A 72,089-nucleotide genomic window follows, 5' to 3' on the forward strand; every position below is an offset into this window, starting at 1 on the left:
AAAGAACGTAAAAACTACGCACGTAAAGTTGAGCTATTGTTGTGTTTTCAACTCATTCAAAAAGAGTCATATAGGCTACAAAGTTTTCTACTTGTAACTTATTTAAAATCGCAGGAAAGCTTTCAAAAAGCGTGCACCCAAAATATATTGTGAAACAAAACGAGAAGCGCTGATTAACAAAAACGCAAAAGAGAAGACCTAAGGGGAACGTAAGCAAGGTACATTGTTTCAACAAAAACAAATCAAAAATACACAACAGTTACATTGTTTTTCTTTGTGTGATAAAATTAACGTAATCTCATTGAGGTATATTCAATATTCCACTTCGTTAGCTGTGTCAAACGTTTGTGATAACATCTTAACTAACCTAGATAATAAAGATACAACTTGCTCTGTATTTCTTGATTTAGCTAAAGCCTTCGACACAGTTGATCACACTATTCTCATACAGAAACTGCAAACATACGGTTTTCGGGGCCTTCCATTACAATTGTTAAAAAGCTATATCAGCAATCGTCTACAGCACACGGTCATCAATGGAATCTCTTCAAACTCAAGACAGGTTACCTGCGGTGTGCCCCAAGGATCGACATTGGGACCCCTTCTTTTCTTACTGTATATAAATGACTTACCAAATTCAACAAACATGAATGTTAAACTATTTGCTGACGACACCAATCTTACGATGAGCGACAAATGTGAAATAAATTTGCAGAACAATGTGAATGCCGAAATGCAAAAAGTTTACAACTGGTTGAAGCTTAATAGATTATCATTAAATTTCTCAAAAACTGAATACATGCTAGTAACAAATAAAAAACACATAAAACATTTTAACATTAACATTGGTAACACAAGCATTCAACAAAAAGATCAAATAAAATACCTTGGCGTTTACATAGATAACAAATTAACATGGAAATATCACATAGATAAAATTTGCGGAAAAGTAGCAAAAGGTTCATGGGCGTTGCTTAAACTCAGAAATTATGTCAACACAGACACTTTAAAAGATGTGTATCACGCTTTGATTTACTGTCATTTGCAATATTGTATTTCAAGCTGGGGAAAGGCCTGTGACAGTGCACTGGATCCATTAATAAAATTACAAAAAAAGGTTATAAGAATAATTACGAAACAAAATTACTATGCTCACACTAATTTTTTATTTTTCAAAATGAACATCTTGAAACTAAAAGACATACATAACATTGAAATAAAAAAACATATGTACAAAGTTCATATGAATGAGTATCCGTCTACGTATTGTGATTTATTTACAAATGCTTCATCTATTCATCAGCATAACACAAGATATCAAACAAGCAACAATTATTTTATAAACAGATCAAACACAGAATTTGGCAAGAAGTCCATGCAGGTATTGGGACCAATGCTCTGGTCAGAGGTTCCAAGTAGGCTAAAAAACTTATCATTTCATTGTTTCAAAAAAGAGATCAAAACGTTAATTTTACAAAGCTACAGTGCATCGTAAGTGATATGTTATGGAAACCAACTTGTCAGTTGCTTCGGAAACTTTATTATTCTCTGCTTGCTTTATGGAATTTTGTGTTTTGGCCTACGTTATCATCAATATGTTTTTTTTTGTGCGTATGCTGTTGTTGAAGCGCGGGAACGTTTCAATTATTATTTTTCTCTTGTAAGCTTATTTTAAATGGCAAAATCGTAATTTCCGTAGGGTGGCAATTGACTAGTAGACCGTATGGTCGTCTCGTTGTCTCCCTGTCGGTATGGGAACTTGTGTAACTTTTGTACTGTGTATATTGCATATTTCAAACATGTACCTATGTTCCTGTTACTGACAAATAAAACATTGATTGATTGATTGATTGATTGAGGTAAATTTGTTTTGTATGTCCCCTAGTATTAATCTGGCAACTCTGTAAAAAGAGTTGGAAACAAAGTTGCTACATTACAAAGGCAAAGTAAGGTTAGGGTTCAGTTCAGTTTATTTTTTGTTTTTGTTGGCGAAAAAGAAAGACACAAAAAGCAAAAACACAAATAATTCGCACAACAAGGATGGCAGCGAAAGATCAAAAGGTCACCAAAAAGTATAGGGATAGATGTGTTCTTATAAAAAAACAAAGAAGATGACAAAAATAAACATTAAGGCTACGTTTACATGACGTTTCATTGCGCCCGAAATGAAAGATTTCCATTTCGGTTCGTTTGGTGGACGCGTAATCTGTTTACACGCGGCGACCGAAGTGAGATTCATGGCGGTCTGGATTTCACATCGGTAGTTTTGACAGAAATGAAGCCGATATCAAGTGGTTGCGGCTATGTAAACATGCCGCAATGAAATTAGCCCTAGTAGTTTGATTATAGTCACTTAACTGGTAGTGTAGTAATTTGTAGTGTAACACGTAAAAAGAACTTGAATATAACATAAATAAAATAGTTTTGTTTTTGAAGTCATAATAATAAAACTTTTCCACTGGTTTAGAATGTCGGTTGCGCTTTAGAACCAGCCATCTGCATGATATAGCCTACATTTTCAACTGGGACTAGTCTAGAACGTTGGCTGTTTTTTAGACTGAGTACAAAGACTTATTGTCAATGTCATCTGTAATCATTTGAGACATGCATTGGACTGGTGCACTAGTAGTAGGCTAAATAGCAAATTAGCCAATAAATTAAGCTAGTCCATTCTTGAAGAACACAAGTAAATTATTGGCTCTGAACTTGTGATGTCAGTCTATTGACCCAAAAGAATTTTGAAAATACTTGTGGTATTTCAGTAGTGGTTAATGTACCCTTTCCCTTTGGAATTGCATGTTTTATTGTAGAATCTATGTTGTTCTTTTTTTAGTAGAAGAACCAGCTTTATTTTCAGCGTACTCAGTAGCCTAGTTACAGACACGAAAATCACTCATGCGTAGAGGCTGTATTCCTTTCGCCCGAAACCAAAAGCCGCCGCAATGAAATGGCATGTGAACAAAACCTTTTTCACGCCGCTTTGAGATTTCATTTCGGTCATTTTCATTTCGCCTATCATGTAAACGTAGCCTAACAGATCATCATGGATAAATAATTTCACTCTATATTGTTATGTCGGCAAATTTTTAAAATAGAGAATGGTTCCCTATCCGATATGCTATCCCAACATCAAGCTTAGACAGGTCGTTTGCATCTAGATTTGTGAAATAAGCAACAATCATGCTGCTAAAAGTGAAACTCTATTATATAGGCTATTATTTAAACCTTTAACCCCCTTATTATTATTCTTTGATCCCTGACTATTGTTTCTTTCTCAGTAGATGACAGTGTGGTGTGTAAACAAATCTTTATCCTAGTGAGAGTCGGATGCAACCTATCGGTAGTTCGTACCCTGAACAGTTCGTACCCTCAGTTCGTACCCTGAAAAGATCGAGAGAAAAAATTAAAAAAGCGGAAGTCGCTGATCGCAGTTTCCGCAAACATTTTAAAATTTCCCCCCTGAAAAGATCGAGAGCAAAATAACACAAAGCCAAAGTTGCTGATCGCAGTTTCCGCTAACCCTAACGCTAACCCTTGCTGATTGCAGTTTCCGCATACATTTTTCTGCACTTTCCGCTAACCCTAACTCTAACCAATAACCATAGACTAATCTATGCTCTAACCCTCACTGATCGCAGTTTTCGTAAACATTTTTCCGTAGTTTCCGCTAACCGCAGTTTTCGCTAACCCTTACCCTAACCTAAGAGTAATCTATGCCCTAACCCTCGCTGATTGCAGTTTCCGTAAACATTTTTCCGCAGTTTCCGCTTACCCTAACTCTAACCATCGAGTAATCTATGCTCTCTAACCCTAACCCTCTGTGATCGCAGTTTCCGCAAATATTTTTCTGCTAACCCTAACTAGGGTGTTGCAAATTTTACAACCTATGTTGGAAGTATGATTGTAAGGTGGGAAATCTTCCAAAACCACACCAAAAAATTTTTATTTAAAAATATTGATATTTATGGGTCACACGCTTACCCCGAAAAGTTCATTTTTGGTCGCGAAAAGCAACATTTTTAAATTGTTGTGAAATCTACATTATATAAATGATGGATATGTCATGTTACATATCATTTTTGTCAGAATTGAATGTAGAATGAGCTGCAATAAACAAAAATGAGATTGATAAGATTTTGAAAATTTTTAGGCAACTGATTAAAAGTAGATTTTTTTCTTATTTTGCAGAATAAGTTAGAGGCATTCCATTAATACAACTAATTTTTACAAAAGTCCAATACCTCCTAAAATACAAAAGTCCAGAATCCAAAAATAGCTTTCTTTTTGGTCTAAACCAAGTCCAATGCCTCCTAAAATACTTGGTTTAGACCAAAAAGAAAGCTATTTTTGGATTCTGCATCCTCAAAAATGGTGGAAAAGACACTTCAACCATCTTTCTACCTTGAGTATAGTGTCTAAAATCAAAAATTAGTTATGCAGATAAAGTGCACCACCTAGTGACGGCCCAAGTCTCTAGCTCGGCAACCACTTACCTGATTTTGAAAAGTAAATTTTTGATGGACTTGGGCTACAACATATATTTGAACCATCTTATTCTGCAACCTAGTGGTTGCATTGATTTGTTGTATTATAATGGACTGCCTCGTAAACAACATAAAATAAAAGGCCACTTAGACATAAAAAACAAATTTTGAGTGATTGTTAGCCTACAAGCCCTACGGCCTACATGCAACCACTCTTACTTTCAATTTGAGAATGCGCTGAATTACCGTACCTTCTGAAGTTTAATCTTACCAACAAAGCAAAGATCACACTAATCTCAAAATGTGAAGAAAATTAGCGAGCGATTAGCAAAACATAAAACTTTGCATTCAACTCACTTTTTTTAATATTTATTTATGCATATGAACCAGAGGGACCACACGTATTTCCTTCAGACATATTGTCTGACCACTTCAACACTGGAAACCCTTTTAGGGTTCTATTACAAGTCTTTTGTTGGACTGGGCCCCACAACTGGTAGACTGCTTGAATGCTTGGCCCCATATTAAAAGGTCAAGTACAGTACCACATCATATTAACCAGAATTTTGGCCACAATCCATTTGGAAATAAGCAAAATTTTTAGCACTAGAAAATTAGAAATAAAATAAAAACTAACTATGGTAAAAGTTGTAAAAAATTGTAACTTACATTAAACAAATGAATTACACGATCCAATGCAAAGCGAGTCCTAAGAAAGGTGTTAAAAACAAGTTTTATCAAGTGTCTCCAGTCTTCACAGTAATAATGACTTGCTTCTGACATCACAGTGAGAACATAATTATGCTCTAACTTTATTATCTGTTGCTTTCATCTCAGCATCTGTCATATTATCGTCGCTGTCTTTGACCTTTCTGTTTTGAATGCATCTGGTCAAATTTCCTATCAACCTTTCAGTTGCAATTTGATTGTCTTTGAAAGACATCCAGTCGCCTGGTGAACCAACTGAAAGGCAAGGAGAACACTGACTGGTAATGTCAAAGAATGCAGACAGTGGATGATTGGTTGAAAGTAGTTCTTCTGTATTAACCAATGCTGTCGCAATGTTTTTAACAGCTTCTGGAGTCATCACTTTACTTTTCGAAAAGCATGATAATAAATAACATAATTTGTGTGAAGAATAGTGAAGTCCGCCCCGATAGCTCAATTGGTTAGCGCGTCACTTCTGGAACGAAGAAGCTTCAAGATCAAGCGGCGCTGGTTCGACTCTCGGGGTGTGCGCTTGAGCAACGCACGTTAAGGACTGCTCTCCATTCAGCGGCATCTAATGGATGGAATAGTTCCCCGGCAACAAGACTTCAACAATCGGAAACTTCACTCTGTCAATCTCGGTGACCGGGCCTGCGTCAGTGATTCAAAGCCTCTACAAGTATGCGGAACTGCCAGGATTAAGCTCTGCAAGAAGCTTTCCCAGTCCGAGGATAAAGATTCAATCAATCAATCAATCAATCAATATTTTTCTAAGGCTCAATTGTGCCCTAGCTATTCACTTTCCTTTAGGACAGTGGTTCCCAACCTTTTTGTTGTCACGGACCCGTTTAGACAAATTATTACTGCTGCAGACCCCTACCTAAATTTTGCCTGAAACTCAATTAACATACTATTCACTATTGTAATAATTATGCTTCTCAACTACTGTACTGTGTCATATTGCATTGCGGCTATGACTCCTGCGGCAAATATCAGGTTAAACAGTTGCTCAAATAAGAAAATGAATGAATTGTTCAAGAAATGTCAGCAGTATTTGAATATTAAGGTGACCCAAAGTGGCATGCCGTAACTTTTTCAATGTAAGCAAATTTAATGAGAGAAATGAAAGTAAAAAGATTGTTTTTTTGTTTTTTTCCAAAATTCATCAAGGTAATCACGGACCCCCAAATTTCTCACGGACCCCCAAGGGGTTCGCGGACCCCAGGTTGGGAACCACTGCTTTAGGAATTGATAACTGTGATCTTTTAACTATAATGCTTGACTGCTTGTTGCTCAATTAACAAACTTTGAATAGCCGACTTTCAATGTCATTGTTGTTGCACTTTTATAACCTAAAATTGTGGCATGTGTAAATAAATTTTTTTTTAAACGTTTGAAAGTGAATGTTATTTTTACATCAGTTTGTTCCTCATAAAATTCTGATTGCAGCAATATGTTGCATACCCTATTAAATCCAAAAAATACGTATTAAACTAAAATATCCAGAATTCACTAGTCGCAAGCTCTCCCAAAATTTCGGTGTTGCCCACAATAATTTTGTCTGGACTGAATTTGTTTAATACTTTTAAAAAAGCATAAAACTGCAGACTCTCTTTAACGCATAAGTACAAAATTATCAAATAATAGGCCTAATTTCACAATGGCACTATATATTTTTCTAAACCTTTGCTACGTTTTGCAATAGGTTATATGCAGGCGCGAATCTAAGAGTTTTTTTCGGGGGGGGCCAGAAAATTTGAAAATCAATTAAAAAGAAAGAAAAAGCTAAACAGATATGAACAATGATACTACGACATATATGATATGCTATAAAATAGACATTAAAACAACCATTTTCATCCATTGTGATGCCGAGGGACTAATATCAGCTGTTTAGAAGCATATCAAACCATTTGATGCGGAAACATACAATTTCTACAATTTTTCACAAAATTTCGGGGGGCCCCGGGCCCCCCCCATAAATCCGCGCCTGGTTATATGATATGGCTTTTCATTGTGGTGGTCAGAAATAAAGAAAGCTGAACTTAAAGCTCTTTTTTTTTACAAATTACAAAAATTAAACAGTGACTAAATAAAACAATTATTAGCTTACAGGCCTCCAAACAAAAATTTGTTTCCGGCGGCCAAATGTGTCCGACTGAAGCAAGGTGTTCGGCGGCCTATCACACGGACATGGCATCCATTGGAACTTCGACACGCATCAATGAAGTGTATTGTGATGTCACTTGCATCCTGCTTATAGTCAGACATCAGCTGCTTGGTCAACCAATAATGTTAACAATTCAAGCATAGACAGTGTGTATTGTGATTTATCGGATTCTTTGACTGCTTTCTAATCTTTTGTGATTATAAGTGGCAAAATACTTTATTTACATTTTACAAGGCCGCTTGCGTAAAATTTTCTCGGAACTTCATGGCGGGCAAATGCGGGCGACCGGCGGACAAAATGTCGGTTTTTGTAGGTTAATCGCGGCCATGGCCGCATTTAGTTTCGAGGCGGCTTAGATAAAGCAATCCACAATTTTGAATTATTTCTGACCAAAATAAACGACCAGCTGTTAGTTACATTGTTGTTAATATGTTAGAATTGTTATTATGTCTTTTGTTGTGATTTTTCATGGTTTTTACCAGTTTAAGTATATAAGTTGTCGTTAGTCTAAATTGTCATTTTGCACTTTCTCTTAAAGGTGATGGCTTAAGTGAATTCAACTTCAATTGGCTACAGTCTACTGGACAGCATTGAACATTATGCAACTGGCAGTGTTTTGTGTAGATTGTAGAATCATTCTCAACATGTAACAAATTACTTTGCTCAGATTTTCAACTTTAAGTTTTGTGCTGATGATTGTGTTGGACTTGTTGAAACTTGAATAACTATCAAGGATATGACTTGCTCAAGTTGAATATCAGCATTTATGGAAGCTGAAAGGCCTTTTGGCTGTGATTTGTAGTTTTATCCAAAACAAGTGGATGTGACAGAGCACATTTACTTATTTATACATTGCCACAAAGAATCAGGTTGATGCTTTTACACCTCGGCAATGGCAGGATTAATAAAGAAGCAGATCCTGAAACATCTTTCCAAGTAGGTGTTTCTAGTTGTGGGATAAATTTTGTTCCTTTTGCACTAAGATGTTGTTTTCTTGTTACACAGCAGCAATCAGTTCTTGCTAAAAATACAAACAGTACCAGCAGCTGATTGATAGCCAGTTTACTAAGGGTTCACGACTTCACGTCTTTTAGGCGCCGGTCAAATAGACGTGTACACTGTGGCGTCAGGATATCTAGGTGCGGAGCACTGTGGCACCAGTTCATTTAGGTGCTATTCTTAGTAAAGTATGCAGATTGTATCAGCTCAGCTTTGGCAAAACCTAGTCGGGGTTTTGACAGAAAACTAAGTTACTCTTCACTCAAGCCTACTACCCGCTTGAATATAGGCTACTGTATATTTTTACTGATGTTAAATGTGTAGTTATTATTTCACTTCTTTAACTATAAGTGAACTCAGTCATGTTCGGAAACTTGAATAATTTATTGATAAAGCTTTCGCCGATGCAAACCTGGTCTAACAACAAATAAATGCCGAACACGCACATTAAAAAGACAATATATTTTTCTGTTCAGTATAACATTTTGTTTGAAATGCATTGCCGGTGCAGCTTCATTCAGGGAAGCCATTACATATTTTTTTTCAATATAATATTTTGTGCAAAAAGCATTGCCGGATAAAGCAGTTTCACTCACTGAAACCATGACTAACAATAAATAAATGCCGAACACATCAACACATGCATTAAAAAAACAATATATTTTTCTGTTCAATATTACATTTTGAGTGAAAAGCATTGGCCTACCTGCCAAGCTGATACAATCTGCAGACTTTACTAGGAATAGCACTTAAATGAACGGGTGCCACAGTGCTTCGCACCTAAATATCCTGACGCTACAGACCTACAGTGTACAATGTACATGCTTATTTGACCGACGTCTAACTGTCTGCGCCTAAAAGACTTGCTCCCTTTATTAACAATAAAGAAGTCAAACTGAATTTTGTATCTATTCGTCTACATAACCTTTTTTTCATATGTCAGTGATAAAATGTCTTATCATATCATTTAAAAGAAAGTTTGTTTTTTACTATTTGCTCCACATTTAAAAATGGCAACTGGATATATTTTTGTCGATGACGAGCTATATGACTGACTCTTGTGGTTATGATCAGCTCAATACTGGTTACTGGTAGTTTGTATTTTTTAAGTTGTCTGTCTCCACAAGTATCCAAAAGTACCAGGGCTACATTATAAGACTTTCTCCAGTAGAACAGTAGCACTTCCCCTACCACTGTCTGTTTTTTGTGCAGTAGTTTCTTACATACACAATTGACGCATGAATGTGACTGTTGTGTAGATTTGCCAAGAATTTGTCGGCGGACAGCATTCAGCTGAGCACTCTGAGAGGAGAAGGAGAGCTCTTCAACCTTGAGTTGGATTGTGTGGCCATTCAGAACCTGGTCAATCTTCCCACCTGGTTGCAAATCAATCACGCAAAGTGCAACAGAGTTCATGTCAAGGTGGTAGCTTATTCGTAGCTCACTCTTAGTGCCTAAATTATTCCACTAAAATGCTTCTTAAATGAACGAGGTATATTTTTTAGTTTCATGATACTACTGTTCAACTTCACAGATCCCTTGGACCAAACTGAAGACCAGCCCTATCACCATCGTAAGTTGTGTTTTAAAATCTTCTTAGTTGAATTCCAAAAACAATTTTTAACTCGGTCAATTAACTATACACTTACCTAAACAAATTTCAGTTCCTGGACTCTGTTGAACTTGATATGGTAACTTGTGAAAAACCACGTGAGCCTAATGGCCCGTCACCGATCGAAGCTTCAGCATCTGGGTGAGTTGGTTGAACTTCATTATTCATGATCAATTGATCATATCATCTACTACTTCTCTAATTTTTTTTTCTACCCAAAATCGATTTTATGATGGTCATTTTATTTTTGTTTGGATACGAAACGTACAGTGTGCAATGCATCCAATGAGAGAGTTCGAAAGACCGTAGCCCTGAAGTGGTCGATTCTGCACTCTCTCATTCAAACAGTTATACGAAAGAATTTATTGCGTTTTTAAGTAGCAAATTGACACAAAAACGAAGGAAGAACAGAAAAAGCAAATACGGACGCAAGAAATACTAAAAATAATAATAATAACAATGGATATAAAGTCAGTGGCAATATGAAGAAATCAAGTACGGTATTGTAATGTCTGGTTGAAGTTGGAAATTACAAGTAGCAGAAATTGAATGTGCAAGAAGAAGAAGTTGATAGTTGAGAGAATCATCATAAGACATTTTATAAATAAAACAGAGCTGGTTTCAAGTTATCTTGGTCCTTTGCAGTAAGTTATCGCATATGTGGCTGCTCACATTTAAGCATAGAATTTCCACATCGATCAATCGATGTCTCCACCCATTATGTTTTCATTTTGTTGAGAATATCATCATCTGAGTTCAATCCTTGATTGGCCAACTGGCATGACGTTGGTTACTTAATGGCTTGGGGCAGGGATGTCCAACCTGCGGCCTGCCTGAGATTTTTGTTTGCCCGCTAGTCATTTTCACTCCAAGTAGTATTTTTTAGCAAAATTGCTAAAAATTGAAAAATACTAGTTACTAACATTTTAAAATATTTTATTTCATTTACTCTCCAATCTATACAACAGTTCTTTTATTCACTGTGTAATGGGCCGGAAACGTTTAGTTTTTTGAACAAACTAATTGGTTTAAAATCGTTACAAACAGGTCTGTGGTACCTTGTATGTTCTATGCTTCAGTCGCAGTTTGGTTTGAAGGTTTAAATTGCATTGTATGCTGTTCCTCTCAAAGACCAGTTTTTGAGTCTGTAGGTTGGAAGTATGTTGTTGCGCTCGCTCATCTCACACACGTAGAATAACATCACAACACATGTCAAATTGAAGAGGGTCAGTTTTTATTTCACAGTCTGTCGATTCCCAAGAGCCCAGTTAACACTGTGATTTGTTTGCTAGCTCATAAAGCGAAGTAAGCAAGGATCTCGTTCTAGTGCTATGTCGCGCTATGCTGTGTTGCTAGGCTACCAATCAGTGGTTGGCACTGGGCAACCATATAACATATCTACAACGGCTTGACTGGAAAGGAACAGAAAGTAATTATCAGATTTTACTTGCCCATTTCTGTCGTCCCTCCGTGATGCATACTAGTAACCTCGATACCTTGAGGTTTATATCACTGTACCGGCCGTACCTCGTACGGATACTCAACCAAGGCGTAAGGTTTGTACGATCTTGGCGAATCTGGGTTGAAAGCATTATGTGCTCAAATTTTGCATCATCAGTTTCCAATGAGGCAGGGTGTGAGTGGTTCATGCTGAAAGCATTTGACCTTTGCTTCTTCAGACTAACTGTGCTAAGCGGATTTAGCAGAATTGTAAAATTGGCATTACGTCATGATTGTTGACCACAGTTAGTGAAGTCGAACGCCTCGTGGGTGTGTCAGCATTAAATTGTGGTCTATTGCTAAGCCTGTGAAGCTTTATTTTGCCCTGACGATTACCTCGTATAGACTGTATTTGAATTAATTACAATATTCATGTTACAGCGGGGACAGTAGTTTTGGATTCATTCAGAAGGTATTGGAAGGAATGGCAGTCCGCATCAACTCCATCAGTGTCAACTTCTCATCGGCTGTGTTTAAGGCCGAGTTCCAGGTAAGCTCGTGATGCGTCATCTAAAGAATAGGTTTACCGTCTTCTTTTTTCTTCTTTCAAGCACCCCCTTTCTTATATTTTGGTTTGCGCTATGTTCCTTAACATCAATTTAAAGTTAATAATATTGCCAACACAGGACAAATGCCGTGTCCGCTTTTGGATTTATTTTGTGTATATTGCTGACTCGCGCAACGGGTTTCATTTGTCCTGGGGGTGCCCCGGTGACGTCATAACCAAACATCAGTGGCAAGAGATGACATCAAAGCGCATGAACTAGCGAGAGACGCGCACTTCTTCACCTTCAGTTCGTTGTTATCGTTTTCAGCTCTCCCAGTTGCTCGTCTACAGCACCGATCCGGATGGCAAGAAAGCTGACCTGCGCTTCACAAGAGTCGTAAACAAAGCATGGGGACAGGTACGTATGACTACTACTAGTGCTGTTCGTTGTGTTAATTGGGACTGTCTGGGACACCAGGGAAGTTAATCTTACAATAGCAGGCCAACATCTTGTATGCCCTCAACTTACCACATAGTGAGTGGGACCTTTAGCATACAATTCCGTTGCAAAAGAATGCGTCAATCTGTGATGCATCAATAAAATCCAGAAGGCCCCACAGAAGAGCGATAGTGACTTAGCAGTCTTACGTCACTACAAGAATACAAAGTTTCAAAACCTGGGTAACTTTATTACATCACAAGACTTACTGCAGTATCATTAAGGATCGGCTTGCGGGTTGGTTTCAAGATGTTGTTGCCCCGTTACTTCAGTTGAAACAAATTGTTTCATCCATCAATCGCCTCCTTTCCAGGTGCTGACGTTTAAGAAGATCACGTGGCAGACTATGCGCATAGTGACCGATGCCGCATCGTTGCAGACAGGGGGTGCCACAACCCCCATCAGATTGATCACCAACCAAGCTGTTGTGAGAATCGTCATGAGGAGAAAGGTGATGATCTGGTTTCATTGAGATTGTCGGTTCTCAAACTTCATGCACTGTTGCGTCTCACAGATATTTTATGCATTATCACCCCCCCCCCCCAACTACACTTTGCCAACATATCCTCCACTTTGAAAATCACTGCAAGACACCAGTAAAGGAACTTTATCGATTTCTTAACAAATTAAATTACCTCTTTTTGTTCGATTCAATGTTTTTGTAACTCCAACTGACACTAATGGCTTAGTGTTATTGAATTATTCGCTATTGGACTGGTTGAGTTTTATAAACATTTGCAGTGTAACTTCAACTTTCGTTGTATAATTTCAACTTCACTTTGGAGTATAACTGTAACGCCTTATGGCCATATCTTATGTGTCATTTCTAATGAGTTTATTGTATTTCGTGAAGCAACGACCCATGAAGCAACAGGAAAATGACGTCATCGGTCATGATATTCTGTTTCTATGTTTTTTTAAATAACCAGCCTATAAATAGTGAAATATATTCGTTACAAGGCTACATCGTTGTCTTGTATTTGTGTATGTTTCTACCTCAAGCATTCTTTGTTTTTGTCGGGTACAAAGCGTCTACACTGCGTAAACCTTACCATGCCAGCGAACCAGACCTTCAACGTCTGCAGGCGTTGAATCAATGAAAAATAGGGATTATTTGCTAACTGGGCAACTAGACCTTTTCATGATGCGGACAGCATCTTAATTCACCTTCACGTTTGTCTTGGTAGACGTCTGACCTGTCGGTTCTCGCGACGCAGTTGTGGCTGCAGTTCGACGACCTTCTGTGGGTGCTGACGGACGCGCAGGTACAATCCGCCATGTTGTGCGTCAAATCGATTCGTGAAACCATCGAGCGATCGCAGCAGCAAGGAAGGTCACAAAACAGTGACAAGCCGCAGACTAACCAGGTATTGTGATCTCATACACTCATCCGTGATGTAAGTCGCTCACTTGTAAGAACTATTGCGGGGTTCGTAGAAGCTACTGTCTGTCAATTATCGCATGGAATAGAGAATGCCTGAAGCGATGAATTTTTCATTGCAGTAGTGCCAGCCATGTGGGCATACTGTTCTATTGATGGTAGTCTGGCCGGTTTCTTTTTCTCATTTGTAACTCCACTTACCCATTCTTTTACACCCTGGATAAAGGCGTTGGGTGTTTTCGTAACTATCTCAGCCAAGTGCCGAACATGTTTGTATGATTGAAAGCCAAGCGCCTTATGCGCTTGGTCAGTCTTCCTTTTGCCGTCTAGTTCTTGTGTCTGCTCCAAAAAGGCACATTTTGTGGATCTATTGTTGTAAAGTTTTTGGGTTTCTTACTTTTGTGTTTTATAAAGTTATTTTCATGAGTTAGTATAGATCTTATCAGCTGACGAGTGTGTTTGTGGATGCGTTTAGACAATTTCACCCCCCGCTACCCCCGGTGACGACGCGACCCCTTCCACCCCATGTGACCCCTACTTCATACGTCACATCATCCACGAGACGTCATACCATTGTGACATCGACAGGATCGACCTCCACATCTGTGACGATGGTTCGAACGCGAACGCTGAAGGTGACGTCACTATGACGAGTGTGTTACGTATCGAAAAGCGTGCTCGAAGTGTTCGGTCTTGCTTTGCAATTTGTCGGTTCGGCTCCCGGCTACATTTTTCGGGCGGAATAGCTTGCCTACCGAACGCTAAGAATTGTTGTTTGAAGAATTTGTTCGCACTTTGCACGCAATTGTTAACCTTTGAAAAGTAGTTTTATGAAAATCTAGCGCGTGCGCGTCTTTCTGGCTTGTTTATATTTTAAACCAACAACCAATAATGTGGTAGTGGTATTAATGAATTTGTGGAAGTTATTGATGTTCGTAAAACTTTAGAGCTGTTTAGAAACCACTGGCTTTAGAGTGTTACCAAATATTATGACTTATCCATAGCAGTTATTCAGTTAAATGATTTTATGTCTCCCAGCAGCAACCAAAATTCGTTGGCAAAAGAAATTATGCATCCAAGTTTTCTTCTGTTGCTGTGCCATAGCCACATCGTTAGCTCATTACTTCGACTTCTCAATGCTATACAAAAGAACACAGTTTGTCTTTAAAGGATTTTCAACCGACATAAAAACCCTTGCCGACCTGACTGCTGCGACGTCGAGATAATTAATTTAGACCGCACGAAACACGTCAAGAAATAGGCAAGAAACCACTTGTAATGGTGCAACAAAGCCGCCATGATGCATCTCAAACTTTTTATTGTGCTGCCCCTTTTCAGAAAATAATTTTGTATGCGACGCCTTTATGGGCAGTTTCTAGTATAAACTTCCAACTGTAGTCCCATTTTTAATTTGTGCCCCCGTCTGGGGTCGCGATTCATAGCTTGGGAAGCCCTGGTGTAACTAAATTTTGTCATGTTATTGTTCACAGCCACCTACAAGAAAGTGGTGGAAGGCGGCGCTATTCTGATAACCTTCTACAACCTAAAGATAGACCATTACCCCAGCCACAAAGCCGGTAAGGAAGCACGATAGTATGTTGGTTTGCTAGCAACAGATGCTGAAGGATATTGCTCCATTGTTGACTATCTGATATTATTAGCAAACAATCAAAGTGGAGTTAATGGACGAAGCGTGATTTTCCGAATCAATTTAAGTTTACTTTGTTGGTAATGACGTCACACGTGGGATGCTGGAACCTTCTATAATTTCCCAGGGAAAAGTCGAGCTCACTTCCGCGATTACAATGACATCGCTTCGTGCCGGGATAAATGGGCGGAAGAAATTATCGTGAAGTTTCGAAAGGACTTTGTTGATTTGAAGAAGGCGGCAACTGCGGCCGGTTACGTGGGTAGGTTGTGTAGATACGTGATGTAACAATCTGGGCTCCCTTTGTGCTATTGTTTAACCTCTAGCAGTTTCACCAACGCACGCGGATGGTTCACAACTGTGACGTCAGAGATCAACTACACTTGCAATGGCGTCACTAAGTCGTTGGCTGCAGATTTGGTAACTTGTTATCAATGATGTGGCTTAGTGGTGAGAACGTTTGCCCGACGCTCAGTAGGTTGTCGGTTCGACTCCAATTGAACACGGCTGTGTCTCGTCAGGTCACTTAATAGATTATTCTTTTGGATACTTTTTTGTGTTGTTTGCATAATGTCGTGTAATTCCATTGATTCTTTGACTATTGTATTACCTGTTTTTGTTGTTGTGAATTAGCCTACTTCTCTACTAAAGTTCCATCTGATGACAAGTTTAAAAACGTTTCTTTGTCATCTCGTCCACTTCAATTTACCGGGTAGTTTGAGAAGTGACGACACTTTAACATGGCTCCACTTCATCTCTTGTTGTTATGTAGGACCCAAGACAAGCGCGAAGCTTTTAGAGAGCTGTCTCCTGTTGCGACTCGGTGACATCGAAGTCGGCCAGGTCAGTGGCTGTTGGGATTGGGTGGTGTATCTTTGTGGAGTTCTCCCTCACCCTAGAGACTACCCATGTTCTATGACGTATAAGATGCACCCCTATTTTGAAAGACTGAGGTTGCGCGGTGGCTAATTGTTTGGTTTGATAATTTCTGGTTCCTTTTAAAATTGTTAAATTGCATACATGCCGCTTCATAATGTGCCCAGGTGTCGTCATCAGCGGACAAGGAGCGCCACAACAATAAGGTATTGTCATCTAATAGAAAGGAGTTGCTCCTCCCTGACGACATGCCCCTAGCAACGGTCATCATCACTGATTACTTCTTTCCTGATGGGAGAGATTACCCATGTGAGTGAAGTCTATCGTCGTTGCCACAAACTGTGAAAGTTTCTGGGATTTTTATTCACATTGTTTGTTGTTTGCTCCAAAGCTAATTTAATCTCTCTCTGTATTTGCTTCAAAGAAGCCTGGTCTTCATCCCGCGACATCAGGGTCGACCAGTTGTCTGCAGCGACTCCCCCATCTCTCTCTGTTTGGCATTTTCAATTTTCAAGTTTATTTTTGTCAGATCATCCCTCACAGTGTCTTCCCTTGACTAGAAGTTGTTTCCACTTTATCGTGAGCTAGCAGCTAACCCAGTGACGCCTGTTTTTGGTTGATGGTCTGCAATTCTTACATTACCTGGCTGGTTGAAATAAACATAATCTTTTCATTTTTGGAATATGTTTTATGACGTCATTGCTTGTCATAGCTCGTACAGGATGAGCGATTACTTTCATAGATTCGCCCAATAACAACCGACTCGATTGAAGTTTTAAGACACTTCATTTCCTCCACAGCTCCTCATAGCAATATATTCATTCGCGCGACCGCCCCTAACATCCGGGCGCACTGGCCCTCCCTCTTGTGGATCAATCAACTGGCCCTATCCACCATGAAGTCTGTTCAGAAGATGTTGGAGGACTTGGGCGTGGTGGTGGGAGGAGGAGATCCCTTGGAAGAGGAGCACACGGACATCCGGGTGGAGGCCCTCATGCCGAAGGTAGGTGTGCACAAGTTGTTGTAGAGTTTGGTATATAAAGTAGAAGACCAGCTCCAGCATGCGATCTACCAGCTTGTCAATCAACACAGTAAACGAAATAGCTTGCTTGGATTTCAACTGACAATCTTCTCAACTGCATGGCTGAGATCTCTGGTACGGCATTCAAAAGGCCACCGGTTCGACAACGCTCAAGAGCATGCGGTTGTGTCTTTGGCAGGACACTTAAAGACATGCCAGAAGGTGGACTAGAAGATTGGCTTCCTTGCCTTCCTATCCACCTAAGCTAAATTTCCAACTACCTGGTGTAAGCCTTATTTTTATGGTTCTTACAAGGTTTTCTCTTCCTAGATATTCGTTCCATCGGCGAAGTCATCAGACGATCCCAACTTTCCGGAGGGGATAGAGATAAACATATCCCAGGCAGCAGGTGGGTGTGGCCTTGCTCATCAGGAGGCATTTCCCCTACTGTTCCCATGATAGCTTAGTCGATGTACACCCGGTTTTGTGAACGAATAAACGGCGAGACCAAACAACAATAGTTCAAAACTCCTAAAACAATGCTCCTAACAAGTTCAAAATAATGCTCTTAACAAGTTCAAAACAATGCTCTTAACAAGTTCAAAACAATGCTCCTAACAAGTTCAAAATAATGCTCTTAACAAGTTCAAAACAATGCTCCTAACAAGTTCAAAACAATGCTCCTAACAAGAGTTGGAACTATCTATAACTTTGTTGTGTCTGTTCTTGTAATGAACGGAAAGCAAATATCGTAAAGCTTGCAGACAGTATCATGGAGTTTGCAAGCACATTGATAAAGTTCCCACATGGTGGCGAGTTGTGGGATGATATTTGTAAAGCACATTGCGCAGGGTTCCCACGCAGTCGGGAAAGTAGGGAAAAAGTAGGGAATTTGAAAACCCGTTTTCCAGACCGGGAAAAGGTCGGGAATTTTGTGAAACCTCCCTCGTGGTATTGAAAAAGTATGGAAAACCTTGATGACTAAATTATAGATAAAAAATCCGATATATTGGTATCGGTGATATCGGCCATTGTTTGAGTATCGGTATCGGCAAAATTTGGCTGATACTAAACATGTAAAAAAGGCGCTTGCTGCGGATTTTCTACAGAAGCAAAGATATAGATTTTTTAAAGTAGATTGATGTAGAAAAATAACAACCTGTTAAATTTTTGATATCTCACACTCCCATGACTTCTTCCGCACGCATTTTGGCATTGGTTGCTTGCAGTGATTCTTTCACTCAAACAAAACGTTTTGTTTCAGCAGTTTTGAGTTGTTTGATTCTTAAGTTGTAAAGGAGACTCAATTTCTCCAATATTTATCATTTGTGTTTCTTTTTTACTCTCAGCAGAGTATAAAACTTGTAAAAGTTTTTCATCCATACAACGTCATGATTGAAATATCTCAAATCGGCGTAATGACGTGACATCATCTAAACATTTTATCAAATAAGGAATTAACAAATTCGATCGTCACAAGTGGTTTGGTTGTGGTAAACAAATACGTTTTGACTTTGAAGTTCAGTGAAACAAAATATCCATTAATCGATATGTAATATATGTACTGTAGTCAAATTCCATATCAAGAATAAGTCCATATTTTTTCAGGTTTATGTAAGCTCCATAGATCAGTAGGCACAACAAAACCTTTTACTGATTGGTTCAGTAAGGATTCGTGGTCCCGTTGCTCTCATATTTAGTGATAAGGTTGGAAGACATTACGTCGTGTATTTTCTATACAAATTGAAGTTTAAAATTTATTCTTTTGTTCATAGTCGTAATCCACCTTCAAAGCGGTATTACAAAGAACAATTTTTGATAACGGGGGCATCAAGAATAAGTCGACATGACTTTTAAGGTTTACATCAGCTCCGGAGATCAGTAAATATAAGGTTGTCATCTTAGGTGCAACAAGACCATTGATTGATTGGTTTAGTGAGGATTCGTAGTCCCCTTGCTTTCAATTTGAGTGATCATACTGATTTTCAATTTATTCCTACAAGACATTATGACTACGTAATGAAAAAATATATGATAACTAAGGATGGAAGACATTACGTCATGTCTTTTCAATTCAAAATGAAGTTTAAAAGTTATTCTTTTGTTTATACTCGTAATCCTCCTTCAAAGCGGTATTACAAAGAACAATGTTGTGGAGCAACATGCAGCTTTTCAATAAAGTTCGGGAACTGTTTTTTTCTTGTTCATCTGCGCTTTAAATACCGGTCATTCTCCGTTGTTCATCCACCAAGCAGTTTAGGTTGACTGTGGTTAGCCTACTTGCAACAGGAGTTATACTGTACAGACAGTGGTGTAGCGTAACCATGGCGTGACTTATTTAATTGTGGGGCACTCCAGAAGCAGAAATATTTAACTTGACATGAAAATTTAGCCTCGGGCGATTTTTGTTCTGTAGCCTAACATTCAAAATTTTACTTATTTCCGTATATACTCGAGTGCAGTTCGAGATTTTTGCAAGTGGTTTTCACCAGGTTCGACTTATACACGCGTCAAGCTGTTTCCAGCTCGGCAGCCTTCAAAGTTAACGCATTTTTGCTGTGGCAAAATTATTGCTGACCAGACACTGAGTGTGAAACAGCGTCGGCTGAAGTAAAAGTTTTGAATACGTTTATTTGCCGTGATTCAAACTTCAGTTTCAAATTTAATGATTTCTTGTTAATTCTAAACTTTATACACTTGTTGAGCAATACGCAAAGCTCACGAGACAAAAGAGCTGATTTGAGCAATCGATTTTTTTTTATTTTGCGTGTATAATCGTTCTTATTACATAACATTCCATGATCGTTGAAGTCGATTAGCGGCCGCATAAAACAATGATGTCAGGTTGGCTACGTGATAATAGCGGTAAGAGACATCGTTAATGCAGGCAATATCTGCGACCAAGACCACAATACCTCAGTCCTCAATCACGGTGGCCTTTCATTACTAAAACTTACTATTATGACACATAGGGGTGTTCAATTTCGATTTTCGATTCGATTTCGATTAAGGTGATATTCGAAATTCGTTTTTCGTATCGGACATATTCGAAATTATAGCCGCCCTTTCGGCTGAACGCGGTTGAAAGTAACGCGAGTGGCGCGAAGTCTGTCTTGTCGCATTTTGCAAGCGAAAAAAAGACTTCGACGCATACGCATCGTCGATCATGTGACTATCACACGCTCTCGCGGGTCCTGCACCAGGGATGCCAGGTTGGCATTTTTAATGCCAAATTTCACAAATTTCTCTCAAGAGTGAAGATAGCTAGGTTGTGCAATAGCAGAAAGTGTAGACTGAGCTTTGTCGCATTTTTATCCATTTTTTACCGAATTCATACGCGCCTAAGCCGTGGGGGCGGGTCCGTAGCCAGACCGCAGAGCAAGGGGGGGCAACTTTTTTTGGGGGGGGGCGAAAAAATTTAAATGGGCAAAATCATTATAATTGTAGCTGTTGCTCGAGAATGTTGAGATTTTGCCCAGAGGGGGCGAAATTTTTTTCAGGGGGGGGCGAGGCCCCCCTGGCCCCCGGCTGGCTACGGCCTGCGTGGGGCATATTTCTGTGTGGGGGCAACTTTTTATGCTGTGCTGATACATAAAACAATAGATGAACTAGCGATCGGCAGCAGGAAAACACTTTTTGAATGCAAAACGCATCAGCTTCGCGATAAATAATCACGATGAACGAGTTGCGATGCTGCAACACCAGATAACAAAATCTGTCATTTTTACATTGATTTAATGTCTGCAGATGTTGATTCAATGTAGAAATGACTGATTTTTCTGCCTGGGACATAGCAAAAATCTACCATTTTGTGTCGATTCAATGTCATCAGATGTTGAATGCACTCAAATGCACACAACATAATTTGCTACGTAGTCGGAGCGTGCGTTTAGCTTTATGCGCTTGAAAACATACTCGATGTCGCTTTCGAGTTGAAACCTCTGCACTCTGCAGTGAAATGTCGCGGCAGTGAATCGCTTGCTGTGAAAATGAACTTGCAGTGTTTGGGATCCCAGCGACCTCGGCTCCAGTGGAGCGATCGTTTTCAAAAGCTGGCCTGACCGTCACGAAGCTGAGATCCCGACTGACGGGTGACCATGTCGATCAGCTTGTGTTCATAAACACCAACATGGGCTTGGAGCTGTAGACGTTATTTTGTGTTCTTTTTTCGCAGATTTTCATGGCTTTTTTTCGCGTTTTTTAGCGAATTTTCATGTCGTTTCTTTCAATAAAATCACATTTTGCAGTGTGGTGAATAGTTGTGATATTCGAAATCGAAAGTCGGAAATCGAAAATAAATTGAATTTCGAATTTCGAATATTCAAATAATCGAAATTGAACACCCCTAATGACACAACAACAAAGACAATATCATTCATAAATCCTATTTATTGTACAATGATGTCTCTGTGATTCAGTGTTCAGAATCACAAAGACAGTGTTCAGTGTTCTTTTCACTTACTTCATTTCGTCAGTAGTGTGATTTTTAATTGTTTTGATTTGGCTTATGGCAGGTTGCCATGTCCTATGGAATGAGGCTTTGAATTGCAATTTTAGTATAAATGTGACAGTTTATTCAAACTGATTTCAGTTTGGGTCTTTTGAAAAAAAAGAGTTTTTTCTTCAAACAGGAATCTTCTACTGTACGGTACAGTATTATTATTTTTCATACTGATTCGAATGTAATAGAGTCCGGATATACAATTTTAAACCTGTGCATGATCGTGTTTGGAAATAATACAGCACAGAAATTTTCATTGATTAAGCACTGTTAACGCGCAATTTAGATCAAAATCAGGTTGGGAATTTTTTTAATTTAGTATTGAAAAAGTAGGGAATTTTTAGAATTTAGTATTGAAAAAGTAGGGAATTTGTTTATAAAAAATGTGTGGGAACCCTGATTGCGTCATCTAATAGATTCTGTATCTTCCAGTGACCAATTGTAGGTTCGGCGAAAATACCTCGAGGAAGGACTTAGCCAAAGTCCTTGGTAGCATCAAGCAGTCCTTCATTAACAGGTCAGTTCTTGAATGGAGTTGTTTGTTTAGAAGTGAATTGCACCAAGAATCATCAACTGTAGGTCAATGTTTCAGGTTGTCTTGAGCAGGTATGTTCTAACATTATTGCGTCATATACTGAGGTAACATCATAGAATTCCAACCGCAGATTGCGCGCAAAGCAGCTAGTGTGTTGTTTGTTTACTTGAAACAATGTTGTCCTATGATGAACTTTCTTACTTAGACGCACACGACCCCACAATAGCAAGGCTATCTTTAACTTGAACGACCACGTATCATTGTTGTCCAAATGGATGGTGTCCATCTTTAAATCGGTAGATTGAACTTGGAAGCAGCATGTGCTCATGTCGAAGTCTTGAAACTGAAGTTGTATTTCACTGCTGTCCAGCAACTACGCTTCGCAACAGGCAGTTGACTCAATGAAAGATTTTTCTGACAAACTTTGTGTAGTTTTTTTTTTTGTTTTAACCTTGAGACTTGTTAACATAGCAACGACACTGAGTTCCCATGCGACGGTGGCCATGACTACGAGGTTCTCCATCATTCCCTGAGCCACCATGCGGCCGGTACAGACACGCCCATTATCCGCGCGCTGGGAGTAGACAAGCCCGAGCTGAGAGGTTCGTGCAAGTGTCGAGTAACTGCTTCAGGACTTGATTTGTTGTCATTGTTGAAAAGGTTGTTGAACAGCGCGACCACCAGCAACGGTATTGCGACCACATTCTCTCACAGACATTGAGACAACAGTTTCCACAACGAGCATTGCGCGATACGGAAATATCTTCAAAAATTTTGTTTTTTACCATTTACCAGTTTGGTAGTTTCGAAACTCACTGAAAAAATTGAACAACTCACTTTTCTTGTGAATTTTTGCAAACATTCACCAGTTTACGATTTCGCTATGAGGATGCACAGTGATATTGAACAATAACATTGTAGCCTACAAGGCGTTTTCGATAAATAATTTCTTAACCTCTTTCGAGACAAACAACTACTTACGGAATGCGCTTTCCATGCAGCATCATCGCTGAAGAACAAGGCTTTCAAGGACGTGTGGTCGGTCTGGGTCCGCCAGGTCTGGATCGATTTCGTCATGAACGACTTGGCTGGGAATTCCCCCCACGCAAGGAAGTCTATCCCGTTTATTGATTCCATCCCGTTGACCATGTGGATCGCTAAGACCGACGTGTGCTTTCAACCCCCGCCCCCCATTAAGATGGCGCTCCGGCCCCATAGGACCGAGTCCCTCCCCACCACTCCCAGCTCCTCCGAGGTCACCCCCGTCCAGGCTAGTCGCAGCGAGGACGCGATTGCAACATCTTCAACCTCCATGGATGAGGGGGAAGATGCGGAGACCATGAGAAGCGAACGACCCAGAAGGAACCAAACGCTCCTTAACTTCTACCGGCACACATTAGAAGGTGATGATTGCGGCTACTGATAACAACTGATGATAATGCTACTCATGAAAAGCTAATGATGATGACGTTAATTTCGAGCATCGTCTGTTCCCATGACACACTCACATGTCGTTGTGTCCTAATTAACTGCAGAACGCAAAATATGTGAATATTTACATTTTCCAGAAGAAGAAGAAAAAAAGCGCGAACCTCCTAAACCAGTGAGAACCATCGAAGGCCCCGCCGCCACTTACGTGTTGGTCGGTACAGAGAAGGTGAGTGGCTGGTCAGTAGTTTGTTCAGTAACTTCTTGTTCCAAACTAACCTGATTGACTGGTGGCCGACCATGAACGTAGAAAGTTGTACTTTACCAACCAAACAGCCCTGTGAGCGCATTCTCTACTGGGACGATCCACCTTGACAGGTTTTGCATTTTGGGGATGGAACTTGGATGACGCAACAACCTGTCGGTTTTCAACCTTAACCTGGTACCAACTGGTGTGGATTTATAAAAAAATACTTTTGTTGGAGAATCGAACCCCTCCCCTATCTTTTCAATCTAGTACTCCAGTGCTTCGTTATTTTATTAAAACGAGCTTTATGAACACCATGAATACTAAATAGTTGGGAGGTTGTTCCAGAATTCCTAATGATCATGTGATGTTGTCAGCCCGTGCGTGTGATGTTGGATCATCATCAATTCCTCTATCTCCTCCGACTCGCTGAATCCATAGAGAGTGTTGGTGAGAAGGCATACAGCGACACGAACACCATCTTGTCGAGTACGAGTGTGAATCCAGACCCCGCCAACCTGGCAAGGTGAAACGTTTCTACATTTTGTTTGTGTCATGAATAGGTTGTGGTTTAACTAAGAAAACTTTCTTGTAAACCTAACCCTGATAGATAAATCAGAGCTTTAATAGAGAATTCGCTTTGTTATACCACAGATATGCAAAACTTATGCAATAGATTGAGTTTCACTTTTAGCAGCATGATCGTTGCTTACTTCACAATGTAGAATGTACTAACGACCTGTTTTAGCCTGTTTGAACTGCCGACGCAAGCCTGGTCAGTGATGCATGATTTATTTATTTTATCCTCTAATTTATCTCACTCTACTATTTTCACTAAATTGTGTTTTATCTGTAGACGAAGTTTATCCCTAGCCTGTCTGCCATCTTGTGGATGTATGTATGATGTACATCATTCTGAAGGTACATATGTAATCTAATTAGTTTCTCCCAGCTCTGAAGATACTGATGGAAGTGACGGCGACTCGACTGCTGTGAGACTAGCTTTGCCCTCAGTCGATCTTTTCCTTGTTTTGCGTCCAACTGCTGATGCTCAGTCATCCGTGACGAATCCAGCCAATCATGATCCCCCATCACCCCTTATACGTAAGCAGCAATACGTCTGTGATCTCATTTTCTACATTTGAAACATTATTGATGACGTGACAGTGACGATAGTTCCCGTCACAAACAACATGATCTCATTTTAATCACAGTTTAAAATTTTAAGTTAAAATTATCCACCAATGTCCTGTATACCGACCCAGGATAGACATGTAGACTTAAGAATGCTCGATGGACACACAATCCATCGGCTGCTGCGCCTGAATATAACAACGTGATCTGCGGCGGCCTCAAACGCAGAAATTGTGTCGTTTAATCATAACCATTAACCAGACAAAGCCAAGTCCCACTACTGCGTCAGCGGTTGCGTAGTCAGGGAGAAGTAAACAGTTTTCAATTTTTATTTTTGTTTTCCCCCTGGTCCCCAGTATATTTGTTTAAGTTCAAATACGCAATAAACCAAAAGTGAAGTTTATAGTAAAATTGTTGTGTTGTTTAATGGTCAAAACATCTTGCCTTGTAAAAGTTTGTTCTATGTACGAATTGATTGTGTCACAGCAACCGTGGTTGTACGGCGTTTGATTTCACAAAAACATGGATATTCGAACTCTCCTAAGTAGCGAATAGTTCGGATAACCGGTACTCTGCTGAATTTTGTTGCTGTTGCGTTGATGAAGTTGCGGTAAAAACTAATTCCATGCTTGTATCAGGTCCCCCAGTGATTCCCCGCTTTCCAAGCCCCGCCCCATTCAGCCCCTCATCGGACTCTCTCCAATCAGTGACACCCGCTTCCTCGGTATCCAGCTCCCTGGACACAATCAGCATCCTTGGAGAGGATGTCTCTTCACTTTCTTTGTTCTCGCCAACCTCGTATCTTGACTCTGATGCTCCATCTAGCGGCAAGTCCGATCGTCCTTCTTTACCTGCATCACCATCGCATGGTGAGTAATGAGTATGTTGCTATCTGCTCGTACAATGTGGAAAAGCTAGGGATAACTCAAAGTAGGTCATTGGTGATCATCTTGATCTTAACTTCTCCCCAACAACCATGTGAAAACATTTCGAGCCGGAAAGTGACTCGTGCTCAGTTTGTTTTGCTGCTAACAAATATACAGCTGGTTATCGTCGTTCAGCTTGACGCAGACTTGTAATCCTTTGATGCCTTGGCAACACTGGTGTAGTGGCTAATTATATAATCCTTGTAACCTAGCAACCACCAGAAAAAGAGGGATGACCGATCCTGCCGAAACGTTGCGGAAGAAGACTGAGTTTCGCTTGAACAACAAACTGACGGAATTGTCATCTCCGATAGCGACGAGCGCGCCTCTTGACAATGTTTCGCACCGGTAAGAAATGAGCGTCATGTTCGGATGGACTATGACGTCGAGTTGTTGATCTTACGCATGCGACAATCATGATTGTGGGCGGACGTGTGCTCATTGTCTTCATAATTAAATCCTGTTAGTTTCCACCGGGATGTGTATTGTCACGGGGCTCAAACGTCTATGGGACAATGAAGCAAATCGTTTGTTTCTGCTTTTACTTTTTGTTCATAAGATGAACCTTGCAGCTTTTGCTAGAGAAGTAAATAGCTCTGGTGTACATTCAAACATTTCGTAGTTGACCCCATTGACGAATAAACGTGTAAATATTTTAAGATCTAATTAATTTATCGATAAATTATTTGAAATCTAAACGATCCAATGAAAAATTTCAAACCATTTGCTCATGCCCAAGAATATCTGTTAGTCTCCTGCAGGTTTTTTTTAGGGTTTGGTTTGGGTGACCGCTAAGTAGTTTTAAGAGACCGCAAGTGTTTCATTTAAATACCAAAAAATAGCCATATTTGCTTAAGGCATTGGGAGAAACAACCATTACTTTTCTACTGTAGTTGCAAGTCCAAATTTTGGGAAACCGCTGGAAAAATTTGGGGGACCGTTTCGGTCCCCCAAAACACCTTAAAAAAACACTGGTCTCCTGCATGAAGGCGACGCCGCGTGTTTGCGTCGGCTGGTGCGAACCGGGGCCTTTGTCTTCTGCTGGACAGAGAACGGGCCGCAACTGTTCAATGCATCATAAGATTAACATGAGCTTGTTGTAGATCCGCAACAGTCAGCAGCAGCGGCTACCTCACAGACTCTGACTCGATGGCTGCTATGGCAACCCGGCAGGACGACGATTGTCAGTCTATCGCCTCTAGCGGTACGAGCTCTCTCGACCAGTTTGTTTTTCTTGACATGGAATCATTGAATGGAGCAGATGGAACGGACAAAAGGAAGACATCAAATGCGGACAGGAGTTCCACTTCCGGCTCCTTGCCATCCGAGATCCTGTCACCGATTCGGTATGTGTTACATCATAAAAGCAGCGCTCTAACTTTATCTTTGTACTGTGGTAATGCCATCTTAGCTGTCATCTTCACCACTATATTTCTGTCCATCCAATAATCGTAGTCTCTCTGTGACATAACAAATCAACTGATTACTTGTGGAAGACGCAATTTGTTTCTTCAACGGCATCGAGCGATGGCCTTTAAATCGCCTCATGACGTCACACATCGTCAGTTGTCCTGTCTACGTCACAATGTGTTAACAGAACCACTCCCTCTCCTCGCGGGATGACGGACTCTCAGGCGACGATGGTTGGAGGGAATGCCACGACTTCTGTTGAAGAAGCCAAAGAATACCATGAGAAGCCTGCACTCTGCATGGATGCTATGGTATGTCATTTCAACTTGTGACGTATGCTATCTCTATCTATGACGTATTTATGTTTCCTCTATGACGTATATCAGAATTCCAGCCCTTCTAGGGTGTGCGTCATAGGTTGATTTTTGACGTAGCACAACACCCACAACAGTACATTCTGCTTTGTAGGTCTTCCTCCTCAAGATATCAGCGACCAATGGGATTCCTTTATGTGTGGATTCTCATGGCGACAGCTCATCGATACGCATCGTTGCTCATGACCTCGACTTAACCGAGTTCGGCAATATGACGCGCGATGACGTCATAAACCTGTTTTCACGTCCAGGTGGGCTACGGCTTCTGTAAGAATTTTTTCAATCGCAATGACTTAGCGTTATTTTCTGACCAGCCGATTCATCATGACTCAGCTGATTTGATTTGCATTTGTAGTAACAAATATACACCACTTGGTGATGTGGAAGCGCAATGTCATGCGACCACTGTTGCAGTGGTCGCCAGCGTAGCGGTGAATCAGTTGATGTAGCTGGTACTTTGTTTATGGCAACAATAAAGTGATAAGTTTCTTGCAGCTTCTAACGAGACGAAATGCCCCAAAAGTACCCAACCTTCACTACGCATGCGCATTGATTCGGGGACTTGTGCCACGAGGTTCTACCCATTCATGGACACCCACATGGGGATCAGGGTGATGGGGGTCACTGAGAAGGTCATGGCGTCCACACTGGCCAACATAGGTCTGTGTTACTTGATTCTCATTGACTTGATGGAATCCAGACAGAAAATTAATCGTTTTTTATATTGATTCAACATCTACTCTACAGACGTTGAATCAATGTAAAACGTGGTTGATTTACTGGCTAGAAGCTTGCGCTAGCCGTCCAATGTGCAATAAACTTGGAAATCTGTAGTAATGAGATCGATTTTCAATTACAATACTTTGTTTTTACTGCAATTTCCAACATCTCACTGTTGGATAGCTATTAGCTAGTCGTTGTGTTGTTCGGTCGTCGCCGCCCAACAAAGCCGGACTGTTGTTTGTTTCATTACATTATTAAAAGAATCTGTTAATTGCATTTTAAAAAACAATTACTTCACCTTCGATTCTAAAAACTACTTACAACTTCAAGGCACAGCCATGGGCACTAAAATGGCTCCGAAATATGCTAACATTTTCATGGCAAACTTTGAAAACCAGCTACTTCAATCTACAAAACACAAGCCACTCTGTTACTTAAGATACATTGATGACATCTTTATCATTTGGACAACGGGAGAACAATCACTTTTAGACTTCTTTGATTTTGCCAATTCGCTTCACCCCACTATTCGCTTTACATTAAACTACTCTTCAAATGAAATAAACTTTCTAGACACAACTGTACACATTATTAATAACAAAATTGAAACAGAACTTTATTGTAAACCTACAGATGCACATCAATACCTTTTACCCACCTCATGCCATCCATCTCACGTCACTAAAAATATTCCATACAGTTTAGCACTACGCCTTCGCAGAATATGCTCGACAACTCAATTTTTTGATAAACACACCCAAATTTTAAGCATTCATCTCAAAACACGAAATTACAAAACTAAAATCATAACTGATGCCATTAATAAAGCTAAAGCAATGAATCGTGAAAGTCTTCTTGAGCAACAAAGTCTAATAAAAACCACTAACTCTAAACGTATACCATTCGTCACCACATATCATCCCTCACTTCCTAACATCAAAAAAGTATTTAATAAATTTGATTACATTTTAAAAATTGATGAAAATTTGAAAACTTTATTTCCAGATCCTCCACTTCCTGCTTACAAAAGATGCCCTACTCTTCGTGATCTTCTAGTCAAAACTAACCTTAAACCTTTACATTCCACCTTGACCCCACCTGGTTTCACCCATTGTAACAGAAATTTTATAACCATCTTAATAGTATATCATTCTTTATTATTGTTGCAGTTTATACTGATGAAGCCACACTTGTGTGGCGAAAGCTCTGTATTTAAATAAACCGATTCTTCTGATTTGGTGTGATATTGTTTACTTTATTTAAAATGTTTTGTCACACCGTGCATCCCAGTGGATCATCAGTTGAATTATAGGAAAATTTGATGAAAAGTTTAGGAACGAAGTTTTGTTTTGGAATGTTGTTTGTTTGTTTGCAACTCATCGGGCATTGTGTTGTATGAATTCTCCATTGTTTATAACAATCGTAACTTTATTTGCTATCGACTTCAGGAGCATTCTTGGAAGATGACGTGGCCCCGGAAGTGATTCCCATGACGATCGAAGCCCATGACGTCACCCTTACGATAGAGGTGGGTCGAAATATCAAGAGCTGTGGAGTCGAAATGATCTTAGCATGTCCGGAGTTGAAAGCTCCGGATATTTTTCGCCGGACCGCAGCCCCTGTAATATCCCGCTGGGGTAGTGACACCTGACGTAGCGATTTTAGTTTAAAGACAATATTTTTCTCGTTTTGGCGCCAAATAAGTTCGCAGCATCTCGATTACAACTTGGGAAGCGAAACCAGCTGCCGGACATGAGCCACCGAATGGAACATCGTGTTTCAGCTTCATCGGGAAGAATTGTTTCCGTCGCATGGTCCCGACGAAACCTGAACCATGTTGTTCCGCAGCTAAGTAACATCGCTAGTATGTTGTCATGAACTGTAACGAAGTGATCTTTGTACTGATGAAATAAAGAATGAAGTTCACCAGATATTTACAAACCATTTACATCAGCGTTGATAACGTTGGTTGTCCACAGGACGATGGCGACCCCGTCTACCCCACAACCGTCAAGTCCCCTCCCGTTGTCCTTAAGGTCGACAACATCGGTGTGCGCTGCGATGACGCAGGTGTCTTCCACGTCACTGGTGAGTGGATGTGACGTCATAGACAGTACATAGAGCGACCACGTGGAAGATGCACGGAAGTGACGTTTTGCAATTTCTTTTCAGCTCGGTCTTCTGCGACTTCTCCGTCTCAGCTTCTGACGTCACTGTACAATTCTTCCAATTGCAGTAAAGCTCCGCCCGCGTCGGCCAATGACGTCACAATTCAAACACTTCCTCACCAAGACACGCCGCAACATGTCGAAAGATGTAATGATGACGTCACTGATGATGTGTCCACAGCTAATCCTTCAATTAAAGCGTCACCCAGTGATGTAACTGTTAAAAAAGATGAAATGAATGTATCGCATGATGTCACTGATGATGTCATGGTCGTTAATAACAACGACACCCACTTAAACATAACCACCGACAGCGCTCCCTCGTCTCAACTCAACCAAGAACAGCCGGTTGTCAATGGTGATGTGACATCACACGTTTCGTCGTTAGAAAAACAATTGAAAGAAATGACCGAAGAAAGGGACTCTTTGTTGACCGCATTACGTCACATGCAGGTAAGATGTGACGTCATTGTGATGATTAAGATTTAAACAATTCGTTGAATGTTTATCTTCGGACAGCAAACCTCTCCTGAAGTTGACAGAGCGGCGCGAACCGAAGTTCTTGCCTGTGACGTCAGACCGTCATTTGAGGTTTTAAACCAGACCGTGATTGAAGGTTGACCCGCAACGGCTTGAGGTTCGATGACACGATATTTCTACACATGACATCACATTGACGTCATGCTTTTCAGGAGGAGCTGATGATGAGCGAAAATGATAAATCGGATTTAAGGATGAAGTTGAAACAGCAGACCTAGCGAAGTCATCGTCGTCTTGTGACGTCACAATCCCTCTCGTGCAATCGTTGCGAAGTCGTTCGATCGTTTGCTGCGAAGATTCGACGCGACACTCTTTTCTCTATCTTTATGTTGTTTCAATGTTATAGTTAGTTTAATAAATGCGAAAACAATGTTTGTTGATGAAATCGACCATTGCTTTTCAAAACCACCCCCTTGACGCCCGTTTTTTTTTTGACTTGAACCTTTCCAGTCGAGGTCTCTGCCTTCTACGATCCTTTACACAGCGGCGGTTACATATCAATTGATAAAATGTTTTGATGTTTACTTGGTGACTTACGTGTGTGACACTGGTCCTTCTACCGTAGTTGTTCTGTTGTTGAAAGTGGTTGAAGATGCAAAGTTAAGAACTTCTCATCTGCGCTATTACTTTATGCATTGCTCTGTTTATTTGTTAAACCAGTGTCAAAAATCATTTGATTCATCACACGAAGCAGACTACATAAGTCACCACAACTTGCAAAGCTTGTAATTTGTTGTCCAGGTCGTTCCTCAGCTCAGATATTTAATTTATATTGTTGATTGATTTTATCGATGTTTTGTTGATAATATTCATCCGCCTCGCGAGATACGTCACTGTCTTCGGTTGGCAAAGTAAGTGTTGCCAGTCGACCATGGAAAGATTGAACCAACAGAACTAATTGCTTCTGGATCTCATTAATATCTCGCTTATTCTCGGCACATTTTCGTCGACTACCGCTTTTGTAGTGAAATACCTCAATGGAATGAACATGAATGCGATGTGGCATATTGTCAACATAAAATCGAATTCCCACAATTTCAGCGCAATATTGTGCTTTTGTCACAGACTATATCGGTGACGTTAGTGTCAAAAAAATTAATTTGAAGAAAAAGGCTGCAAGGAAATGTTAGATCGAAACGGGGATTGATCCTTCCAGTGTGGGCGGATATACGTGTTTTGTTGTAGGCTACACTTTTTTTGTTATTGTACACTTTGTCTTTCAGTCAATTGAAAAGTGAGGTTAAGAAATATTGGCTTCCGTGGTGACATCTATGTCGGTCTTTTTATCGGTTTGTCTATCCTATTGTGTGACGTTACAGTTCACGTGCCATACTAAAGTGAGTACGCCCGCCAACTAGTGTTGATAGTTGCATGTTCGAAATTTTCCTCCCATCGCATGTCACTGTGAATGCGACACCTGGTGTTCATACTTCACCGGTCTCGTACAATTTTCTCTTAGTTGGTGCGTCCTGTCGCCAGATATTTTTTATGTATCACCTGCCCAATTGCTAATAAAAATTAGCTCAATCAGTTACAAGTTGAAACAGGCACAAAATTTGAAAGTTTGCACAAATTAAAGTCAAAATAACGAAGTGTTTTTGCTAGAAATGATATTTTGTGAAATTTGTAGTGAAATGAAACTAAAGCCACCAGCACACAAACCGCGACTCTGAAACAAAACTGGCCCAATTCCGCAGGAAACCGCGGTACTGGCAACCCTGTCCTAGCTCCTTTTTGAAGTTTATGAAATTATGTATGCCCTTTGCCCCTTTCTATCCCCCATGTCCACTACAAGGCGCCTGCGAGCATCCGGGGCGCCGTAAGATCGCCATGCCAACGAGGATGACTTATTACGCCATCTGGTTGCTATTCAGTACCTCCGTCGTTTTAACGTTGATAGATGGTCTCCAGCAGGAAAGAGGAGTTCTTGGAACTGGACTTCCTCACCGAAGGTAGTTGCTGAACTTACGCAATAACTCAGACAACAAAATCCGTCATTTTTACATTGATTCAACGACTGCAGTCGTTGCTGTCTGAGAACATATCCAATTTCGAATAAACGTAACATTCGATGTTATTGATTTGACGTTGACAGATTCGTCATTCCTTGAAGTCTGATCAATAATTTCAACAACTCCAATTGCTGTAAGGCAGTTAGTTGCGCTGCTGATTTCACAGATTATTATCTAACAACCGCCTTCATTTCGATTTTGTTTTCATTTTGCGTTATTTGATACGTCATTGTTACATCTTTGCAAATGTAACGATGACGTTACCTTGGTGCTGAGCATGCGATTGATTGTCACAGTGGATTTGTTTCAGCGAATAAATTTGTGCTGGAACAGAATTCTCATACTTGATGTGATTGATAGAATCTTATCCTTGGACTGGGAAAGCTTCTTGCAGAGCTTAATCCTGGCAGTTTCGCATACTTGTAGAAGTAGAGGCTTTGAATCACTGGCACAGGCTAGTCACCGAGATTGACAGAGTGAAGTTTCTGATTGTTGAAGTCTTGTTGCCGGGAAATTATTCCATCCCATACATTCCGCTGAATGGAGAGCAGTTGTTGAATTTTCTCAAGCGCACACTCCGAAAGTCGAACCAGCGTTGCTTGATTTGGTCCTGTCCCTAGAAATGTGCATTGTGCAAGCATCGGCTCTTGCCATTTGTTATCATTAGTCACTTGGAAGCAGCGAAAAGTGATTTGCAAACCGAAAAATAGGCATCGATTACGCGTAGGCGGGGAGACTCCCCTTCCGGTATGACCATGAGATATTTTTAAATTAATGTGTTTTCTAAAGCATTGACACCTTAGTCAGAAAACTGTCAATTTTACGCCGTTTACGCGAATGCACAAACTACCTTTGTTCAAAAAGTTGTCTCAAACATCTTGATGATCTTGTATCAAACTGGCAAGTCGAATCGTGCTTTTTTTAGCTTTGAGCACTTTAACGTCTGCAGACGTGATGGCGACATCTGCAGACGTAAAAAATAACTGGTTTGCTGTTTCATTCTGTACAAACGTGGTCAAACGGATTCCATATTACGCAACGTCTCAAACAACTTGATGCGACAAACAAAAAGCCCTGTAGGGAATTCCCCCAAAAAAATTAAAAAGTGGTTTTCCCTCATGGTTTTGAACCACTGTATAAAGTCTGCTTCGATATTTAAGAATGAAGCAGACATTCATTGAAAGCTTCTTGACCAGACTCCAGACAGGCGACATTCGAATTTTAGTTCAGCACAACAAGATATTGCGCTTTTTGCAAACAGCCAATAATGAATATCGTATTCAGCTGCATTGCCGGTTTGTGTTTTCTTTTTGGGTGCAACTCGGTGGAAGGTGACGCCTCCTCAAGATCGGGAATAAACGAAACGTTGGTGTTGAAACAGCCAGGTCCTTCTGATGAAGAGGAGCCACTGATGAGAATAAACGAAACGTTGATGTTGAAACAGCCAGGTCCTTCTAATGAAGAGAAGCCACCGAAGAGAAGCCAGCAACCTAAACAAAGGCGAACTAATAATCGGAGCAAGCAGAGAGGTTGGGACCAGGACCGACTTATCAAACTCGTGAAAGGTATTCTCAAGAACGACAACCAGGTAAGATGTTGTAGCTAATATTATATAACAAAATTAAAAACGAAGCGTCGAAAAGGTTCAGAAGCAGCAAATTACGTCATTTTTACATTGATTCAACGTTTGCAGATGTTGAATCAATGTGAAAATGATAGATTTTGCTGTCTGGGGTGGTGATACTTGAAGAAACCTTTGTTCTTTCAAAATGAATGTTTTTGACAGCGTTTGTTACGTGGTAAGTAACGCCGCGAGCACTTGTGCACTTTATTCTGGATATCTTGTTCACAACAGCTGAGCACAAAAAGCGTCCTGTTGAAAATTTAAAGCCTTAATGGCTGGTCTCGGCTTTTCGCGGTGGAATGTCAACAATTGTTTCAAGTGGTTGTTAAGCCTCGCGTAGAGTGACGTAGTGGTTAAATTCGTTTGTTGACCTTTGCTGTTTGCGATGACGTCATTTCGTAGGACTTTACAATGGCTTTACTCAGGTTCCATACTTTTTAACCTGTCTGTGTTATTTAAGTCTTTTATTGCCTTTGATGCCATTCCGCTGCCTATCTTCAACAGCTCATTCAATTGATTTCTGCCCATTTTGCTCTTCTTGATGAGCTAAATCAAACGCATCCAAGACCTGTGTTCGTCACGTTCAGGGACAGATTGGCAAATTGAATCGGTCCCGGAATTTGAAAAAACAATCCACTTTATCAAACCAAATTTTGTAGACATTACATTCGACACATAGAAGAAGAAAAAGAAGCGAGTTTACCATATCTTCGCTTTATCACTTCGTTGGTGAAAGTTTGACCTTCAATCAGCAAACACTTGATTGGCCAAAGACCAAGGTCGTTGATGGTTGCCAAAGCCAAATTCGTACATTTCAGTGCATAATGAAATACAGTAATTGGCCTATATTGAAAAATTTAACTGGCCCACCAGGAAACTTCCCAAATTCCTGGTGAGCTAATTCGCTCCTGTCCCCACTGACCATCAATGCTCTTGATAACTCGTCACGACCGATTATTAGGCCTATTATTATTTTATTTAGTTATTTTGAACAGTTGTTTTTGAGATTTATCTCACATTTAATCACTTTTAAATTTCTCGGTGTGTAGCGACAACTCTAAAATGTTAGTTACCACTTTGCAAATGATTTCGGTTTCAGACACGCCTTAACATTTACGTTTTCTTGCTGCCATCCTATTCAACCATCCATCCCTGCCAGGCTACAATGTGTGGAAGTGTGGATTAGCTAGGCTTAGGGGAAGGTGGGGCAAGATGGGACGTGGGGCAGGACGGGACACCGTGGATATTTTTAAAAGTATTAGCTTTAGCGTCCTCTACCCATTTAGATGTTAAAGGACACCATGATTCTCGATGACTTGCAAAAAAAAGAGATGTTCAGAGAAAAAACGTGGTCGTGGCAACAAGATAACTGATTAAAGGCTAGTTGCTATAAGAAATCTTATCAAAACTTTTCACATTTTAGCATGATTTCAGAAAAATTTGGAAGATGATACGTGGTCTGGAGATACAGTAATAAAAGTGCTTTTTGGGGTATCTGACTTTTTAGATATGAGTTGCATATATAATAAACAAACAGAAAATTTCAAAATGTCAGTCATTGGGGCAAAACGGGACAGAGCTGCTTGGGGCAGGATGGGACATCTGTTCTGCTTATAATGGGCATGGCAATTTTGTATGTGATTTTTATGGAAAAAAGTAGTCTGTCATTTTGCCCTGATGTAATTACGTGTTCTGTAAATGCAAGTCATTTTTGAAATTACAAGGTATTACCAGTAGATTTGTGGTTTTACAGGTGATTCCTCATATGAACAATACGCGTCCCGTCCTGCCCCAGGTGTGGGGCAAGATGGGACAGATTAATTTTTTTTGTTTTTGTTAATTATAAGGTCATGCGATACTAACTGAGTCTTTGTATCTTGCTGGTTGGTAGTAGTGTGCAATAGAAATAACATGATACCAAAGTTACCGATATTGATAAAAAGGAATTCTGCAAAACATCGATTAAAGTTAAGTGTCCCGTCCTGCCCCACCTTCCCCTATGGTGTCTATAATCAGGGAGTAGCCTAGTGAATGAATACAATTCATTTTTTTTCGAGATGTCAACCAACATGGTTTATGATACGAATACATTGATGGCTTGCAGTAATTTAATCAAATCACCGGACTACGTCTAATTTAAAGCATTAACACTTACTTCAAAGCCAGTGACTTCAAGATGTAGCCACGGAGAAGGGCTAAAAACAACTTTATCTTGCCCCCCAAAATCATGTTTTAATACTATTACAACATTTTAAAACCGTAACTCATGTTGGACGACGTTTCCCCCAAAAAGTTCTTTTGCCTTCCCAATTTTCTTTCTGGCTTTATCACTGAGGGATATTAAAGGAAAAACCTGACTTGGCGATTGCACACGTTCTTTGTGTTTAACATGCCACCATAAAACAATTTTCAATAGCATTCCGCGCCCGCGTTTGTCAGAGCTTTCAAAACGAGAATGGGCGTGAGCAGCGAAGCGTGCGACTGTACAGTCTACGTCACGAAAGGCGAGCAATCAGTTGATCGCGCAATAGTTGTTACTGCGGCGATTTAACTGTAGGCTATGTATGTATGTAGGGGAAGGTCGGGACCCATGATCATGGTGGGAGCCATAATCCACCCCCGTTTTTTTTAATATAAAGTACTCTTTTTGCATTTTTTGACGTCATTATATTTTTTATGCTTGGATAACTTTCTCACAATCCTTTGGTCAAAATTGTACTAAAAATGAAGGTGCAAAGAGGATTTATAGGTTTTGGGCATAGACACCTTAAATAGAAGGACTCGTAACTCGCAATCTCGGGTTTTTAAACTTGGGTGTTAAATCCAAACTTGGGTCCATCTAAAATGTGGTATAAATTATTCATAAAACTTTGCTTTTGATGTCTTTCACAGGGTTTTGGGGGACAAGGATTCCATTTTTTACACTTGTTTTGTTCTAAAATATCAATGAAAGGTCTTTTGAAGCTTATTAGTTGCAAAAATATTACAATTTTGGCAAAAATGGGTGTTTTTTTTTACTTAAGTCAATGGAACAAGAATTAAATTAAATTAAATTTTACACACCTTTTCACTATCTTATATGATGAACACCTGCAAAATTTGAGTAAAATTTATTGAGAAACACGAGAGTTATAAAGCATTTAGTTTGGGGGGGTCTGTCGAGGGGGCACAATTTTTTTTACTTTTGGCCATGTTTGAGATCCTGAAATTTTTCTCAGTTCATAGAGAATCCTGTAAACAACATTTCTACTAAATGTCAGCCAAAACCAATCAAAAATAGGGTCTTGGCAAAGTTGAGTTTGGAAAATTTTAACCGAGAGCTGGAAACGGCCACATTTGGATGTCTATGACCTTTGACCTTTTAGAGTGACAATGTGAACGATGTTATTTTTCAATATTTGGCAGAAGTACTATCACCTGTAAAAAAATTAGGTTTTTACCTTATTTACTTAAGCAGTAATAGGACCTCAAACATGGCCAAAAGTAAAAAAAATTGTGCCCCCTCGGCAGACCCCCCCAAACTAAATGCATTATAACTCTCGTGTTTCTCAATAAATTTCACTCAAATTTTGCAGGTGTTCATCATATAAGATAGTGAATAGGTGTGTAAAATTTAATTTAATTTAATTCTTGTTCCATTGACTTAAGTAAAAAAAACACCCATTTTTGCCAAAATTGTGATATTTTTGCAACAAATAAGCTTCAGAAGACCTTTCATTGACATTTTAGAGAAAAACAAGTGTGAAAAATGGAATCCTTGCCCCTCAAAACCCTATAACAGACACCGAAAACAAAGTTTTATGAATAATTTGTACCACATTTTGGATACACCCAAGTTTGGATTTAACACCCAAGTTCCAAATACCGAGAATAGCAGATACTAGTCCTTCTATTTAAGGTGTCCATGGTTTTGGGTTAAAAAAGTAGCTTAAATGTTTTTGTCTGAATGTGTTTTAAAATAACTCATTTGTTATGCAAGAAATGTTCATGAACTTTTTTGTAGTAGTAGGTAATGTATTTATGATGAGATTAAGCTGAAAGTTTTTTAGATAGCAATGTTAGTTTTTTTTCAGTTGTTGTTTCATTTCTGAACGATCAGGTAGGGAGCCTTGAGTCACCTTGTGTTGGGACCTACAAGCCATGACAAGTGCCTGTGATAGTAGATGTTAAAGTGTCATATGACATCATTTTTTTTGTTTTCACACCTTTCCATTAGGATATATCACAATTCTGACTTTTGTTTCATTTGCAACTATTAATTATGCTATTTCACATGAAAATTCTGACAACTCATCCCAAGGAATCACTTGAAAATTCTCCATCGCTAATTTCAAAATTTAAAGCTTGGAAGCTGGCTTGAAGATTGATTTCACACATAAATAATACAACTATGTTTTAGAATTGTATTTTTGATATGGCGAAGTGATTTCTTTGCTAAAATACTACATTTTTTGGCTTACCGCAATTGTGGTTTATCGCTCCCCACATGTGGGGTGCGATAAGCCGCTTGGCGCGTGTTTATGTTTTTGAGCGTAAATTGAACATTCGCTGAAATAATAACTTGTGCTTTTGCTGTAGAGTAGGTAGCACTACAAGGCATTGCAAAACCAATTTTTAGAGAAAAATATTGAGAAACGTAGAAGATATGCATCAAAAAGAAAAAAGTGGCTCGCAGGTCCCGACCTTCCCCTACATCAAAACAGCAGATTTCAACATCAAAACATCATACAGTTTGCTCAAAACATCAGATCTGATGTTGAAACATCAGAAGTGGTAACGTGGCTTTTGTTATTGCTGTCGATAGTGACGTATTCTCGAGCAGTGTTTGCACGTTTTGGTCATTTTAAAAAAAATAAAAAATAAATGAAACATTGGACTTTCGGCCTTGCCAGTGCCATTGAAAACAAATTTTTTTGGGTAATTCTTTTTGAAATATGTTCAGTTTACGCATTTTAATGCTTAATTCCCGTTTGAAAATTTCATTTAGTATGCCTTTAAGTTCTTTAACTACGTTTGGTGTAAGCTGTGTGGACAGACCATTGCAACGTTTGTTTGTTTGTTTGTTTATCTTTATCCTGCATTGCGGGAAAGCGGACTTGAGCGCTATGCATCGGTGTACGCCTTCCGACGTACACCTGACCCACGCTGCAGCCGACAGCAATGTCTGTTTCCGGTTGTCTACTTTACTTATGACTTAAATTTGGTACTACCCATTACTCGAAATCGATCACTAGGTAGAGTAATCAGTTACAACCTGCTTGCAACAAACAGTAGGCTATGTATTTGAGTATTTCTTTTGATATTTCGTCGATCCCTCTGTCAAGGTCTTGGAAAAGTTAATTGTCATCAATTGAATTTGCAATTTCTTATTTTTTTAGGATCGGAAAAGCCGCCGATTATTGTGCAACAAAGACCAATATTATGACCCTGATACTGAAAACTGCGAAAACTGCGGCACCTTGTGTCAAAGTTACAATCCGAAAATGTGTCAAGTGTACTGCCAGGGGAATTCTCTTGCCCTGAAATACAAACTTCCCCAACTGGACAAGAATTTGGCAAGTTTGGACAAAGCCAATCAAGCCCAAGCTGGGCGAATCACATCGATTGAAACGAGAGTGGAATCAATAGAAGATGAGTTTGAAAATCTAGCTGAAAAAAAAACTTTGTCTGCCGAAGCCGAACAAAGCCATGTATATGATTCTCAAACAATGGATAAGGAAATCGGCAATGAGACGACTTCCAATGCATTGAGCGTGGTGGCCATTATAATTTCTGTCGCATTCTCTTTTTATGTCGTAATCCCCAAGTGTTACAAAAAATACAAAAATAATGCATCCACTTCCAATAATAAAGTTGGATATGAGAAAGGAGGGATGGAGTCTGACCTGGGGATCAATGATTCGGAGACAGATGTTTCCAAAAAGTTGATCGAAGACAGTGACAATCGTGCTGACGTTGAATTGGGGAAGGGCTTTTGTCAGGCCGAATTTGCCGATCGACAGTTTTCCCCCAACAACATTCCACCGAGCGAAGACCGTGCAGATGAAAGATATACTACGCCATTCCAACCCGAGCAACCCAACAATTAAAGCCTGACACAACAATCCGGCACGCTTGCGCAACGAGTGGGATAATTTTGTATTTTCTTACGTGTTTTCTAAGATGATCATTATTTTTTGTGTTTTTAACATTATTGTCGCTTTATTACGTATTAACAAGCGTATATGACGTAGCCGATCCCTAAGTAGACAGCTGTTTTTTCCTTTGTATATTTCGAATAATTGAGTAGGTGCTAGGTAGGCTACCGATATTGCATTGACAAAATGGCTGCAGCATTGTTGCTACTTTAGTGTTGGGAAAAGCAATATCAAAACACAATCCTTATACTGAGTGGCTTTTTCTGACGTTTTGTTTGAGAAGCAATCTGATGAGGCTCATTTAAATCATAACATAAAAAACATTTAAAAAAAAAAAAAAACTTTTGTAAGACGAATGAATCATCAGACCAATCAGGAGTTACAAGGAAAACAGAGAAAACGTTTCTAACATAAAGTAAATTACGTCAGCGTTTCGTCGTCCACAGCTTGGGGTAGGTTAAGGCAGTGATAGTCATTTCAATGACATGTGTTCGATTCCCACCAAAACTACAACTCTTTATTTTTCTGTAATTACCAAACAAAGTTAAAGTATAAATCAACTCTCTGGTTGAAATCTAGAAGGGTCACAATTGGACGGTAGTCACTACATGTTCTGATTGGTTTGCGGTGTCATCAGGTCTTACAGGGAATTGTCATCTTTAATGACTGTACCCTCCAGCTCACCCGAGTTTCTCTGCCACACTTAAGCCGAGCCGACAGCAACAGCTTTCTCTTGTGTCATTTTATCAACAGCTGGATAAAAGCAAATTTCCATTAATGCGAAAATTCGAAAAGAAAATGTTGAGCTTGTTCGGCTCAGCACATTTGTGGGAGCAGACGTTCAGTTCAGTTCAGTTTATTTTTTGTTTTGTTGGCGAAAAAGAAAGACACAAAAAGCAAAAACACAATAAACACAAATAATTCGCACAACAAGGATGGCAGCGAAAGACCAAAAGGTCACCAAAGTCAGCTGCCACCCAAACATTTAAACAAAAGACCCAAAATTAAGAACATTAACACATACGGTATATAATCTATATAGCACAATACCAGCACTTTAATTTGTAAAAATTAACAATGGAATTAACAATACATTAACAATGGAATAACACAGGGCAACATAAAAAAAAACATTGTGTAGAGAAATAAGCGGATGATACGTTTCAGGAGTGATCATTGTACAAATTCTTTAATTAACATTTATATTTAAATTTAAAAACATTGTAAGACTTTTCTTTTATTTCTTTTGGTACTTGATTCCATAGTTTCACTCAATTAAAACATAGCATCTTCTTACCAGAGTTTGACGTTGTAGAAGGCAAATATAAATCATTTTTTTGGTTCTGACGGGTATTATGATGGTGAATTTCATTTACAAAAATAAAGCAGCCAGCAAAGGCCCGGGGCAGCATTTTGTGCACATATTTGTACATAAATTTTGCAGTTTCTAGTTTAATAATATCGTCAATTCTGAGCACATTAAATTGGTGATAAAGAACAGTTGTATTTGTTGACCTCGGCAAAAATAAGCAGGATCGAATGAACTTGTTTTGTAACACTTGTAGTGGAGCAAGCAATGTAGAGTTTGCTCTTCCCCAATTTATAATCGAGTATTGGATCTTGGATTGAAACAAAGCATAATATAAAGCCCGTAATACTGTTAAAGGGGCAATGTATCTCAGCTTAAATGCTATGCCGCTTTGCAAGCTGCTTTCTAAGATTAATAACATGGTGGCCTATATAAGAGGTCTTGACAACGCTCATGCTGCTGTCTGGACTGGAGGCTGATTGTCAGGATTTTGCTGTCTGGCGTTTATCTCGGATAATTTGATATCTTGAAGCAAAATCAAGCAGCACTGAGTTGCACACAAGCTGAAGTGTAATGTGGCCTTTCTACTAAGCTTTCTTGTACATAAAGCACACTTCATCAGGCAAACGAACGCATCTCATAACTGAATGATTTTACAATAATTATCAGTTGAGAACCAGCCAAAAATAAATGCTGTTGACTGCGGTAGCACACAAACATCAATATTCATTAACAAGGCACAATTATCATCAACATAACGTTATTGTTGGATCTAATCTACCTTGCTTGAAAATCAACGAAGGTGTGAAGTTTACCTCATATGCTCCAACGTATACCTCGATTTTTCCAACTCACTCGGTGTATGTGCACTTGCAGTTACAGTATAATTATGCTTCCTAGTATATTTTCACACTTTTCAGACTTTAACAACACAACACAACTGTATGCTTCGTCACATTCAAGTTTGCTCGTGGGATAACTTTAATCCATTTAAGACGTTCCTGCTCATTTTTCGGAAACCTATAGACTGATAATTTTGATAAGCTTGAATCATAGTTTCCTTTACACAGTGGAACACAGCACTTTAATGGCATGATTAACTTGACACTAACAGGCAGCAACTGTAGCAGTGGTAGGCTCCTGTACTGTAGTTAGCTGAACGGATATCTACTGTTACAAATTTACATACAATGAGCGTTGGAAGAATTGAAAGTATTCAGAACGATAAAAACAATCAGATGACATCAGGTCTGATATAAAGCGATTTGAGGAGTGAATGCAACGGTTGATAAACGAAAACATGTTTTTCCTCAATAAAGCATCAAACGTTGTTATATTATACATCACTTGATATTCACGGGCACTGACATAACGAGGCAAGTTGTGCAATAGTCTAAAAGAATCATTGTAAGCAACATGTAATCGTTTTATACTAGAAGATCTAAACTTGTTCCACAACTGGGATGCATAAAAGGACATACAATAAGAGCGAAATACAATGTTTTTTACAGTGGGTGAGCATTTAGCGAAATGAGATTTTGCATTATTTGCAACACAGTACTGAGAGCGTACCTGCCTTGAAATATCATTTTCATCTGAGAGAGAACTCTCAATCAATACACCCAGGTATTTTACAGAGTCCGTGAACACAATTTCAGATTTACCTAGATGTAGCAGAGGAGCACGTGAAAGATAAAAGTTTTTTGGGGAAAATAACATAGCCTACCAAATGACTTTTTAGAATTGAAAGTAATTTCAGGTTCAACAGCATACTTGTGGCAAACATCTAACAAATTTTGTAAGCCACACAAACTAGGCGAGATGCAGCAAATGTCATCAGCAAACATAATATGCTTTAGGCAAGAGTTGCCAACATAGCAACCAACTTTTGTTTTATTGAGCTCATAAGAAAGCTGATCAATATATACTGCAAAAAGATAGGGGCTTAACACCCCACCTTGTCTGACTCCATTGGACACATTAAATGATTGGGACAGGTGACCTCCCCACCTCACTTGCATGGTTTGTTTACTATACCAGTATTTCAATAAGCGAACAAAATACATAGGCACGTTGCGTGTGATAAGCGTTTTAAACAATAAATGATGATTGACTTTGTCGAAGGCTTTTGAAGTCATCAAAAAAAAAAACAGAATATACAGGAGTGTCATGACTGATATAAGAGGACACTGCTTGTTTCAATAAGAAAACACTCATGTCAGTACTATGGTCAGACTTAAACCCAAATTGATTGTCACTAGTATTCAAAAAAGGCAATAGATGATTCAAAATAAAACGTTCAAACAGTTTTGAGATTAGGCTACTGTAGCTAACAGCAATAGATCTATAGTTACCTGAATCTTGAATGTCGCCATTCAAATTCTTTACAATTGGGACTAGAACAGTGTCCAAGCAAGAATTTGGTACAACACCATGACTAAGACACATATTAAAAAGTACACTAATATAAAAACGAATAGAATAATCAGCATAAACAAGATGTTCAGCTGAAATTTTATCAGCACCAGCAACTCGATTTAATGGCAGTTTGGCAAGCAAGGGACCAACTGTGTCCATGTTGCAACGAAATATTGAAAGATTATGATATTTATCCTTAGAAGAAATATACGAATTAACAAATTCTTTTTCAGTGTTGGTTTTGCTAGAATTTAGCTAGGAGCTGTAATGATGCTTCCACATCTCAGCAATAGCTTCAGGACCTTTTGCTCCACCAACGTTTACAAGAAGAGAACTATTTTTGCAAGTAGATTTTTTTACCTTCTGCCAAAATGACTTTTGTGAGCTGTCCAAGTTGAGTGCTGAGGCAAGTGCAGTAGCTCTATGTTGTTCAGAGGCATTTTTACAACGGCGAAAGGCTTTTTTAAACTCCTTTCGTTTATTCTGCATCAACTCATACAGATAACCATTCCGTTGTTTCCCATTTTTCACCCACATGATGTTAGTTTCTCTGGCAATGGAATGAGCCTGCTTAACTTCATTATTCCAACCAGGGACAGAAAATTTATTGCATTTCTTCTTATCAACTTATTATACTGCATTTGTTTTACTGTAGGTTTACATCATCATCATCATTAAGTTCCTTCCTCTCGTCGAGGGTTGGAGGCAATGAGACGCCAAGTTTCGCTGTTGTAAGATTTTTCTACTGCAGTTTTGTAGTTAAGTCCTGACCAGTCTTCAATATCATTAGTCCAAATTCTTGGTGGTCTGCCCCTATTTCGTTTGCCGTTCATTTTTCCTTCTAGTGGTTGTCTTTGAATAGAATTATTGCGAATCATGTGGCCAAAATATTTTAATTTTCTTGATTTAATTGTTTGTAGAACTTCCATGTTGGTTTGTATTCTGGATAGTACATCTTTGTTTGTGATTTTATCCTTCCATGAAATTTTAAGCATTCTTCTATAAATCCACATTTCAAATGCCTCAAGTCGTTTAACCATCTGTGATGACAGTGTCCATGTTTCTGCATTGTAGAGTAACGTAGTCCATATATAGCATTTCGCAATTCGCTTTCGAGTGTTGATGTTAATTTTGCGTGTTGTTAATGTCTTTTTCATTTTTACGAAGTTGTTTCTAGCTATTTCTATACGTCTCAATATTTCCGTATCGCATCTGCCATTTTCATTTATTGTGTGTCCCAGATAGGTAAAGCTTTTGACTTGCTCGACCAGCATTCCGTCAATAGTAACTTACAACGTAGGTACTAACGTAGGTACTTACGTAGGTTTACAACTAAAGGTAAAATAGTCATTATAGGCCAACTACTGACATAGGTGTAGGTAGCAAACAAAATTTTGAAGAGAGACTCATTTACCTAGATTTTAGCATACAAGACAGTTATTCAAAACTGAACAATGCAGAAAGGAATACCATACAACATCATATAGTTGCTTCCGTGCATTTTATGGTGTAAACCAACCTATATCATATCTAAAACTCCAAACAAACCAGCTTTTCTACAGTTTTAGTAGGGTGCAACTTAGACCTACCATTATAGTTGTGTAAGCTAGTATGCGAAACCTATACTTGACTGCACACAAGGCTATTGGGGCAAATCATCATCTACAGAAATGTTTTTACACAACACTAGGACGCAATACTTTGTAAGCAACACTGCTTTTGCTTTACACAATACCTTGTACTTGCACTGCTCACAAGTTTACTACGCTCTAAAATGCTCTAAACGTACGATACTCGCACTGCAGCTCCAGCCGCGATTTAAAATCAGCCGCCAGTCGAAGAAATCTCTCAAGCGTTGACATGACCTTTTACTAGAGGTCACCATGATTAATAATATGACTATCCCATGTCAATCGCTCATCCATGACGTTCGCGGTTATAAACTTAAAACAAGAATCGCTTGAAATCAAAACTGAACGAATGCTAAGTAGGCGAATATTTTTCGCTTGTCTTCCACGAATCTCGAACCAGACTTGACCATGGCCACCTGGAGATGCGGCCTGATTTGTCACATTTTGCAGATTTTGATTACAGCTACTGCTAGTGCTTGACTGACATTTTTTGAGATGTTTTCACTTTTTGCGGTTTCCTAATGACATAAAACTTTTTTGTTGCCTTGGGGAAGCAGAAGCAAATGAGAAAAAGTAAGTTGAAAAACGCAAAATCAGACTGTTATTGAAAATTAACAGTCTGACTATTGAAAATTAACAGTCTGACTAAAATCTACAAAATCAGATTTTCTTTGTTTTTCAATATGTAAGGATGTTAAAACCTATTGTGTCATCTGGGGAAAAGAAGAAAGAAAGCGTAAAAATCTAATTTTTAGAAAAATTTATTTAAACGTTCGCCCAAAGTTGGAAAAATCTGGAAATTTCTACAAAATGTGACAAATCAGGCCGTATCTTTAGGTGGCCATGACTTGACCTACAGTAGGTTTGACAATGAGTCTTGGGGGTACTTTTGGACCGGGGCCCGGAAAATCAGGGCCCGGAACCATTTTAAGGAGCCCAAAAACATAAAGTAAATCCAGCGTATTCTTTGAAAACGGTGTGTTTTTCTCGTAAATGTCTTGATTTGTAGCCTAAGGATCTTATTGGCACCGGGCCCAAATTTTTCATCTCAACGACCATGGACCCAGCAGGTATAGAAATCAATGCGTCAATTTCATCCTTCACATTAGCACAGCTGTGTTTTACAAAGTTTCCGGATGTGTTAATATCTGATCGAAAAGCAGGTGAGTTAGCTGCAGCCTAACATCCTACCCTCCGCATGATGTTTGTGAAATCACGTATTTACGATTGCTGCTTTGTATTGAAAAGGTAGTGGCGCAGAGAATAGCAACCCGCTCATACACAACTGTAATCATGACTGCGACATCCCAAGCACAGTAGTGGTGGGAATGACCTGAGAACGTGGCCTATATTTCTTGTAGGCCTACATCAGTTTATTGCAAAAGAAAGGAGCAAATCTTCACCATCAGGACGTAAAAAGAAGCTCACCGGTCTGACACCAAGATTAAACCATGCACAGAACGCAGAGCAACGCTGTAGAACAACGACGTCCACACCCTAATCCAAACTTAAGATTAACAGCAATAACAAAAGTTATACTCACACTAATAACTTACATAGCCTACTAGTATATACAAACCTTCTTCTTTGACGTGTAGGCTATCACACAGCCGTAGCCCAGAACGTCACGTAAGCTCTTGCTTCATTGTTGAACTCGGCCAAATCCTGTGCAGAGCACCCTGATTTTAGGTCAGGGCATTTGAGTAGATGTTGCATCGTTTGATCCTGTCCCAACTTGTGCTCCCCAAGAAATACCCCTAGTGTTGCATCAACGTTTTAATCCTTCAATAACAGTTGTTAAACGGTTGAGGCATCGCTAATGGGCCACGCCTACGGTACTTCCAGGGTTCACACTTTTCAGGAGGAAGACTTTCTATGAGAGAAAGCTTCATATTGGCAGATGTAAACTTGGCTTCCAGCTCCTCCTGCCATGGTTAGACCCGCACATTGGCGGCAATCTCATCTAGACCCAGTGGGACAACTGAAGCAAACTGGTACCGTAGGCCTACTAAGCGCTGGTCGCTTCAGGAGAAACTCGCGTCTTGATTAAAGAAAGGCTGCTCAGAGCATGTGGCCACGACACAGTGATTGCAATTCGGCATGTAACAAAGTGTGCAACGTAAAACGGACGCAAAAACTATCGCAAGATTGAAACTAAATAGGCTACTCTGTGGCACTCCAATCTTAAGGATGGTAAAGAGCAAAGACGCCGCAAGGAAACGCAAAAATTACCTATAAAGAGCCTGCAGGAAATACACAGATTCCAGAGCAACAATAAGCATGGGAAGCGACGACGGGAACGTGATGATGGCCATCATCACGTTCTATGATACATGCTGATAAAATATGACTTTAACATGTAAGATATGCTGTCATAACAACCCAGATATATTTTTCTGTAACTGTGACAAGTAGGCTACACGACAAAGGAAGAGCGCTTCAGTCTGAGTGGTTTTGTTAAAGCTATGTTTCGTTAAAAGCTGAAATGTTTGTCATAATATTGTTTTTTCGTTGTAATGGTCAGAAATAAAAATAAACTGAACTGAAAAGAGGTTAAGCTACTAAAGCTTATTTCTTTGACATGAATCCGGAGATTAGGATAAGTCCTGGATATTTCATTAAGTGTGCAAACATTGAACTAAAACCCGTTTCTAGGTTCAAGATAAAGTCAAGACTAAGAAGTTCAGAATGCCATCAGGGGCGTCTGAAGTGAGGGGGCAAGGGGATGCCCCGCCCCTGCCATCAATTTTTCTGTGGATGGAGGGAAAGGAGGGCAATGGTGCCCTTTTAAGGTCATGTAAGCTACTGCACATTTTACAATATAACAATTTCTGCTATTTGCTTTTAGCCTAATTATAATCTTTCATTTTTGCCTAAAACATAATACTCAGTTATTCACGGCGCAAAATTCTGCAACACCGTAGGTTACATCATTATTAACATAGCATGATGCTCTTCTTTGTATACCGGACACTTGTATCATTACTCGATAGTGAGCTGATAGATAAGAATTTTAAAAAATTGGCTTTTCAGCAACAAAAGTCCCTTTTTTTCATAATCCTGCCCCCCAGTCAAAAATTGTTCCCGCGCCCCTGAGTGCCATGGCGTAGGCTAAAGAGAGCTGCGGAATCACCTTGACAATTTGGATACTTCTGCATGGTCGAAATATTTAAAGAAAACTTGTTTACAAAGACAGTTGAAAAGTTACCAGTAAAGTAAGCTGTTTTTTTTAACAAAGCCTTTGCAGTAGGCTAGATGTAAAGCAAGTATAGGCAGTGGTGGATTTCCAGAAGATTAGCTTCCGGAGCGCTAGTTTTTTACTTTCCAAATACGCTAGGTGCCGTAGAAGAAATTCAGAAATATGTTTTTATAAGACTTTGAAACAACACACTTGATGTACCTAAAACGTTGCTAAAGTAATTATCATGGTCTATAGATGGTATAGCGTTGTTCAATGCAAATATTCATATTTTAGTGAAACAATAATACAAAAAAATACAAGTTATAGCCTAGAAAAAAAAAGAAAAAAAAATGTTTTTAGTTTTTTCCACTTTTGATTTTTGATTTTTCAAGTTATAGCCTACAATTTTTAAGACACTTATCGTACTCAAAATCATAAAACCTCTGGCGACTTCGGATCTCAATTGCCGGGTTACGTCCATGGCGTAATCAGGATCCAACACACTTCACTGGTTAAAAATTTCTCAATGGAAGACGGATCATTCGTACAAAGAGTAAACTTGAAACAGTTAGGCTACAGTGTGTAGAGAAGCACGGTCAGATGTCAGTATGAGGTTCATTTGTGAAAATCCGCGCTCACACTCGCTCGATGAAATTGGAAGGGATTATAGTGACGTTATCAAATTTTGAAGACTCTGGGATCTTATTTTCGTAGTTATATATTCACGAAGTCCTCTCACAGCAGCTTCGCGTTCATCTATGCGCAATCTCTTTGCCACTTCAATGATTTCGTTTTCTCCGTGTGTCATTACTGTGTCCTCTGGCCAAATAGTTGAATCAAGTATTTTTCAGCTGTTAATAAATGACAAGTCTGTTGAATTCAACAAGCGTGGAAAATACCACCCTTTGGTAGTGTGGAAATGACCATCTTTCCCAATAGGCTATGGGGTGGGAATGAAAAAGTAGAAGTAGAATTTTTAGACCACCCCTAGAAGTGGTTAAAACTACACTTTTTGATTTACAATGTAGAAGATGCGGGGATTGATTAGCGAGCTATTTCTGCAATTGTTTACATGTAATTCTACACCTTTGAACTCTAAGGGTCGAATGCAGAAAGGAAGCTCAAAACTAGTTTTAAGCAAGTCGAGCTTAGATAGTGGCTTGAGCCGAGTTTTGCGCTGCAGAAACTATTCTTACTTTAAGCCTAGCTTAAAACTCGTTTCATTCCAGGTTTTGAGCCACCAATTTAAGTCGCCAAAAAAGGCGACTTAGCAACAGCGGATCTTGACTTAAGTATTTTTGCAAAATCGATTTCAAAGGATTGCGGTGAAGTTGCGTAATCAGTCTATTGTGCAGGGCACTTTTTGAAGCTTGCTAAAATGTGCATTCTCCGTCTGTAGAACACTGTAGGCCTTTCTGGAAATGCTGAAGCTTACTAGAAGCATTTCATACGACCAGGTTAAAGAGAAAACTCTGACCAGATTTATTCGAGTTACATGTGAAATACATACAACTATAGGATAATAATAAGTTATGAATGCTAATAAACAAAACATGAAAATTAATACTGGTAGGCCTACAACAGTACTACCAAAAAAAAAACAGATCCAGCAATTACACAGAGGCAGAAAAGAAGTTACTACTGGAAATTGTGAATGATGGAACGTTCAACTTCATTCACTCTATTGAATGCAAACAAACCGACAAAGTCACCACCAAAATGAAAAGCAATACATGGCAAAAAATAACCGATATATTCTGTTCGAGTACACAAGGACCGCAGAGAGAAACAAAGCAATTGCAAAGTTTGTGGAAAAATTTAAAATTTCGAGCGAAACAACACAAAGCAGCTATTCGTCGAGAATTTTTTGCAACAGGAGGGGGAAAGCACATCATTGCTCCTGACGATATTGCGGAAAAAATTGCAAGTAAGTGTAGCATTTTACATTTTACAATATACAGTACTTGCTTCAAACAGAGGCATTTATCAATAACTTTTACACACACAGGCATGATCCCTGCTCAGATAGAAAGTTTGAATAATCCCTTTGATGATGATGCTGAAGTTGATGCTACAATACCGTCATGTAGCACCCCTGCAGCTGATGAAGCCAATGTGGACGTCCTTTGTGGTAAGAGTGATATCGAGTGAGGTTTAACCTATCTCATTATACCATTTCATCAGATACCTGTCTTTAAAGATTGTGCTTCATTAGTTACAAATTCTTTCAGTAGTACATACACAGAATCCTTATCAAGAAGTTGTAATTCCCAACAGATTGACAGAAAACAAAAGCCAATGTTACCATAAAACTCAGAAGCTGATTTGAGTAACAAGAACAAGCATTGACAATTTGCATAAAGTTAACCAATAGCACAGATGGATAGTCAGTACTGCCACAGAATAAACACTGGTACTAGAAAATGTGGGAACTACTGTTGTACATTATCTTTTTTCTTGCAGGTGAAGAAAGTGAACAAGACGACAGTGATAATCCAAGTATCACAGTGGTGTTACACCCAGTTGATGATGATAATGAACAAATAATGGGGTCTAGCACTTGCAAAAGTGTGAACACTCCCAAGCTAAAGCGGAAGGCAAGTAGGCTACTTCTATAGATGCGCTGAAGAGAGAACTGCTCCAAACTGAAATTGCTGTTAAAAGACAAGCACTGGAGTTGGCCAAGGAAGAACACTTGGCAAAAATGGCCAATTTCAAGCTGCAACGCAAGCTCATGATAGAAGAACATGAAGCTAAACTGCTCAACTTGAAAAAATCACAGTAGACTTATCCATTGTGGTGTCCGACGTTTTTTCGTAAACAACTGTTCGTAAAACAATTGTTCGTAAACAATTGTTCGTAAATAATTGTTCGTAAAATTAATTCTTCGTAAAACAATTCTTCCTAAAGCATTTTTTCGTGCATGCAGTTGAAATTTGATGTATACGAAGAAATGCTTTACGAAGAATTGTTTTACGGATTTCATTTTACGAACAACAGTTTACGAACAATTGTTTTACGAACAATTGTGTTACGAACAACTGTTTACGATCAATTTACCTATAACCATTCATTGCATTGGTTTTGTTTGTTTGTAAATTCGACAATAAAATGTACAGAGTTAACAGAAATGATGGTAATGCAGCAGAGCAACAAAAGCCCTTTAAGAAAAGTGTTCAGTGGTGAACTGGCTTCGAAACAAGTTGCCTTGTTGATTATTGTCATTTTGATGTGAATCACTTGAAAAGTCTTCATGGAAGTCCATTCCCGTAATGATATCATTGTGAGAGATAGCAACATTGTGCAGACAGGCCACTGCCACAATGATAACCAATGTATTTTCTAATTTGGTCCGCAGCGGTGTTCTCATGCAGCGGAATCTTTGTTTAAGAACACCGAAAGCTCTTTCTACAACTCCTCGTGTCTTCATATGGCTTCTATTATAGCGCACTTGTGCTGCACCTAATGGGTTTTGCAGCGGAGTCAATAAATAACTTCGGCAAGCGTAACCACCATCTCCTAGCAGTATTCCATTAACATTGCCTTGTTGAAATTGGGAACAAATCCGGCTATTATCAAAGATCCGTGAATCATGGGTTGTTCCTGGCCATGATGCGACAATATTTGTAATGCGTAATTCTGCATCAACAATGCACTGGGTGTTTATTGAGAAATAGCCTTTTCTGTTCCGGAAAATTTCAGCGTTTTCACCACCAGGTGAAACTATAGGTATATGTGTGCAATCAACTGCACCTATTACACGAGGAAAATTGGCAACAGCATAAAACTTTTGTTTGGTATGCAGAATTTCTGCTGGCGATGATGGAAACTTTATGAATGTGTTTTTCCTTGCAGCTATATATGCTGAAACTTTTTTTTACCGTACGGCATACAGTCGTTTGGTGAAATTGAATCAAGTCACCATCACTCCGTTGAAAATGTCCAGTTGCATAGAATCTCAAGGTAACAAGCAACTGTAGCATTGGTGAGAGGGATTGACTTCGCTCTGTGAAACTATCGGATAGTTGCTGGCACAGTTCTACTACAACAGCTTTGCTAAATCTGTAGCGTGCATGAAACCGGTCATCATCATAATAGTCAAATGGATTTTGTGCATCCCTAATCATCCTGCGTGATAAGTTAACCGTTGGTTCTTCATCTTCAATGAATCTTTCAAGCAAGTCTAATGTATCCATAAAGTACCGTATGTTATTGCTAAAAAGTAAACCGTTTTCTGGTAAAAAATAAACAAACGTTTGTTATCCTCCTCTTGCTAGCAAACAAAATATTGGATGCATGATTAACCAATGCTTATCACTTCGGCAATTTTATGTTTTTGTTGTAAAAACTATTTCCGAAGTATACCTGCAGAGGCTGTAGTACAGCATGCAGGTAAGCTATTTTATGGCTATACATTCAGTAAGATGAGGCTCTGCCTTTCTACAACCATTTTTTATCAACGAAGTTCTATAGATATAAAAGAAAAAACTCTACAGTACTTGTACAAGTTGCTGTTTGTTCATACTTGCTAGTTGATTTTTTGGCTCTCATAAAGAATCATCCCTCTCTCGCCATTTTGTAGACTTCAATAATACTTTTAATTTTTATTAATAGCCTACCCCTCCCTATTTAGCCCCTTGACAAACCTCCAGATATTTTTGGTTCACTGCTATTTTTCAGTTACAATGTTGTTAAAAAACTACTGCTACTTGTAGCCTACAAATTGTTGTCTACCACTACATGCTTGCTAGTTGCTGTCAACATGCTTTGTCAAAAATCACCATGGCAAGTCGAGTGACGTCACACTTTGCGTCAAAAACGTGGCTTAAAACCAGTTTTATTATGAAGCGCAGCTCAAAGAGTGGCTTGGCCAAGCGACCTTGCAAATTAGTTTCTGCAGCGCGCTCAAGTTTTAAACCGAGCTTGACTAAAACCCCGCTTGCCTGAGAAGAGCTTGGCGTTAAGCTAGGCTTATTTTGAGCTACCTTTCTGCATTCGACCCTAAGTTTTCTTCAGCATCCTTAGCAATGCCATAATGTCGTCCGGGTTCGTTCCTTCGTGTTTCAAATGATTTTGCAAGATTAATAATTTTGTTATCTGCATCTCAAATAGTAGCCTACATGCTCTGTTTTACAATTCAAGGCTAAGGCTATTTCGGATAATTCTTGCGAGTATTCGTACATCAAAGCCAAGTCCAACAAGAAATCCGTGGATGTTATCTTCGACAAGAGTCCTTGATATTTCGCACGTTCCCGAGAATCTCTTGTGTCGCTAATAGCCCCCTTTTTGAAAAATTCGAAAAGTGCTGGGAAATCATTCCAGACGGCATTAACTGTGCGGAAACTCGAGGCTACTCAACGTGTGTCCTGTACCCTTCCGATTTTCAACAACTGCACTTCAACAGCCACTGCACATTCACCCAATTCCCTGCTATTGTTAGGAGAAGCGTGGTAAAGGCTATAGCGTTTGTCCATAAAAGATGGAAATCGATTCAAATTACTGACTGATTTTACAGCATGACGAACCGATAGTTCCAATCTATGGTTACACAATCCCACACCACAATGTCTGAAAATTAATCACGAAGCCATTTTGCTACACCATTTTTGCGACCTAACATCACAGCCGCGCCATCACATACAACACCAATGAAACAAGAAGATAAAAATGTTGTAGACATGCCATATTATTTTAGGCAGCTCTTCAGGGAATCAAAGAAGCCATTCGCCGTAAGACTAGCGAGCTCATCAAGACAAATACATTCACAGGTTCGCTTCCGTCAAGACTGGTACGAAGATATATTGTCAGAGTGAATACCCGATTTAACGTGTTCGACTCATCAAGAATTATGGATATACTTTTACTGAACAGGGCAAAGCATAATAAGAGTATAAAATATTTGAGCTTCCGGAACGCCGTTCCGGAGAAGTCAATTTTTTGATCGAGCTTCCGGAGCGGCGCTCCGGACCGCTCCGGCTGAAATCCAGCCCTGAGTATTGGCCTATGGGTAGTTGAATTAACAAGCAACCATGAGCATGCTGTATGCATGAGCATGCATGGGTATGAATATTTCTGTAAAATGGTGCTGTCCGGTGGCATAGCAAAAGGATAAGATCATGTTTTCTTCGGCATTTTTCGGAAATAAAGCTTAGTCTCTATGTTGTTTTAGAGACAAAGGTTGATTGCTTTTTTTGCGAGATTATTACAGTTTTATTATTTATCAATTTTCTCCTTGGTTGATTCAAAAAGCGATCTTATTCCGGTAAGTCACTAACTTTTATGCTCTGAAGTCAACCCAAAGTTTAGAAAATGTAACGTCATAGAGGTCATACATCTTGATGAGTGTCAAACAAAAAGCGTTGAGACAATGAAGTTACTTTAGGCTATTTCTGATATATTCAAGTTTTGTATAACGAATAGCTGTTTAGATGTTAATCTAGATCGAACAAGCGATCTCAGCAGTTGCAGATGGCTTGCATCCTTGCACAGTTTGATGAGAAATTACATCATAGACTAAAGCTTTTCTTGTAAACAATGTACAGTATTAACATCCGTAAATTCAATTAGAAAGGTTGAAACCCCCGAAACCCCCTCCCTTGGCTACGCCACTGGTACAAGACATGCAAGACAGTGATATAGCCTATTATTTAATTTCTCTTGTTTTCTACCAGGGCTGGAAAAAATGTTTAGCTTCCCGGGGATCTGTTTTTTAGAGAAAAAATTTCCCGCGGCTTACAATCACGATAATGAGAACCTTATATTTTACTGATCTCGGGGGCTGACGTAAACCTTAAAAGTCATGTCGACATATTCTTGATGCCTCCCTTATCGAAAATTGTTCTTTGTAATACCGCTTTGAAGGAGGATTACGAGTTACGACTATGAACAAAAGAATAAATTTTAAACTTCATTTTGAATTGAAAAGACATGACGTAATGTCTTCCAACCGTAGTTATATATTTTTTCATCACGTACTTAACGTCTTGTAGGAATAAATTGAAAATCAGTATGATCACTCAAAATGAAAGCAATGGGACTACGAATCCTCACTAAACCAATCAATCAATGGTCTTGTTGCACCGAAGATGACAAGCTTATATTTTACTGATCTCCGGAGCTGACGTAAACCGGCATAGATCTGTTGACTCAATGCAAACCCTTTGAAGGTTGGGGGGGCCCTGTCAATTCAACTTTTTTGTATCAACAGTTGTATCTCTAAAACCACTGAGGCTGCGACTACGAGATTTCTTGACTTTTCCTAACTTTTATTCACCTCTATTGAGCTGAAATTTTGAGCGAATGAAGGTTATAAATTGAAAGATATAAGGCATTTCTCAGCACATCCTCTGAAATATTTCATATTCTATTGTGAAACATTTTCCCACCAGCTGGATGAAAGTAATTAATTTGGCCCATGTCTCGTTAATCCTAACTGTTTCACAGCGTGAAGGGCTTTGGCTGTATGTAAAATAATGTAAAAAAATTAATCACAACACTGCAATGCACGTTCTTCATTACTCTACCAAAAAATAATGTGTAAACTCACGTTACAAATTACACCCATAAGTGACCTCAACATTACAACGTAATAAGCAGTTCTAAAATTCACATAGTTTTAATTTTCGGATATGCTCAGCGTGAATAATTTTACAAAGTGAATCCCAAATTTTGAAACCGTGCCAAAATAACAGAGATATCACTCCTAAAGCATAAGAAGAATCGACAGCCCCCCCCCCAAACTGAGCAAGACTCCAGGAGCCCAACCTTCTAATCTAAGGGTTAAAAGTCATGTCGACTTATTCTTGATGCCACCCTTATCGAAAATTGTTCTTTGTAGTACCGCTTTGAAGGTGGATTACGAGTTACGACTATGAACAAAATAATAAATTTTAAGCTTCAATTTGTATTGAAAATATACATGACGTAATGTCTTCCAACCTTATCACATTTTTTTCATTACGTAATATTTACCACCACCAAACCACTTTTGACGATCGAATTTGTTAATTTATTATTCGGTAAAATGTTTAGATGATGTCACGTCATAACGCCGATTTGAGATATAACTTGATTTATGACGTCGTATGGATGAAAAACTTTTACAAGTTTTATACTCTGCTGAGATTAAAGAAGAAACATAAATGATAAACATTGGAGAAATTGAGTCTCCTTTACAACTTAAGAATTCAACAACTCAAAACTGCTGAAACAAAACGTTCGGTTCAAGGGAAAGAATCACTGCAAGCAACCAATGCCAAAATGCGCGCGGAAGAAGTCATGGGAGTGTGAGGTATCAAAAATTTAACAGGTTGTTATTTTTCTACATCAATGTGACGTTAGTTAAAACTTTAAAAGTCTATATCTTTGCTTCTGTAGAAAATCTTTTTATCTACTCTACAATTTAGTCATCAAGGTTTTCCATACTTTTTTTTAAAGAGAGAGCTTTTACCCCCCCCCCCCCTCCTTGCAACTTGAGTTGACTTACTTGAGGTTGGGATCCAAATATTAAAAAAATAATATTAATATGTACGGTATTAAAAAAAAAAATAAATAAACAAATGATGCCCAAAACATTGGGGGGTCAACTGCCCCACCTGCCGGCGCCACTGCCTTCTTTAGATATAACCCCAGCAGTGGCGTAGCAGTCACTTGGCGGTTCTGGCTCTGCGCCTGTGTCTGCGCCAAGGGCGGCAGGCTGCAAGGGGGCTGCAAAATGAGGCTGTATAAAGTCGTTATTTACGTTCTAGCCTACCATAAATGATGATCGGCTATCAGCTCTATCGATTGTTTCTATAGAAAGAGACTAGGCCTACGTTCAAAAACTTCATACCGTATTGAAGATATTATTGCTGATTTTGCTTCGGCGAAAGCTCGAAATGTTCGATTTTGAGGCGGCTATTGATCTTTTGTTTGCCTATTAGTTATTACAGTAGCCTACTACATTTGTTGTCCATTTTTTGTCCTTTATTTTTGACCTTAACACTGAGACAGTGAGGCTTCTTTCTCAAGCAATATAGAACTTCTGAGACGCGGCACATTATTTGTAATTATTTTTATTGAAGAGATTGATTGAACATGAAACTATTTCAAAACTTGCTGCAGTCTACTTAGGGCGGCGTTTTCAACAAAAGCCAGGGGCGGCAGCATATGCTCCTACGCCACTGGATATCCCTGGCGCAAACATGTACAGAACGGCAAAGTAAACAATAAACATACAAATTTCACACCAACAAAAAGGAAAGATGGCAAAATCCAAAGGTTTAAAATAGCCTATAGGCTAACCTACATCGATAAAGCAGTGTTGTTACCACTATCTTAAAATTATACAGCCACCAAACCTAGAAAAGAGAAAGATAAAATAAAACTTTATTTTTTTGTGAAAGTTAAAGTAGTCCTACAATTACAATTAACATTTGTGCAAGTGCAAGAGCGATTTAAACTTTCTTACACAAAAAAAAAAATTTTTCAACCCAACCTTCCAGGGTTAGGTGAGGGATTCGGTTGGGGTTACATTTATAGGGTGAAGTAGCTGTTTGCCTGTTATGTGTTTTTTCATTTTTCCTTTGCTTTACTAGTTTCTAACGGTTAGAAACTGGTTTGGTGGCTGTGCTTAAATTTACTTTCATCGACGTATCCTTTAAATTTACATCGCATGCACGTTTTAAACTTCTTTGGTTTTGCCGCCGTTTTCTTTTGTTGGTCTTATTCCCGTAATCTGTTGGTAACTTTATCATTGCTGTTGTTTTCCGACAAAGAAAAATGAATTGAATTGAAAAAATGGAAAAACACAAAACAGGCAAACAGGTACTTCACCCTATATTCTTGGTCAATTCCAATTTATGACGTATAAACACTTTTTGTTTGCTGTTTGCGGATACTGATACCTAACTGATACTCCAATACCCCAACCCTTTTAAAATGTTTGCCGAAACTGCGATCAGCGACTTCGGCTTTTTTTACTTTTTTCTCTCGATCTTTTCAAGGTACGAATTGTTCATGGTACGAATTAGGTTGCACCCCTCACATAGAGTCTGCAAGGCGACCATTGCATGAACGTTCCCATTTCTGTTTTTTCTTTGCCCCTCTTGCTTCAAGTGGAAATTTGCTTGAAACAGTACCGTAGATGAGGCACACATGACCCAGAGTAACCTTAGCAACTTTAGTAATGTTTTGAAGCAAAATCAAGCCTTTTTCTCAACACCATCTCAACCAACTACTGCAGTTACAGATTTAGCCATCTAAAGTGATAGTTAAAATTTTGACTTCGAGGCCGAGATAATATTCCTCAATAATAAGGATAAAATTCTAAGCAGTTGCTTTACTGAAGAACATAACTTTGAATCCTGTAGTACTGTGCAAGGCGTTCGTAGGTACTTAGTACCTTGATGGGTGCTGCTCAGTAACCTACCGTACTCACTAGGCCACCAACCTAAAGAGTTACGTTTTATTCATCAGTAGATTTCTTTCGGTTATTTTGTCTTTAAGCTTACGCAAAGCAATTTATGTTTTGTGTAGGTAGTTAATAGCCTACTTCGTAGGTCCTATACTGTTGAAGTTAACAAGCATATAAACTCACATTTTACATTATTCATCTTGCATCCTCATTCCTCTGGTTTGCTAAATCTCATATTTTGAGTCTTATTAGGCCAGTTAACATTAATAGCTGTTTTTTTAGTTGTAACCATCTTGATTGGTTCCAAGTAGCATTTATACAACTTGGAAATATGCCTAGAATTACTTCCAGTTATATCTACACTATGTAATTAACATTAACTCTATGGCAGTGTATGGGATGAAATGGAATGGAAGACATTTTTTCCATCTTCCATCCTGAGATTTTCTTCCATTCCATCTTAGAAATTTTCCATTCCATCTCAGAAATCTCTTTCATCTTCACATTTTGTGATCTCCTCGTTGAATATGCCACAAATAAACCCAAAAACCATAGCTGTCTGATTGGTCAGTTCGGCCTAACGACAATAGGTTTGACAAATACGCATCAGGCAACAGTCCCATTGGTTTAATACAAACCAAAAATTGAATTATTTCAGCAAGCAACGTAATACTTTGCATGTCTTGATAAAGCGTTAGAAAGGTAATGATGGAATTGGGATGGAATGATGGAAGATTGTTTTCCATCCCATCATCAAGATCTTCCATTCCTTTCCATCCTTGACATTTTCCATCTTCCATCCCATTCCCTGCTCTATATGGGTTACTTCATGGGTACTGGTACTCAAAATTGCAAAAAATTGCTGTACGAGTGTACGGTAATCAAAAAGTAGAGCCAGTTTGAAAAAACAAGTGCGTTTTCGGAATCAGGAGCCTCAAAATGCCCAAAGCGACTTTTACATGCCGTAGCTTTTAAATTTTTTTTTTGTCAGCTAGTGTTATCATAAGTAATGTGAGAAGCTTTTTCGGATTACTCAGGGTGCTGCATAAATGCACATGCAGGCCAACATAATATGTGTTATTAATCCATTAAAACTACATTAAGTGTGATTTTTTATGAATTTACAGGGATTTAGGTATTGGAGTAGACTAAGGCAGGGGTCCGCAAATACTGGGTTGCGACCCAAATTTGGGTCGCGAGACCATTCACAGTGGGTCGCAAAACGGTTTAAAATTACCATAAATATAACTTGTATGGCAAAAATAAATACAATCATATAGTCTTTGATGTGCTGAGTTTCGTACAATTTGGTAGGCTACAAGAAAATTTATAGGAAGTGGCTGCGTTTACGGCGCCGTAAATACAGACGTTCCATGCCTTTTTTCTAGTCTTTACGTCGCTTTTAGTGCGCATGCGCGTTGTTGCTGAAAAAAGCTGTATATATAACTAAATTCAACTGTGTTCACCAAGTGATTCAGTGGCGCATGCGGTCTGCGTCAGATTGGTACTCCCAAGGATATGAGTTCGATACTTCCAAGAAGTGTGCTTTTTTTTAAGCTAAATTCTCACCTGAAGTGACTCAATCGTTAGGCTGCGCATCACAACGAAAAAACAGTATATGACAAACATAGCAGAGATCTAGAAAAAGGTAGAAGCGACAAAACGCGAACGTTATACCGTGCATGATACCAGATAGCCGAGTGGTGAGAACGTCTGCGCGGCGTTTGAAAGGATGCGGCTGTGTGTCGGTAAAGACACTTAATGGCAAGCCAAAATAAGGGGAACAGCTGACTCGAAGACTAAATATCACTATGCTGCTTCCTGTTGCCTGTTGTATCGCATCTGTGATCGCAGTGTAGGCTACTGTATGTTATCGCAATGGGCGCAAATGAAAACCCGATTATTATTATAAAGCAGGACAATCAGTTTAAAATATGGTGTCGTCGTGTGAGCCTCTGGGGCCGAGGGTCTATCCTTTTACCACCCCAGATTCACGATGTTCCCGGACTACACTGGAAGGCTACTAGAGAGCAGCCAGTCTTTGGTTTCGTCATCCATGACACGCAGACCTTAGTTCAACTCTCCGTTAGGTGGCTTGAAGGTGGAACAGTCATTGATGATGTGGTCTGCGGTCTGTTCCTCGGCACCACATTCACAGAAGGAGGAAGAGGCCATTCCCCATTGGTGCATGGTTGAGCGGAAAAGCCCGACGTCCTGTCCTGGTATAGTGTTAGGCCGATTGGGCGTGTGTCGGCGTCGGGGATGAACGAATAGAGTTTGGCGGCGCTTGACTTCCATTCAGAACTCCATTTATGGTCCGCCCAAGCAGCCGCAGAGACGTCTTGTTCTCAAACCTTTAGTTAGGCTACGTTACGATTCAATCGTTAGGCTACCGGTACGCATTTTTATGGCCGTTCAGTTTAGTTTGTTTTTAGTTCTGACCATCACAACGAAAAATCAGTTTAAAATATGGCACGGTCGAAAACACCTAAAAATTTTATGAATAAGTTATAGAATTTTAAAGAAAAAAAAACTCACTAGCCTTTTTTTTCTTTCTAAATTTATAAAAAAAATTATTAAGGTGTTCGACCGTGCCATATTTTAAACTGATTTTTCGTTGTGATGGTCAGAACTAAAAACAAACTAAACTGTTTCTGTTTTTGTTTTATTTTTTTGCTATTTGTTTTTTGGGTTTTGTGGCCGTGCTAACTACTGATATAGCCTACTACATAATTTTTCATTCAGGCACGTTTTAAACCTTTCAAGGTTTTGCCACCTTTTCCCGTTCGTTAACGTGCTGGTAGGTTTATATCGATTTTTGTAGTTAGTATCTTTTTCGTCCCGGACGCGTTAATGACGAAAAATAAAATGATTGATTGATTGAACGGCCACAAAAATGCGTAGCCTAACGATTGAATCGTAAAGTAGCCTATTTAAAGATTTGAGAACAAGACGTCTCTGCGGCTGCTTGGGCGGACCATAAATGGAGTTCTGAATGGAAGTCAAACGCCGCCAAACTCTATTCGTTCATCCCCGACGCCGACACACACCCAATCGGCCTAACACTACCAAGACAGGACGCCGGGCTTTTCCGCTCAACCATGCACCAATGGGGAATGGCCTCTTCCTCCTTCTGTGAATGTGGTGCCGAGGAACAGACCGCAGACCACATCATCAATGACTGTTCCACCTTCAAGCCACCTAACGGAGAGTTGAACTAAGGTCTGCGTGTCATGGATGACGAAACCAAAGACTGGCTGCTCTCTAGTAGCCTTCCAGTGTAGTCCGGGAACATCGTGAATCTGGGGTGGTAAAAGGATAGACCCTCGGCCCCAGAGGCTCACACGACGACGACACCATATTTTAAACTGATTGTCCTGCTTTATAATAATAATCGGGTTTTCATTTGCGCCCATTGCGATAACATACAGTAGCCTACACTGCGATCACAGATGCGATACAACAGACAACAGGAAGCAGCGAAGTGACATTTAGTCTTCGAGTCAGCTGTTCCCCTTATTTTGGCTTGCCATTAAGTGTCGTTATCGAGACACAGCCGCGTTCTTTCGAACGCCGCGCAGACGTTCTCGGCTATCTGGTATCATATCATGCACGGTATAACGTCCGCGTTTTGTCTCTTCTACCTTTTTGTAGATCTCTGCTAGAGATGTACCGATACCAATATTGTGGCCGATACCGATCCCGATACCGATATCACTTTTTTAGGCCGATACCGATACTGATACCGATATTTTGGCCGATACTTTGGTGTTACAAAAAGATGCAATTTTGGTATTTGCAAGGTATTATATCAAATGCTAAGTTTTACCTTATTTGCATAAAACTATTAAAAAAAGCTTTCAATTGGTATAATTTATTAAAGATTCAAGAATCCAATCTCAACCGCATTTTTGTGTCATAATAGTAGGTTTTAGTAATGAAAGGCCACCATAATTGAGGACTAGGGTATAAGGGAAGAAACATTACATCATAATTGGGGTTTCTGAAAAATTAAATAAAGTATTTGCGCAAACTCTCCAAATAGGCTATCATAATTGATAATAAGATGTAAAATGTAAACCAAATGATTTGTGTAGTCGTACAAAAACTATTCGACAAGTAATATGCAACCTAAGGGCGCTTGTCGTTTGGTTGAAAAGCTTTTGCCAGGCCAAGACCACCCAGGCAGCAAAAATGCACAATCCCGCATCGCCCCCACGCTGCTAAACGTCCAAAAAAACTATGCAACCCGGCTGCCCCCAGCAAGCCGGCTCCACCAGTCCGCGACCCAACTTCCACCCCTCGCTGCAACATACCCACCAAGCCCAAACAATTCCACGGCAGAACTAGCAGGCCCAACACGAAAGCAATGGGACCACGAATCCTCACCAAACCAATCAAAACGGTCCTGCCGCGCCCAAGACGACAACCCCACCGCGAAGAAAGGAGCGCCCCTCCCGGCCACCAGCACAAGGCCGAGCACCCACCAGCACAGCGAGCAGCTGCGACCCGCCAACCACAACGGTGCAGCTTCCACACTAGCCATTTCAATTCTTGTCGATGTCAATTCTTGCTGCAAAGCGGCTGCCGAGAAACATATAGTTGATTGGATGGTCTAAATGGCTAGCGTGGAAGCCACACCGCTATGGCCAGCGAATTGCAATAGCCCGCCACACCAGTGAGTGCCCAGCACCGCGCCGACAGCCGAGAAGAACGCTCCCCCCACAACGAGGCCGCCATCCCAGGTGCAACAAGACCACTTATTGACCAGCCCAGCGAGGACTCGCAGTCTCACCGCTCCCACCCACTCCGCCACGACATTGCCCAAGCTTGGCGAGTCCACCATAACTAAATGCGGAAACCAAATCATAAACCGACAGAACCAGCCCACCAAAAAGAACCAAGTTACACGGGTCTCCCAAACGTCCAGCAACGCAAAAACGATGCAAAATTATACACATTTCCGCCACCTGGGCAGTCCTGGCCTGGTTTTATCCTCTGTTGAGAGTAAAAAAGAAACATATATAAATGATAAATATTGGAGAAATTGAGTCTCCTTCACAACTTAAGAGTCGAACAACGCAAAACTTCTGAAACAAAACGTTTTGTTTGAGTGAAAGAATCACTGTAAGCAAACAATGCCAAAAGGTGTGCGCATGAAGTCATGGGAGTGTGAGGTATCAAAAATTTGAACAGGTTTTTATTTTTCTACATCAATGTGACGTTAGTTACTACTTTAAAAAATCTATATCTTTGCTTCTGCAGAAAATTCACAGCAAACGCCTTTTTATTACATGTTTAGTATCGGCCACAGTATCGGCCAAATTTTGCCGATACCGATGCCGATACCGATACTCAAAAAATGGCCGATATCACCGATACCGATGCCGATACCGATATATCGGTACATCTCTAATCTCTGCTATGTTTGTCATATACTGTTTTTTCGTTGTGATGTTCAGAATTAAAAACAAACTAAACGGCCACAAAAATGCGCAGCCTAACGATTGAGTCACTTCAGGTGAGAATTTAGCTTAAAAAAAAAGCACAACTCTTGGAAGAATCGAACTCCTATCCTTGTGAGTATGAATCAGACGCAGACCGCATGCGCCACTGAATCACTTGGTGAAAACAGTTGAATTTAGTTAGTTATATATCCAGCTTTTTTCAGCAACAGCGCGCATGCGCACTAAAAGCGACGTAAAGACTAGAAAAAAGGCATGGAACGGCTGTATTTACGGCGCCGTAAACGCAGCCACTTCCAAATTTATACTTTCGATTGTAGTACAGTAGTTAAGCCCACGGTTATATATATAGCCTGGAAGACAAGAGCCAGGGCATGAAAACTCATGGGCATGAATAATGAAAACCGCCACCATTTGGTGTCACTGCGCAAGAAAATGACATCCCACGCTGCACTACTCAAGCGCCTGGCAGGCCACAGCTGGGGGGCGAGGGCTGACACCTGTTTGGTGCTGCAGTGCACACTGCCATAACATCGGCACTGCCATAAACAGCACCCTGCGCACAGTTACCGGATGCATGCGTCCCACATCATTGGATAATTTTGCCATTCTCGCTGGCATCCAACTTTCTGAGCTTCGTCACGAAGAAGCCACTCTGTTACTTAGCCGACGGGCACTAAAGCCTAACCATCTTCTCCACCACAAGATCTCTGCTTCCCCAAACCAGCACCCCAGTCGACTGAAGTCAAGACAACCATTCGTGCCAGCCGCTCAACTTCTGATCAACGCAGCAGATGAACTTCATCTTTGCGGCTACTTGGGCGGACTATAAATGGAATTCTGAAAGGAAGTCAAGTACCACCGGACTTCATTCGTTCATCCCCAACGCCGACACATGCCCCATCCGCCTGACACTACAAAGACAAGCATGGGTGCGCCTCAACCGTCTTCGTACGTGCGTCGGGCTTTTCCGGTCAACCATGCGCCATTGGGAAATTAGCCTCTTCCTCCTCCTGTGAATGTGGTGCCGAGGAACAGACTGCAGACCACATCATCAATAACTGTACCATTTTCAAGCCACCTAACGGAGTGGAAGGTCTGCGTGTTATGGGTGATGAAACTAAATACTGGCTGCTCTCTAATAGCCTTCCAGTGTAGTCCGGGAACATCTTGAGTCTGGGCTGGTAAAAGGATAGAGTAGACCCTCGGCCCCAGAGGCTTGCACGACGACGAAGCGCACGGTTAATAGGTCCACCCGCTTATTAAGCCCAATTTGGTCCATTCCGGAATTACTGAAGGTATAGGAGTGGTAGAAAATTGTCTCCCGCAGCCAAAATCGTCCGGTCCCGATGTGGCCTTAATAAGTGGGGACGACCGTATTGGAATTAATATTAATTTGCAAAGTGTTTTGCGCAAAATTATATGCTTCCGAAACGTTTGGGTCGCGAAGAGTTCGAACGATTGCTTTTTGGGTCGCACCAAAAAGTATTTGCGGACCCCTGGACTAAGGTGCCAGACTGCCAGTACCTAATTGTTTCTGAGTTGTGCTTGTTTTTAGTATTTTTATCAATTGAACCCTGGTTATATTATTAGTTAATGCGGCATTTAGTGAAGCAACCATGGAAGGTCAAGCATCTCAAAAGGTGAGTTTTGTGTTACTACATTTTCTGTTGTTTTAAGATGTCCGATGTAAAGATTGCCTATCACATTTGTACAGTTTAATATTTTGTTTTCATTAGCCTATGTGGTACTTTTCTACTATACTGTCTCTATACCATGTTATGTTGGTATGGGTTATGTCAGGGGTGTGCAACGTGCGGCCCGCGAAGAAAAATTGTGCGGCCCGCAAAGATGTGCCAATTTTGAATTGTGCTCGGCCCGCGAAACGTGTTTATAATTTAGTTTAGTCTGATAGGCTTACGTGTGAACAATTAATAGGCCTACATGTGAACAATTAATAGGCCTACGTGTGAACAAAGAGATAACCCCTAATAATGCCATAAGAATAACATGAACATTTGAACAACAAAAAAAATACATTTTTGTTCCTGCAACTACTAGAAACCATATGTTAAATAAACGTGCGGCCCGCGGTTTTACCCAGTTATTTATATATGGCCCTCCTGTAATAAAGGTCGCACACCCCTGGGTTATGTGGTTCATTTGGTCTTGGCAGAAAAGCTCACTCTATACCTGCTTACTCTTGCGTAGCATTAGCTGCTAGCAGTGGCGTACGCAGGATTTTCTCAAGGGGGGGGCCATTGAGAGTAGCGTATCCAGGAATTTTGAATAGGGGTTTTTGACGACTGGCGGGCGAAGCCCGACGGCGTTTTTGCTTTAAGACGACAGCCAGCGGCGGGGGGTCCTCCCCCAGAAAATTTTGAAAAATTACTTTGAATTTGGGGCATTCTGAGAGCATTTTCAACAAAAATGTGGGTATGAATATTCCTGTAAAATGGTGCTGTCAGGTGGCATAGCAAAAGGATAAGATCATGTTTTCTTCGGCATTTTTCGGAAATAAAGCTAAGTCTCTATGTTTTCTTGTTGATAATTCCTGGCTGAGATGTTTGAATGTTTCGTATTGGCAAAACTAGCTCTTTTAATGCAGTTTTGTTTAAAATTAGGCAAGTTTTTTTTAGACTGAAAGCATCATTCCCAAGCATAAAGAGACTGAAAGCATCATTCTCAATATCGTGACGTCACACGCGTGCCAAAGTGTTTTTTTTTGGAAACTGCATGAAAACTTTAAAAACTTATTTCTGTTTTCTCAGGAATTTGTTTTTGTCTCTGTTGAAAATCCTGTTATTCATAACACATATGATGAAGGAAGATACACAACTTACGATGTCATACTGCAGGTACCGTATAGACATAGGCGTCGATTTTTTCTTAGAAGAGAGGAATTCTGGGTGGGCGAGAGTTTTCAAACAGATTTCATTGAATGTGTATGTTTGCAAATTCGCAATGGTTCAGTCTTCGAAATGAGCATATTTTTACTTCGGCAAAAACGTTGCCGAGGCCAAACGGAAAAATTTGAAATTGCCTCGGCAATTACTGTGAATATTTATTAGGAAAAGATTGTACTAAAACCTGTAAAACGAGAAGCGAAAAATATACTAGAGTAGTCTATTACGAACGCATTGTTTGATTTGTTGTGATGTAATAATGCCAAAAGTAGTGATAAAGCGAGCAACGCGATACGCACGCTGTTACGGTAATTCATGTTAAAAAACTCACCGGGAGGGGAAAGTAAGTTAATTTTGGGTTGATTCAACGTTCGAGTCAACACAAATCGATGTAATTTTTCCGGCGGGTTATATTGCGCAACAACAATGCCCAATAAGAAATTTACGTTTGTTTTACATTAATTCGACATCTACCGATGTTGAATTATCATAAAATAACGTTAATTACTCAACCAGGTACAGGTAACATATCAATAGCTCCCTGCGAGAAGATCGCCTCGATTTACGTAAGCTTATAAGCCAACATAATTTCGGCACAATTGGGACACTGCGAGCAACACAAAGTCCGTTTGATGAACTAGTCACAATCGGTATTATCAGATGTTGTATCAGTTGGACGAGATAACGGAAAGCGAGGCGCAACAAGGAGTAGATGCTTACAATAATTTGACGTCTACTGGAGTTAAATCAATGCAAATAGCAGGCCTTGAAACATTTTTTTCTTCCGGCGGCCAAACGTGTCCGACTGAAGCAAGCTGTTCGGCGGCCAATCACAAGCACATGGCGGCCATCGGAACTTCGACACGCATCAACATACAGTCTTCGAAATAGCACATTTTTACTTTGGCAGAAGCGAAAAATATACTAGAGTAGTCTATCACGACCGCACTGTTTGATTTGTTGTGATGTAATAATGCCAAAAGTAGCGATAAAGCGAGCTACAAGATACGCACGTGGCACGCTGTTGCAGGAATTCACGTTAAATAACTCACGGGGAAAAGTAAGTTAATTTTGGGTTGATTCAACGTTCGAGTCAGCACCAATCGATTTAATTTTTCCGCTCGGTTATATTGCGTAACATTAACAACAATGCCCAATAAGAAAGTTACGTTTGTTTTACATTAATTCGACATCTAGCAACGTTGAATTATCATAAAATAACGTCAATTGCTCAACCAGGTAACGGTAACAAATTAATAGCTCCCTGCGAGAAAATTGCCTCGATTTACGTATACACTAACATAATTTCGGCACAATTGGGATACTGCGAATAACACAAAGTCTGTTTGATAAAGAACTAGCTGTCAGAATCGGAATCATCAGATGCTGTATCGGAGCACGAGGTTGTCGCGTCATCACTGGAATCAGACACATCAAGAGGCTCATCGCTTGGCTGTAAATCTATACCGTCCTTGCCGTTCGCAATGAAGCGTCCACGTTTTGCGGCTTTCGGGCCTTGATACCACTCCACAGGCCTCTTTCTTTTTCATAAAGATCCATCAGGGTGTTGACTAGGGAATAAATCTATGATGTGCCATAACGACTGGGAGGAATGTTTAACCCTAACGTTACAAGCGCTCGTGTGGCCTCGGCATTTTTATTGCCGACGCTAATGCGCCATTTGCCGACGCTAATTTCGAAGACTGAATTTATTAATAAAGTGTATTGTGGTGTCACTTGCATCCAGCTTATCGTCAGACATCAGCTGCTTGAGTGCTTGATAACTCAATAATGTTAACAATTCAAGCATATACAGGATGTATTGTGATTTATCAAGTGCTTTAACTCTTTTCTAGTCCTTTGTGATTACAAGTGGCAAAGTACTACTACTTTATTTACAAGGCCGCTTGTGTAAAATTTTCTCGGAACTTCATGGCGGACAAATGCGGCCGACGTAAGGGCGAGACCCGGCGGACAAATGTCGGTTTTTGTAGGTTAATCGCGGGATGGCCGCTTTCAGTTTCGAGGCCTGAATTATAGGGTGATATTTTTATAAAAGATTCTCCCAGCTGGGCACGTGTCTAAGCGCCGGCGAAGTAGGAAGTAACCCAAATAAAACATCCAGCAATATTAAGATTGAATCAACATTCTAGTCTGGTGTAGTCTAAGAAAATTAGTTTTTTCTTGTAATCTTGTTGTCCTTACAATCACCTCGGCAATTGCCGACGCTAATTTCGAAAAGTGTGGTTGGGTCATTTCATTATAATTCATCCAGAAAATTGAAATTTTGGAACCATAGAATTTAGAATTGTCCCATTTTCTCACAGTTTAAAATGCTTGAAATGCTGAGTTATTTGGCACAAATTTTGTCAAAATTGGTTCAGCGGTTTTTGTTTTATCGCTATTTTAATGTTTGACCACCAGGTGGCGATTTTTTTAGTGAGCCGCATAAAAATGCTCATATCTTGTGACCTAGTTGCCCAATCTTCATAAAATTGGTATCTATCCCCCCATTTTCAGGGGTGGGCTTTCCAAAAATGAAGGTTAAAATGAGCTAGGAATTATACTTTTTGTGATATAAACATATGTAGTGCTTCAATTGCATGGCCGATTTCGCCATGCGGCCACATGTTTTGTTCAAAATTTTTATGATCATTATTATTAGCATAGATGATATATTCCAAAAATATCTTTTTAATCACTTACAATTCACAACCTCATAATAAAAATTGTGCACAAAAATGCAGAATTTTATAAATAGTCAAAAACATTAGATTTTAATTGTTTTTATCAGCCCATACTGGGCGGTCCGCGCTCCCCCCCCTTACTACGCCACTGTATGTCAAGCAAAGCATAGCAGTATAATATATACATTATTACACAAAGTGAAGGAGTCAAGACATGAAGATGAAGGAGTTTAATACATCGAAAGGATGTAATGAGCTTGTCCGATGTGGGAAATAATTATATATCATTTTCCAAACATGTCTCGCTGCTACTGGTAGGACAGTGTGCATAGTACAATTGCGTTACTTTAATTTGTCAGAAGTTACATTAAAGAACAGCGACAGTCTTAATAGTAAAGTGAGCAATATGCAACAATCTGAGCAAGTATGCACATTGTACAACACCCAACTGGTGGTAGCACGACAATTTAAAGCAGACAATTCAAAGCTGAAAATTCAAAGCCGTTTATTCAAAGCTGATGATTCAAAGACGAAAATTCAAAGCGGTTGATTCAAAGACGACGATTCAAAGACGAAAATTCAAAGCCGTCAATTAAAAGCCGATAATTCAAAGCTGAGATTAACGACAAAAAACAAAACAGAGAAAAGCCGACAATTCAAACCTAAAATAGTTCATAAGAAAACAGTTTCAATTTAATTACATACCAAAAGTCGACAATTCTAACAGAAAATAGTTCGCAAGAAAACTACATGCCAAAGTCGTGAGCAAATGCACGCAGATACTGAGCCGTTGTTCGAGCATCATACTGTTGCACAATGCGAAGGATCCGTTCATTTAGTTGTTCATATTTCCTTTTTCGAGATGGAGGATTGTGGCCTGCCACAAGACGTTCCATTAGGACTTCGTTATGTTTTTGCTCTTTCTTAAGAGCGTTGATGCAGCAAAAGATGGACG

The 72,089-nt window shown here is 39.6% G+C and overlaps 3 protein-coding genes across 3 annotated transcripts in view; all 3 read left to right on the plus strand.

Moving 5' to 3' along the window:
- The first annotated feature begins 8,135 nt into the window (after positions 1-8,135).
- On the plus strand, positions 8,136-33,710 carry LOC145767066 (bridge-like lipid transfer protein family member 3B). Its single transcript, XM_082578811.1, has 31 exons — positions 8,136-8,298; positions 9,621-9,783; positions 9,896-9,934; positions 10,026-10,114; positions 11,855-11,963; positions 12,289-12,378; positions 12,773-12,910; positions 13,647-13,826; positions 14,316-14,475; positions 15,331-15,417; positions 15,616-15,750; positions 16,261-16,331; positions 16,532-16,673; positions 17,165-17,367; positions 17,716-17,794; positions 22,319-22,403; positions 22,893-23,023; positions 23,423-23,824; positions 23,990-24,078; positions 24,474-24,622; positions 25,049-25,200; positions 25,869-26,099; positions 26,369-26,504; positions 27,260-27,502; positions 27,754-27,877; positions 28,035-28,191; positions 28,436-28,600; positions 30,112-30,191; positions 30,643-30,751; positions 30,836-31,284; positions 31,524-33,710. The coding sequence occupies exons 1-31, from the start codon at positions 8,255-8,257 to the stop codon at positions 31,587-31,589; spliced, it is 4,497 nt and encodes a 1,498-aa protein (XP_082434937.1). The 5' UTR covers positions 8,136-8,254; the 3' UTR covers positions 31,590-33,710.
- Positions 33,711-34,586: 876 nt separating this feature from the next.
- On the plus strand, positions 34,587-42,694 carry LOC145766979 (uncharacterized). The gene is made up of 2 exons (XM_082578701.1): positions 34,587-34,971; positions 40,386-42,694. Exons 1-2 carry the CDS (start codon positions 34,651-34,653, stop codon positions 41,094-41,096), a joined length of 1,032 nt encoding a protein of 343 aa, XP_082434827.1. The 5' UTR covers positions 34,587-34,650; the 3' UTR covers positions 41,097-42,694.
- Positions 42,695-65,240: 22,546 nt separating this feature from the next.
- LOC145766451 (uncharacterized) overlaps positions 65,241-72,089 on the plus strand; it is a 22,025-nt gene continuing 15,176 nt past the window's right edge. The window contains exons 1-3 of the mRNA XM_082578164.1: positions 65,241-65,253; positions 67,135-67,184; positions 68,313-68,399. Coding sequence (XP_082434290.1) covers positions 67,161-67,184; positions 68,313-68,399 — 111 coding nt within the window. The 5' untranslated portion in view covers positions 65,241-65,253; positions 67,135-67,160. The remainder of the gene's footprint in view (positions 65,254-67,134; positions 67,185-68,312; positions 68,400-72,089) is intronic.

Source organism: Aplidium turbinatum, chromosome 3 (genome assembly GCF_918807975.1).
Source record: "Aplidium turbinatum chromosome 3, kaAplTurb1.1, whole genome shotgun sequence".
NCBI lineage: Eukaryota > Metazoa > Chordata > Ascidiacea > Aplousobranchia > Polyclinidae > Aplidium > Aplidium turbinatum.

Bases quoted from the DNA above. Each gene is read 5' to 3' on its own strand.
- LOC145767066 (XM_082578811.1), top strand. From the start codon at position 8,255: ATGGCAGGATTAATAAAGAAGCAGATCCTGAAACATCTTTCCAA. The intron at 24,079-24,473 runs GTGAGTGGCTGG...TGATGTTGTCAG, and splicing joins TGTTGGTCGGTACAGAGAAG to CCCGTGCGTGTGATGTTGGA. The intron at 30,752-30,835 runs GTGAGTGGATGT...ATTTCTTTTCAG, and splicing joins AGGTGTCTTCCACGTCACTG to CTCGGTCTTCTGCGACTTCT.
- LOC145766979 (XM_082578701.1), top strand. From the start codon at position 34,651: ATGAATATCGTATTCAGCTGCATTGCCGGTTTGTGTTTTCTTTTTGGG. The intron at 34,972-40,385 runs GTAAGATGTTGT...TTATTTTTTTAG, and splicing joins TTCTCAAGAACGACAACCAG to GATCGGAAAAGCCGCCGATT.